We start from the raw sequence: 72,089 nt of genomic DNA, 5'->3' as shown, positions 1-72,089 counted from the left end.
CACATGTGAACACCTGCAATCGACTTTTGCGAGTTTTTTGAGTTTTCCCTCCATTTCTTATAATGTTCAGTGAGAAGCGCACGTCAAAAGATTAAATTTTTTAATCTTTTCGCTAGGGTTTACCCAAAGTTCATTTCCGCACACTGGCAACGCTATGGAATTTTCTGGTATTTTTTTCGTCGATCAGGGGACTGACGTGAAAAAAAGGCCCGACGAAAAGTGAACTCCAGCTGTTTGCCTCTCGCTCTCTCTTATGACTGGCGTACGGTTTTCGTCGATCTGGATACTAGGCTTGAGGACAAAATAACATTCATACTATCTGGGGTGTCTCTTGACCAAACAAAATGTTTCTTAGGTCAAAAATTTTCGAAAAAACACAATGCAGCTATGAACTTTAAATTAGCAAATAATTATCAGTAAATTTAAAAAAAAAACAACTGTTAAATTTAAATTGTATTGTTTTTTAATGTCTTTGTACAGCGGCAGACTTGTCTTGCCAAGGTAGTTGATAATAAATTTCAAAAGGCTCTTTCCCGCAAATACGATATTTGAATTTTAACTGCTTGTTAACAAACCCAGTTGACTGACAGTACGACCGTAGCACGCATAATTCTTATTAGCTCTCGAAATTTTGGTCACACTGGAAAAATTAAAGTTTTTACGCTAGCGTACTCGATTGTCGATCTGAGTACTAGGCTTTATTCTTTTCGCTAGGGTTCACCCAAAGTTCATTTCAGCAGACTGGCAACGCTATGGAATTTTCTGGTATTTTTTTCGTCGATCAGGGGACCGACGTGAAAAAAAGGCCCGACGAAAAGTGAATGCCAGCTGTTTGCCTCTCGCTCTCTTTCATGACTGGCGTACGGTTTTCGTCGATCTGGATACTAGGCTTTAAAAATAAAGGAAAGCCAACTGAAAATCGACACATTTACAAAGGAACGTAGTGACAATAATTATAAGCAGTTGCACGATGCCGAGTACGCACTTGTTATGTTTTTGGTAATGCATAACCTCCCTTTTATGCTGATGGACTACTTGCCGGACTTGCTGCGGGTCTGTTGCGAAGGGTGTTGCATTTCGAGTTGGAATCGGCTTGAAGAATTAAGAAGGAGGTATTCGTCTTTGGTAGGGCTATCGATAAAGTTGGAGGGTGGCAACCCCTACTGGAGTGGCGCCCCCTTCTGCTGATGTCTTGGCTATCTAGCTATTTAAACTAGCCCGGTTCGCTCTGGGTATGGCTAGGATGGCCTTGATATATCCAATGACCCAATTTCGAGAGAGGCGAAGGGAATATGGCGAGATATAGGCATGATAGTCAAATTTTTATATAGTCGCAGCCATATTGTCCCAGTAGATGGAACAGAAAGTAGTTAGTGTTTGTGCCGAAATATAAAAAAAAAGTGAGTGTTAGAAAAATTTGTGTTAGGTTTAATAGTTTATTTTATTTATAAATAATTATTCGTAGGGCAACCGGGGTCCCAACACAAAGGGCCCCGGGTTATTTAAATCGGAAGTTTAAATTGGAAGACTTAATTGGACCAATTAGATTGGAAATATTAAATTGGACGTTCAAATTGGAGGAAATTAAATCTGGAAAATCAAATTGGAAGTAAATCGGGATTTCAAATTGGAGGATTTAATTCGGAGATTGGCATCCATATCCATACGCACCTTCGTTCGACCCAGCGATACGAAGCGGACCAGCATAACTCGCCTGCCTCGGACGCAGCCAACGCCATCCGACATTCGCCGGTGAGTCCGTTCCGAGCTGATAAGTCGGGGGTTATCTGGCTGCCAATTCGCGCCGCGTCGAGAGGCACCGCCATCAGTCTCGCCTTCGCCACCGTTCCTCGTGGTGTTCCAGGCCCTTACTGCTGCTGGCCTCCGGCAGAGTACGCTGTAGTCGGGGCATAGTTGGCCCGGCGCCTAGCCCAGAAGTGGCTGAAATCATTAATGTTAATTTAAATGTGCACATTACTAAATTTATGTACTTACCTGTTGACCTGTATATTTATCCGGACTTAGACCCGAAAACCTAAATTTGTCCTCGTTATTGCCTGTGAAATAGGGGTCGCGATTATTAGTTTTCGGCGGCATTGTTTACAGCGCGTACTACTTATCGTTTGGCCTGTCCCTTCTTTTCCCTAGGAGCTCCTCAGGATTCGGTGACCCGACACATACCTAGTGTGTGCCCCTTTTTGCGCCTCGTTCCACTGTGAGTTCCACCAATACGTGACTGGTGGAACATATTTTCCGCGGCGCCTGTAGCCTTTGCCAAAGGAAGGTAATCTTCTGCTTTGACCGCGTAACTCTGTAGACGGTAGCCAAGTTTGGTCGTAAAGGCTAAGAAAAGATGAATTAATTACTAGGAGAGCATTTAACTTTAGTACTTACGGTGATAATTAAAATGTACATGAAGACTGAAATGTGCGAGTGAGTTGTCGCTGTGGGGGAGATGGAGCTGTCCTAGTCGCGAGGAGTGACTTCGACCAGCAGATTATGGGTGATGCCTCCGCAGAATCCTCCGGGGCATCCTTGGTTGGGTGGGCGTGCTTGGCTAAGTCATCGATAGCCACCAAAACACCATATTTTTCCCGTCAATTATAATTATTTGCGTTGCTTACATTTTGGTTTGTTTTGTTTATTAGTGATGAGCGATAGTTTTTGTGAAGTGAGACGCGCGTATATCGATGTTTATGTTGTGGATACTGTAGGGATATTGGGGATACTCCGCCCTGGGGATCCGAGAGCTAGCCGGAGCCGTCCCAGGACAAAAAGCAGTTCCATAACAAGGGCGTAAAGTATGGTCGGACCAAGGCAACTGACATTTCGAAGGAACTTACAAAAAAGCAAAGCAGCGGATAGTAAGTGCATTACAAGAAACAAAATTTTCTTTTATTGTTGATGAAACCACAGACGTTGGCAACAAAAAAGCCCTAGTGTTGGTGGCACGTTACTTTCACAACATTTCTGGCAGTATGAAGGACCAATTTTTAGCTCTTATTGAGGTGGAAAAATGTGATGCTCAATCGATTTATAACGCCATCAAAGCGTTTTTTTTGACAACCAAATACCTCTTAAAAATCTAATCGGCCTGGCAACAGATGGTGCTAATGTTATGGCTGGAGGCCTTAATAGCCTTAAAACCAAATTAAGTGGAGACACCAATCTTTTTTTTTTTGAAATGTACCTGCCATTCTTTACACCTTTGCTCAGGATACGCCTGTAAAAAATTACCGTCCGAAATTGAAATGCTGTGCCGTAAATATGAACATATTTTTCGTTTAGTCCAAAAAGAACATCGGAATTTCAAGAATATTGTAGTATGAAGCCCCATAAAATTTTAGGAATAGCCATGACACGTTGGTTATCTTTAGAGAAGGTTATTTCGCGAATTCTGGAGCAATGGGATGCTCTTGAACTCTTTTTCTTGTCCCAGGTTTTGGAAGTTAACAACATTAAGCCAAAAGAGATAGCTCAATCCATGGCCAAGTCAGAGCTTAAAATTTTACTTATTATTTTTAAGCTACATTTTAAAAATCATTAATGGTTTAAACGTTGAATTTCAGTCTGAATCGGCTCGCTTGCCATATTTGTATGCAAGGTTACAAAGCAGCATTAAGCTTATTTTAAGCAACATTGTAACGCAGGACTACGTCTAAAATATGAATTTAGAAGAATTAAATATTTGTGATCTAGAAATATATTTTTTGCCTGTTGAAGAAATATTCATAGGGTTTAGTGCACAACAGTGCATCTCTGACTCTGGTTTACTAGAAGAGCAATCTAACAGCATTAAAGTAATAATAAGACAATTTTATTTGGAACTTGTTGACGAAATAACACGACGATTTGATTTCTCAAGAAAGAACATAGAAAATTTAGTTTTAATAACTCCCGTCAAAGTTCTTTACGCTGAGGAGTGGAACATTGTTCCACTGCTAAAAAATTTTGAATACCTCTGCGAATCAGAGTTTGACAAAATAATAAATCAGTGGAAAATGCTGAAATTATCAAACGATACATTAAAAAAAGAGACTGATATAATTTTATTTTGGGATAACATTTCAATGATTACAAATGGATTAAATGAAAGTGTGTTTAAAGATCTCATTAAGTTTGTACACAACTTATTATCACTTCCACACAGCTCTGGTACAGCAGAGCGAAAATTTCTTGCAATTAGCCTAATAAAATCCAAATTAAGAAAAAATTGGAATAAAGAAACGCACTATGTTTGGTCGCACAAAGATTTAAATTAAGAAATTATTAGAAGAAAAAAACTGAATATGTATGGTCTCAGAATGACTTTAATTACCAGTAAGACTTAGCTGTTAAGCTGTTTCATTTCAGAAAAATGTTTTGTTATGTTTTTGTTTATGTTTTTATTACTCTCTTATGATTAAAGTTAAATAAAATCAAAATAAATAATAAATAAAAATTTGGCTCATTTTTATTCAAATTGGCTCATTTTTAATCTTTTTTTGGCTCATAAAAATTGGTCCTTAATACTGCCAGAAATGTTCTGAAAGTAACGTGCCACCAACACTAGGGCTTTTTTGTTGGCAACGTCTGTGGTTTCATCAACAATAAAAGAAAATTTTGTTTCTTGTAATGCACTTACTATCCGCTGCTTTGCAAGTTCCTTCGAAATGTCAGTTGCCTTGGTCCGACCACACTTTACGCCCTTCTCAATTTTTGAATCGGGTCAACAGACACGCAGCAAGTCCGGCAAGTAGTCCATCAGCAAAAAAGTGCGTACTCGGCATCGCGCACCTGCTTATAATTATTGTCACTACGTTCCTTTGTAAATCTGTCGATTTTCAGTTGGCTTTCCTTTATTTTTAAGCAACGTATATGTGAAGCCTGGGTCGAATGTCTTTGGATGTGGGTCATTGCGTAAAATTATACCACAGGGAATACAAGTCGCACGCCCGTCATTTTTCTTCAGCCGAAAAAATTTTTCCAGCCATTAGCTATATTGCATTTGAGATACACAAATGTACATGATTTCTTTACTTACTTGTCCATTTTGCACAAATTATTTTCGCACACTTTGAGACACCACAATCACCGCCAAATTTAGAAGCACATATGAAAGTTACCATATCGATACACTTGTTTAGAGCTACCATACCAGCGGAAAAATTTAGTTTCGATCTGGCACTTTTGGGTTTCAGACATTAATCACTTTTAAAATTGCAAAAAAAATGCATTAATAAAAAAATGAATTCTTTTTTTTCAAGTTTAAAATATAATAAAAAATATAATAAAAAAGAGCCAAATTCAATAAAAATGGGCCAAGGAGCTCAAAAGAGCCAAACCTGGCAACCGTGCGTATAGTTAACAGGTATACAATCCGATACCCTTAACTACAACAAACAAGAGATATCGCTATAGTCGAGTGCCTCGACTATTAGATACCCGTTACTCAGCTAAACAACTTAATATAAATATGCCTTCTTGTATGTTTTGCCGCTCGAATTAGCTCCCGATTTTTATGTTAAAATCGGTACCCAGGGAACACCACGTGGAGGGGGTCTTTCAAACCTTGGCCAGCTGTTCCAAAGAATTGCACTGCACTATGTACACAAGTTGTCACGCGCGTGTATGTGTATGTCTGGATGCACATATTCCTTGACCGTTGGCAAGTTGGTATACGACGGGGAACGAAAAAAAAACGGCAAGATGTATGGGGACGCACACAAAGCGGAGACAGATAGAAAATTTGTACGAATTGAAGGAATATAAATGTCTCGACTGCCGTTGTGTCGGGAAAACTGGGACGTGGAGTTGACATGAAAAAATTGATCTTGCAGCAGTGTGAATGAAATTCAATGTTCGAACCGCTGCTGAAGAGCGGCAGCAAGAGGGAAAAAATGCGGAAAAAATCACTGGAGCTGCTGGTCGAATGGCAGAAGGATATCCTTATCCGTCTCGAATGGTCCAAAATGTTGTAGGGGGCGATCCTGCCACGGCGCGAACGGAAAAGGTATATGAAGATTAAGAAGTCGGAAGGGTCGTGGTGGAATTCAATCACACAATTCAACTATTCGGCTGCATACATGGTACTAAACTTAAAACATAAAACCGCGCTCCCGTCCGCTTTACTCCGCTGAAGCGAGAGCGGGAGATCGGCAGCGGCCGACCGAGGAGTTCGGATCCGGGTTTCGCGTTCCGGAGCGCGAACGTTGCGAGAAGCGAGCGAGGGAGAGCAAGAGGGGGATAGCGAAAGCTCGGAGAGCAGTGGGCAGCTGACCTAAACATTGGGGAAGATATCCTGCTGATTCCTGGTGTTGTACCTTTGAGGGATTGGAGAGCAATGGTAAGTTCCATTTTGGTTATGGGCTTGTCAATTTCTATGGCTGATGCGGATGGAGTGTGATTGAGTGTTGTTCTCTTGTATTTATGAAAGGAGAATTCTTGGCTGAAGTTTGTATCTTTAGAGAGCTGTGACCAGTGGTGTGCGAATAGATTGGCTATTTTGTTTTTGTCGTTGGTAGTCTCGTTATTGTTGGTTGTTATGCAAAATATTTGCTTAATTGGGTTTAGACCGCAAAATCGTCGAATGTTGTTCCATGTTTTTGTTGTTGGTGTGTTTGATTGGATGGTTGATGTAAATTTGGTTGTGGATTCCTTTTTCCTTATTTTAATTTCCCTTTTCAATATTGCGTTTGCCTTTCTGTATGCAACGATCGTTTCTTGGGTTGTGTGTCTTTTCAGTGCTTTCCATGTTTGTTTTTTTTCGTAAGTCCGATAAGTTTTTGTACGACCAAGGAACTGTGCGTGAGTGTCTGCTAGGTAGTGTTTGTGGTATTGTGTGGTGTGCGCTTGTTAATATTGTTGTGTGTGTGGATTGCGAAATTGTCCCAGTTAGCTTCGGCTATTTTAAAAATTGGTTTCTTCTTATTAATCGTGTTGTCGCTTGGAAAAAGGGTGATGATTATAGGGATGTGAAGGTTGTGAGTGGTGTGAGGCAGAGAGAGCAAAAGCTGCGGTCAATATGGGTAAATGTGTTGTGTGTAGTAAAGTGTGTTGGTGATTTATCATTTAGAAGGATAAGATTTGACTGTTCGATGAACTTGACTACTGTTTTACCCCTTGAGTTCGAGTGTGTCGATCCCCAGTTTTGATGCCCACTATTGAAGTCTCCTGTTATCAGGACAGTTTCGTTGTTGGTGTTAATTAAGTTCAGATTATTGCGTGAAAAGGGTTTGTTGGGTGAAATGTAAATGGAGTTTAATTTATAATTTGGTTTTGATTTTATTACTGCTGCTATTGCATATAGGTTGTCATTGATGTTTGTTTGAGTATATTGATTTGATTTGTGGATTGGTATGGTTCGATGTAATGTTTGTTAATATATTGTAGTTTATTGGTTAAGGTAGGCTGTGAAAGTTTTGTATGTGTGTTTCTTGGAGTGATATCATATGTGAAGAATGTTTTTTGATGAGTAGTAGCAGTTGATTGTAGTTGCTTGTATATCCTTTATATTCCATTGTATTATTTTTAAAGTCATAATTATAGTGTTTGTGTTGGAAAATATCGGTTTTTGCTCTTTAGCTTTTAGAGGTTTGGAGAGGATGGATTTTTCTTTTGTTTGGCTTCTAAGTAAGAAGTAAGAAGACATCTTGTTGATGTCGAAGGTTTTTGAGTGTCCTTAAGTGAGTCTATATCCATATCTTCATCGTATATGTTGTACGTTATTGGTGTTCTGTTTATTGGTTTGGATACCTCTGCTATTTTCTTGTCCAAATCCTTTAGAGTTTCTTCCATCGAGCCAATGTTCGCGATTTTTACTTTTTTTGTTTTGTGCTAGAGTTTCTGCTATTTTGGTGGGGTTTTCTGTGGGTGCTGCATTTTTTAGGGTTTGGGAGTAAGAGGTTTCTTGGTTGGGATTGTGGCGTGCGAATTATATGGAACGGGCAGTTTTGTGGTCTACTTTTTCAGATACTTTAATGGCTATAAGCTCATGTTCTTTAAGAAAGATTGGGCATGTTCTGTCTATGGAGGTGTGGTGGTTCTTGCAATTAAATTAAATTAACTTAAATGCATTAAGTATTTGTATACATTTGTTATTAAATCGAAGGCATTTCTTGCATTGCATTTGGCGTGGTATGTATGGGCGTGTGAACACTACCTCATAGCCGATCATTACTTTTTCAGGAAGGTTGGTGGAAGCAAAGGTTAGTGTAGTGAGACCTGTTGGAATTCGTTTTTGGTCAACCATTTTTGTCCACTTGTAAACTTCACTAACCTTTTGTGATTTTAGCTCGAGTAGGATTTCTTCTTCCGATGCATTCCTAAGTAGATTGCAGTAAATCATACCTTTGGTTACATTAGGAGTTTTGTGTTCATAAGCTTCGACATTTTATTTTTTTCTCTCCATTTATTTTAATTTAGTAATTTTTCGGCTTGTTGAGTATTTTTTGTTTGGATTAGAAGAGTTCCCTCTCTTGTTGGCTAACATTTATCCACTAACCTCCACAGATATAATCTATGGACTTGTTTAACAATAAATGGATTTGCGAGTTCTAACGAAACGTTGTCTTTTCTTTTGATCACAATGTATTTTACAATCTAATCTTTACTCTATGAGGTCTGGAGTGAAACTGATATATAAATTACTTCATTGTATTGTATTACAAAATTGTTTAGAATATGAAAAAATTATCAGATGATTCGGAACGGAAAAAAAAATCTAAATCAAATCGAAATACTGGCCAGCAAGCATAGCTAAACGCCTGCAGAATAAATCGCTTAATTGCAAACAAAAGGTTTCAATCAGCGCAAAGGGGAATTGAAAAGAAATTGAGTGCGCTGCTTATCGCCTATGAGCGACAACAACAACGACAAGTGTTTGCCGTGGTCGGTGGTAATGAGAACATCTTCGCCGTCTGTTCTGCATCCGACTAACACTTGTTCTCTAAAATTATGTTGGGCATCTGCCTTCACCCACTATTCGTGGCCCAATGGTCTCTTCTAAAAGATAATACCTCAGTATATCCTATGCGAAATGAGTTATGAAAGCCTAAGCCCAACTAGGAATTTGTTTGTGAGCCGCTGCCATGCTAATCATACGTCGTCAAGTGCCTCGCTTTTGTAAGCAAGTGTACATGCGATTGATCTCCACAAGCCCGGGATGCACTGTGTTATGTATACACAAGTCTGTTTGCTATGACTCAGATGTGTAGCATACAACGAAGGATTCGTTACATGTAATTCGAGCTGATGGAATTGTAGTCCAAATGGGTCGGCGTTGTTTAATTTATGTGCTATGTTTACCCATTAGCTATTTTTGAAGTGACAGAACAGAGAAAGAAGAGATAATATTGCAATCAGGAAAACTAAACCTGTTGGCCCAGCTCAGATGTCTGTGAGCGGCCGTATCCCCACCCTTCCAATGATCGGCTGGTGCATTGATTCCCGAACTAAAAAATCTTCTTATTCTGACTTCATTATAAAGATTTTATTAAACATACTTAAAACTATATTTCAAAGCGAGAAGAATTTTTTTTTTTTTGCGCGATGTTCCACGGCCCACTTACCCGCCCAACCGTCCGAGGGGCGAAGCCGTGTATCGTACGGCACGATTCGCGAGAAGATAGACGCGAGATAATAAAATATAGGTAAAAGTCCTGGGAAAAAAGTAACAGTAAGATCAATTTTGTGCCAATGAAGCTAGTATAAATCGTTTTAGGAGCGGCAGAAAGTAAAGATTTGAGATTGGAACTTGGAACAGAAAAGCTTAGGCGACTTAACAAGTCGGGGCAGTCAATATCACTAAGTATAAGGTTATAAATGAAGACAGTACCAAGCTTCGTTCTACGGTTGGCTAGGGAGGGTAAATTAATCAACAGAAGTCTACTAGAATAAGAAGGTAAGTTAAGATTTGCATCCCAGTTTAGGCGCCGTAAAGCAAAAAGAAGAAAGTTTTGTTGTACTGATTCAATACGACCAATATGTATTCCGTATTGCGGACTCCAGACGGGAGACCCTTACTCCAGAATCGGACGGACTAGCGAAATAAATAAAGTTTTAGTTAAATAAGGATCATCGAATTCTTTTGACCACCTTTTAATAAATCCAAGCACTCCTCTGGCTTTATTAACCAAGGACGAAATGTGATTAGAAAATTGTAATTTAGGGTCCAAGAGAACGCCAAGATCGTTTGAAAAATTAGAGAGTTTTCTAATTATTAATTTCCGAAAATAACTTGGCGGTGGCTAAAATTATTAATAGCGATAAACGAAAACGAAAAGAAAAGGTGTCGACGGCTCAAATCAATTTCAACGAATACTTCTATATTTTTCGACAAAGTACTTAGAGTCTAGCTTAACGAAGGTTGGCGAAGACGGGGCGACTTCGCCGAGAGCGAGAGAAAACTTTATTGTGCTCCCGCCTTCGCCCTAAACTAACTTACACTAAACTTCAAGTTTTTTAACAATTTCATTAAAAATTCAAATTTGCGCGAACACCGGCCCCGTTGAACACCCATCGGGCTTCAACACAATGGAAGCGGCGCCAACTTATGAATGGCCCGCCGAAAAAGGCCTCCTCCACTAGTTCGCACGTCGACGACCCTGACCATGCCGTCCTCCCCCTGCGTGCTTGGCGACTATTCTGCCGAGGAGCCATTGTTGGGGCGGCAGGTTGTCCTCGGCCACGAGGACGAGATCTCCCTCGCTGATGTTGGGCTGCTGCTGGTGCCACTTGCCCCGTATTTGGAGGCCCAGGACATATTCCCGGGACCATCGCCGCCAGAACATTAGCCTGACTGACGAGACAAGCCGCCATCGCCGCAAGCAGTTGAGACCCTCCTGGTCCGGGGTCCGGAGTGCTGGTGTGGCGAGTAGCGGCCCGCCTGTCAGTAGGTGCCCGGGTGTCAGCGCCTCTCCGTCGCTTGGGTCGCTGCTGATCGCTCCGAGCGGCCGGGAGTTCATCACCGCCTCGATTCCCACGAGGACTGTCCCCAGCTCTTCTGCGCTTAGGAGCGCGCTGCCCACCGCCCGTAGGAGTAGGTTCTTGGCAGTTTTGACACCTGCCTCCCATAGTCCGCCCATGTGCGGAGCCCGCGGTGGTGTGAAGACAAATTCGCATCCGCTTTTTGATGCGAATTCGCGTATCGCGTCGGCTTCGTCCTCTATCCTGTCTCGAAGGGCCCGGAAGTGGCGACTCGCTCCGACGAAGTTCGTCCCGTTGTCGCAATGGACGACTTGGGGACATCCTCGGCGCCCAACGAACCTTTGAAAAGCCAATAAAAAGGAATCTGTGGTTAAATCTGAAACAACTTCTAGATGAACCGCTTTGGACGCAAAACAAATGAAGAGCGCAATGTAGGACTTATACGGAGGCCGACCACGAATTTTCAATGTCGTATAGACAGGGCCACAAAAATCGACGCCACATATAGCAAATGGGCGGAGAGCACGGAGACGATCTGCGGGTAAATTTCCCATAATTTGTGTCATTAGTCGAGCCTTACACTTAAAGCAGCGTATGCATGATCGAACTATCTGACTGCAGACCTCCTGAGCGTTTACGATCCAAATACGCTGTCGAAGGAGACTCACAAGGGCTCGTGGACCAACATGAAAATTGGAATGGTGAAGATGCCGAACATAGCTCTGCACAAATTGGGAGCGTTTTGTCAACAACAATGGAAACTTGGCATCGTATGATATAGGAGCATTAGCTAGTCGCCCCCCAACTCGCAACAAAGAAAAGTGACACCAAGTCCCCTTGTCTTCATGGATGAATGGATTCAATCGCTGAAGACTTGGGCCAACTCTGGATCCTTTGCGAACTTTTTCTCTTTCTTCATGATACTCGTGCTTCTGTAATATCTCGACAATTTTTAGAAAAGCTTCATTATATTCAGTCGGCGACAAAGTTTTTTCAAATACCATACTTTTGTCTTTGCATTTTCTTATGAAGCGGAACATATAAACGAATACCCGAAGCAGTTTAAGGTGTGACGAAAATCCCTCGATGACATCTACCAAATCCAAATTTCTTACAGCAGCGGTCAGTCCGACCGCAGTCTTCCTCGATTCTTGTAGTAGGACTTCTTCATCTAGTTCAAAGTGTGCATTCTGGGGCCAGTTTGCATCTTCCTCTTTTAAAAACGCAGGTCCAGTAAACCATATTGACTGTATAATTTCGTCGACGTCACAACCTCTTGATACAATATCTGCTGGGTTCTGTTTCGTTGGAACATGCCGCCACGTAGCTTCACCTGACCACTCTTGAATCTCCGCTACTCTATTCAATACGAATGTGGATAATGAAGATGGATGAGACCGGATCCAATGGAGCGTAACTTCAGAATCCGACCAATAAACAATCCGTTCGATAGGTACCTTTAATAGGGGCTTGATTCTGTGGCAGAGATCTGCGAGAAGGTGAGCGGCACATAACTCAAGCCTTGGGAGTGTTTTAGTCTTGAGCGGCGCTACTTTAGACTTTGAAGTCAACAGCGATATTTTATAACCTTCTGCAGTTTTGCTACGAATGTAGACGCAAGCTCCATAAGCTCTTAAGGATGCGTCAGCAAAGGCATGTAATTGGACCGGTGACATCGGATCGGTATGCACAAACCGGGGAATAGATATTTCCTCTAATTTAGACAATGTAATTTTTATCATATTCCAAGCTGTTTCCAAATGAATAGGAATCGACTCATCCCAATCTAACTTATTAAGCCAAAGTTCCTGCAATAGGATCTTTCCTCTAATTACAATAGGACTTAATAAGCCGAGGGGGTCAAACAGCTTCGATGTCACCGATAGTATGTTCCGTTTTGTCGCTCGGAGACCCATGACAGCAGTGTCAATTTGAAATTTGAAGGCATCTTCGTTAGGCAACCACGATATTCCTAACGCCTTAGTTGACTCTGAGTCCGAGATGGGTATGGATTTAACTGTGCTCTCAGATGCGGTAACGTCAGGTGAGTTTGAAAACCACTTTGTCAATTCAAAACCTGCAGTTTGAAGAACCTGAGATACTTCAGACTTAATAGTCTTTAACTCCTCTACGCATGCAGCACCAGTCAACATATCATCGACATAAAAGTCGGATCCAATAACCTTAGCAGCTCTAGGAAAAGAAACTTTGGCAGACTCACTTAACCTTTTTAAACACCGAATAGCCAAAAACGGGGCTGGTCCAGTACCATATGTTACGGTGTTGAACTTGTATAATCTCAAGGACTCAGAGGGGTCTCTTCTCCACACTATAAGTTGAAACTGCCTATCTGCTTCATTCACCATCACTTGGCGATACATTTTCTTTACATCGGCGGTCAGGGCAAACCTATGCAGCCGGAAGCGCAGTAACGTTGAGTACAACTCATCTTGGATTGTCGGCCCAACCATCAAAATGTCATTTAGAGACTTCTGAGTTGACGATTTACAAGACGCATCGAAAACGACACGTAACTTGGTTGACGTACTTTGGGGTCTCAGAACACATTGATGTGGGATAACATAATGTGGAGCAGAAGGAAGTTTATCTGTAAGAGACATATGACCTAAGGAAAGGTACTCCTCCATAAATTCTAGGTACATTTCCTTCATCTTAGGGTCTCGAGGACAGCCTTCTTTCAAGCGACAAAAACCGCCGTTTTGCAACTTCAAAAGAGTTGCCTAACTCATTTGGATCCGATTTAAACGGCAGTCTTACTTCAAACCGACCTGATGGCAAAACCTGAGTAGTCTTCCGGTAGTGTTCTTCACATAACTTTTGCTCAGGTGACAGAATTTTCTTTAGAGATGGCATTTCTTCCAGTGACCAAAACTTCTGTAGTGTGCTGTCAATAGACACTAAAATCTCTTCACTACAACTGAAACTTTTCACAACTTCTGTAGGGGAAGATGCCTTATATCTACCCGATACAACCCAGCCGAAGAGGGTTTTCTGCAGAGTTGGAAAGTCAGGACCTTGTCTAATTTGTCCAACAGCTAATAATTCGAAAAATGATTCTGCTCCTATTAACATATCTATTCTTTGTGGCTTGTAGAAATAAGGGTCTGCTAGTGGTAGGTTCATTCTGTTTTCCAGTCATTGATATTGACCGACTGGTCAGGATGATATCCTGATATTGATTTCAAAATCCAAAAATCGAAGGAGAACTCACTACCATTTATACGCGACTTCACCATTGTGTGTACCTTTTTCTTAACTTGAGAATTGGACTCGCCAATACCAAGTAAGTTTATACACGACTCCTCTTTACGGATCTGTAAGCGGTGAGCAAGGTCCTCTGTTATAAAATTCGTTTGGGACCCAGAGTCAAGAAGTGCTCGGGCCCAAATATATTCACCGTTTTAGTTCTTACACTTACGATCGACGTGGCTAAAATCACTCTGTCCAATGATGTCGCATGCATAACATGTGACGTGGAAGGCTGATCTTGATTTAAAGAGGGAGAAAGAATCTCTTGGGGTGGTGGCAACGCTAAACTATTTTCGGACACTGTATATCTATGCAGTAAAACGTGATGCGAGCGGCCACAAACTCGACATTTATTAAATTTGCATTTTGAAACAGTGTGACCCTTTCGCATACAATTGATGCATAAGGAAGCAGATTTTACAAAGTCAAACCTTTGCATTACCGAAAGGCGACCAAACGGACCACAGTTTGCTAGGATATGGTCTCCTGCATTGCAATAGCTACAACTTTGCTGGGATTTACTGTTGGACGAAGAACAAGAAAATGAGCTGCGATTATGTGGCTTGCTCGACATAACTTTATCTTGCTTTGGTTTCGTCGATTCTTCAGCGGATAAATGCTGGTATCGGCGGTTTAACATTTTTTCGAAATCGGACCAAAGCGGTAACCTTTCATAATCTAATTGTTCTTCCCATTTTTGTTTGGTCACTGGGTCTACTCTGTTCAAAACAAGATAGATCAACATTGCATTTGAAATCTTGGTGTCGTCTCCTATCGATAACAAAGAACCGTATATAGATGATACGGTGTCGATAATATTTCTTAAAGACGAAGCTGACTGTGCGTTATTTTCGGAAGACTAAACAATGTTGAAATATTATTCATAAAAATTAAACATTCGTTATCATACACTTTTTTCAGGCTGATCATAGCCTTTTCATAATTGCTCTCGGTGACTTGGTAGGCCTTAATAGTTCCCAAAGCTTCACCAGAAAGACAAGAAATTAAGTGATTGAATTTTTCTAAGACGGGAATGCTGTCGTCTTGATGAACAAGAGTTTCGAAAAGGCTAATGAAATTCTTAAACTCCGAATATTTGCAGCTGAATTTCGGCAATGCCAAATTCGGAAGTCGAGCTCGAGTTGGGGCTACAGAAGCTGATCCAATTATTTTGGTTTCGCTTGCCGTTTTCAAGGCTGAGATAAGCGACATTATTTTTGCCTTGGTAATTATTGAAAGCTCTTCCAACTCTTCTCCGAACTCATCGCCATCATCTAAATCTTCGATCTGTTCTTGTATTTGAGTTGCCTTAATAATAGAAGCATTTAAAATCTCTAGCCGACAAGTTAGTTCTACTTCTTGGATCGGAATCTGGCCGGCTTCTATTCGATCATTTAATCGGCGGATGCTCATCACTGGTTTTTTGAGCTTATTTTTAAGATCCGCAAGAAGTTCAAAAGATTTTGGCTTATCTGGACTCATTTTAATTTATTTTTTATTTTTTATATATAAACCACGAAATAAATAAATATATATATATAAATAAATTATTTATCCAAGAATAATAATTAATAAATAAATAAGTTTTAAAAGAGGATAATTGTTCAATTAGAACGACGACAAATGTTAAATAAATTTTCGAAACAAAATACTAAGAGTAAATAACAATTTAATTTAATTATTAAATTTGTTCGAAAAAATTATTTTAATAATTATCCACAACGAAAACGACGAAAAAAATATTAAATTGAATATCGAGCCACGAGGTATCAAAATTAACAGTGGTTGCAATGACGGCAAAAATCAGTATACCCGTCCGAATGCAGGGTAGCGCGTCACTTTGATCTTCAGCGCGCCAAACCAAAAGTCCAACAACAATTACAACGATGCTAACGGCAGACAAGCGAAGCGAAAAAGGAAAACGAAAAAGTTAACCGCTGCAGCTGCTTGTATATGAGGACTTATGTATTGGTTATATATAGCGGCTGGGATAATTTTACCAACTATTAATTTTCGAGTTTCAATAAATAAATTGGGGGCGACAGTGATTGCAATAATATAACACAATTATGTAAATGTTGCGTCCAACGGAGGTTCAAATTGGTTATAATGTGTATGTGTATATGTATGTGTATATGTATGTGTATATAATAAATTTTAATATAATTTTTATACCCTTGCAGAGGGTATTATAATTTTGGTCAAAAGTGTGCAACGCAGTGAAGGAGAAATCTCCGACCCTATAAAGTATATATATTCTTGATCAGGATCACCTCCTGAGTTGATATAGCCATGTCCGTCTGTCCGTCTGTCCGTCTGTCTGTCCGTCTGTCTGTCCGTCTGTCTGTCCGTCTGTCTGTCCGTCTGTCTGTTTCTACGCGAACTAGTCTCTCAGTTTTAAAGATATCGAATTGAAACTTTGCATACACCCTTCTTTCCTTTGCACGCAGTATATAAGTCGGAACGGCCGGGATCGGCCGACTATATCCTATAGCTGCCATATAACTGATTGATCGGAAATGCAATATCTTTGGTGTTTGTAAAGTTAGGAAGTTGGGATTTTCTATGGGTTTTATATTTGGCCAATCAATCTGACCTACCAAATTTCATAAGGATCGGCCGACTATATCCTATAGCTGCCATATAACTGATTGATCGGAAATGCAATAACTTTGGTGTTTGTAAAGTTAGAAAGTTGAGATTTTCTATGGGCTTTATTTTTGGCCAATCAATCCGACCTACCAAATTTCATAAGGATCGGCCGACTATATCTTATAGCTGCCATATAACTGAACGATTGGAAATGCTATACCTTTGGTGTTTTTAAAGTTAGGAAGTTGGGACTTTTTATGAGTATTAAGAATGCATCATATGAATAATTTTGGAGAATATAATTTACAGAATATTCTGCAAGGGTATATCAACTTCGGCTCCGCCCGAAGTTAGCTTTCCTTTCTTGTTTATTTTTATTTATTATAAATAAATGCATGCACAACTAGCTCTACTATATCGATACGTCTGTGCCAAGAATTGAAAGCGAGGTGCAATTTTTCAGCACAAGACAATAAACAATTAAATTGTTTTTCTTATAAACTCAAGCTTTCAATTTTTTGCACAAATACCTCAGGTTCTGCTTTAGGGTCTTTCAGTCCAGCTGCCACTTTCCTTTTGCACATTGAGCAGTCGCAGGGCATCCCTCTGGCAGCAGTTCTTTTGTGGCGAACAGGGTATTTCGCGACCGGCACGATATTTTAAGCAGGAGCTGCTGTGTATTTTCTGTCCACACCGACACGCCGCGGGTAACAAAATCACTATGTATGTATGTATGTAATTGAGTGCTTTGAACTCCACTTGCACTTGCACTTTATATTTTTGGTTTATGTGTCACTGTCACTAGTTTCCAAATAAATTAATAACTTTAACGTCCACCCGGGGGCGCCATGAAAAATTAGAGAGTTTTCTAATTATTAATTTCCGAAAAAAACTTGGCGGTTTCTAAAATTATTAATAGCGATAAACGAAAACGAAAAGAAAAGGTGTCGACGGCTCAAATCAATTTCAACGAATACTTCTATATTTTTCGACAAAGTACTTAGAGCCTAGCTTAACGAAGGTTGACGAAGACGGGGCGACTTCGCCGAGAGCGAGAGAAAACTTTATTGTGCTCCCGCCTTCGCCCTAAACTAACTTACACTAAACTTCAAGTTTTTTAACAATTTCATTAAAAATTCAAATTTGCGCGAACATCGTTTACAAAAGTTATTCTATCCAAAGAGCTGCGACTTAATGTGTAAGTCGCGTATATCGGAACCTTTTAAATTTAGTAAATTATCTCGGCACCAGTTTTGATAATTATCTAGATCGAATTGTAAGTCTAAATGGCAGGAAATGTCCTTATACAGCAAGCACAACTTAACATCATCTGTGTACATAAGTACGCGAGAATGACTTATAATTGATGCAAGATCGTTAATAAATAATGTAATGTAACGGACCCAGATGGCTCCCTTGTGGAACACCGGAGGTAACACAGAGAGTTTTAGAAATTGAATTTTTAAATAGTACCCTTTGTGACCTGCCATTCAGATAAATTGAGATCCATTTAAGTAGATCAACTGGAAAACCTAACAGGCCAAGTTTTTCAACAAGAAGTAAGAGATTTACAGAGTCAAATGCTTTACTAAAGTCAGTGTAAATGACGGCTGTTTGAAAACTACTATTGAAGTCTTTAATCACAAATGTAGTGAGCTCTAGAAGGTTTGTGATTGTGGATCTACGTTTAATAAATCCGTGTTGACACGGAGAAATTATTGATCTACAAACGTGCTGCAGATGAGGAGTAATGATTTTTTCAAAAGCTTAGGAATAGCTGACAACGTAAAAATACCTCTATAGTTACTGGCTTTTAACTTGTTACCTTTTTTGAAAGAGGAATAACAAATGATTCCTTCCAAATATTTGGGAATTGGGAAGTTTCTAGAGATAAGGTAAACAACTTGTGAAGAGATTTGCACAGGGCCTTAGCGCAATACCTAAGCACGCACCCAGGAATACCATCGAGCTATGGTTAATAAACAGGCTTAATACGAAGAAGATCCAAAAGAAGAGAACTTTCTGTTAAAGTGGGACAGAATATGAGGTTTGTCTTGGATATGGTGTAAGAATAAGGCTGTGATGAATAATCTAAAGAAGAGTAAGTCGTTTGAAAAACATTGGTCAAATAAATCGGCTATTGCCTGATCTGTGGTTGCCGTCATGTTTTCGAACGACAGCGAGGAAGGATAAAAATTAGATTTACGCGTGGTGTTAACGAAGTTATATAGCTGTTTCGGGTCCTGAGAGAACTGGACCTTACAACGGTTTAAGTAACTATTATAACACTGAGCATTAAGCACGGTAAATATTGACCGAGCACTTAAATATCTAGTAAAAATGGATTGAGAACCGGTATTTTTATATTTCCTAAAAAGTCTGGACTTTACATTTCTTAAGTGTGTCAACTCTTTGTTAAACCAAGGTGATTTATTGGAAATTGACGGATAGTGCCACGGAACTCAGGAATTAAAAAATGAGTTTATTGCAGTGTACAAGACATTAACTGCGTCGGACATAGTAAAGTAAAGTAAATATCAGACCAATTAAAGCCAGAAATGAAATTATTTAGCCTCAGAAAGTCTGCCTTGGGAAAACAATGTATTCGTTTGGATTTTTCTGATTTTTCTTCTATAACTCTACCCGTATCAAATAAAAGTTCGATTGTAGGATGATATGGATCTTTAGGTTGCGTAAGTGGTGCTACTCTGGTCAGGAACACACCTTCGGGATTTGATACAAAACACAAATCAATTTCGAACATGGTTTACTTGAGATAAGGATATGTCAAGCAGGCCATAAATAAAATCATGCTGTGCTTTACGTAGTAAGACATTCGATCCATCCTCAGTGTACCAGGTAACTCCAGGTATATTTCAGCTTATTTGCAACAGACTTAATACCGGAAAGGTGATTTAAATAATCAGGAAGTTTAGATAAGGGCGGAATATATGAGCAAGTTGTGTATGTAGAGCTACCAGGAAGCGATAACTTAACACAAATAAATTCAATGGTAGTGAATTCCTCAAAAATTAACTCCTCTGATGGAAGGTTTGAATCAACTCCAATTAAGACTCCACCTCCCCGTCTAGAGGGACGGTCATACCTATATATTGTGTACTTACCTGGAAAAACTTCGGAGCTAAAGATCTCCGGCTTTAACCAGGTTTCTGTAAACACAATAATATGAGATGTAAATGAAAGGCTATCAGAATACAATTTAGTGAGCTTGCTACGAGCTTGTATTCTGATAGGAAAGAAGGAGGTTAGAAGTTAGTTTCTTGAAATTGGTAAGGCTTCAAAAAGCTCGTTAGGGACATTTATCTTGAAAGATGAATTGCCTCTAGCATAAGAAAACTTAAACTTTTCAACCTTTACACTATTACAATCGTATTTAGTTTTGTCTTGTATATAAGACAATACATCAGAAGATGTTCGATCAGAGGAGAGCCGAGAAACGAAAATTTGTTTCTTTAGTGGAAGAACTGAAAGGGATTTTGGTGGAGCAGACATTGTTTCTGCAAAACCAACTTGAACCGGTTGTCCGGACTTAGTAGTCCCTTGTGGTGGTGATGCTACGTTCTGAGAGATAGGTGGATCCACTAATTGTGAAAGCAGTACGGACAAATCGGAATTCTTAGAAGTCCCTGGTTGCATGCATTCTGTTACGGATTGGTCGGATACCGAATCTGCTGATTTTAGCAACATTTGCTGCCTTCAGCTGCTCATCCGATAAAGTGCTCTGTTGTTCTTTTAATTTAAGTTGCGGGGTGTTCCCCTTTTGCTGCCTACCACCAGCGGGTTTTTTGCGCTTAATAGCTTACGACTATTAAACTGCGAATCAAAAACTATATCTAGCAAATCCGAAACATCTAATCAGCCCCATCAGGCCGCCTATAGTTTGGCGCATGAACGATTTCATCTCGTTCGCAACCTCAACACAAGCATCACAACAGCACTGCAAATTGGGCCCCTTTGAAAGGTCATCACTTGTAAAACCGGCGCCCTTGGTGTGCACCATCAAAAAACTATATCTAGCAACTCCGAAACAGCTAATCAGCCCCATCAGGCCGCCTATAGTTTGTCGCATGAACGATTTCATCTCGTTCGCAACCTCAACACAAGCATCACAACAGCACTGCAAATTGGGCCCCTTTGAAAGGTCATCACTTGTCCGGCCAGTAAAACCGGCGCACTTGGTGTGCACCATGTTTTCACATAGCCAGCAGACTAAATTATTGTTACTCATTTTATCTATTAAAACCACTGTACCAAGAAATCGAATTGAAATTTATAAGCGAGCAGTTATAAGTACCGAAAGAGCGCAGAAACTGCACGCTTAGAACTTTCAAAACAAAGAGCGGTGCATGCAAAAGCAACAGAAAAACAGCACAACGACTTACGACGAACAACGCACAAAAGAGAAACGACAGGGTTACAAGAAAATAAAACACAGAACAGAATTACGAGTTTAAATCAATTGTTAGGTATTAAAAAACGACCGTTACCTTTGAAAGTCAAAGACGAATATTAAAAATAAAGATAAGGAATTAAAAATAAATTTCATGAGTTATTTGACTACATTATTAACATTTCATTTTTCCTAATTCCCAACTATCTACTTGAAAAATGGGTGGCTAAAATAAGAGGATTAAATATTTTTCATATAGAGTACAATAATAGTTATATATATATAATAAATGTAATATGTGTCAATAGTTTGCCATGAGTAAATATAGAACTTTACATATTTAAATATTAATAAGTTTGAATCGCTTTCATATTGCTAGAACTAAATAAATTTTAGCCATACACATTATGTAGTGTTATTGAATTACTTCTATAACACAACGATTTATTCCACTTAACTTTCATCACACTTACACTCCCTGGGGAGTGAACCCGACTATGATAGGACTAGCTAGTTTCGTCAGAACGTCACCTCAGACTCATTAGCTATCTACGGGGATGAAAGCAGAGCGTCCCCAATGTTACGATCAGAGAAGCTTTTTTGGCAATTGTGAGTTGCCAAAGGTCATTTGGCAATTGTTGAGCCGCCACTGTGTCTTAGCACCTTACAAAAATTAAACTAGGTCAATGCTCAGCAGGCAGCGTAATACGTAGGGCAACGAATATCAAAATGTAAACACAAAGATCGCAAAGCTCTTATTTCCTCTCGATGCGTGGCTGTATGCGTTAGAAAGAGAAAGCAACAGTAACAGAAAATTGCATAGGCCAAAAATAAACAAAACTGCTCATCTAGAAGAAATGAAAGCGAGAGAGAGGCTTTAGCGTTGTTCTCTCTCTTTCACTCCTTGCCAATATGCCTGAAGGGCATGGTCCAATTCACTAAACACTTTTAACCAAACAATCACGAAAGCAAACCAATAAAACTTGGTGGGTTTAATTTTTTGTTTCTTGTTCACTTACATTGTCGTCAATCCAACGGCGAAAGGTCTTTCACCGGCGGCGACAGCAGATCAAAAAAAATTATGTTAGATTAATCGGTGAATGTGTTTGTTGTTTGACTTTACTAGTTCTTTCTAGTGTTTTATTTATTTATTCTTATTGGGTTTCAGCAAAGAACAGGAAAGGAAAGCTTACTTCGGGCGGAGCCGATGTTGATATACCCTTGCAGAATATTCTGTAAATTATATTCTCCAAAATTATTCATATGATGCATTCTTAATACTCATAAAAAATCCCAAATTCCTAACTTTAAAAACCCCAAGGTTATGGCATTTCCGATCAATCAGTTATATGGCAGCTATAGGATATAGTCGGCCGATCCTTATGAAATTTGGTAGGTCGGATTGATTGGCCAAACATAAAACCCATATATGGCAGCTATAGTATATAGTCGGCCGATCCCGGCCGTTCCGACTTATATACTGCGTGCAAAGGAAAGAAGGGTGTGTGCAAAGTTTCAATTCGATATCTTTAAAACTGAGAGACTAGTTCGCTTAAAAACCGACAGACGGACAGACGGACATGCTTATATCAAGTCAGGACGCGATCCTGATCAAGAATATATATATGTTGCAGCAGGGTTATTCTCATCCGACATCGTAGTAGCGCAGCGAGTTTCGGTTTCGCACACCTCAAGTTCTAAACGCAACTGAAATGCATCGTTCCTTCTTCCTTTTGTGCTTACCACCGAACCACACTCGGCGACAGCGACACTACGCTGTCGCCCCGCTAAAACGCAATTTCTTAAAGCGACAACATGACACAGCAGAATTAGAGGCTAATGCAATATTACCAATAGTGATGAAATAGGCCTTCTGGTGAAATTCCCGAGAATATACCCATACACTCATACCAACATGCACACACTCTTAGTGTGCGCCGACACGGCCATCCTGACCATTACACGACCTCGTGAAATTTACCAAAGATGCTTTGTTACCAATTAACCAACTTACAATAAAGTTTATTTAAATATAACTCCTAATTTTTCATCTAGACTTATAATTTCTATTACAATTTACATCTTCAATTTATTTTTTTTTTTTTTTTTTTACATTATCATTAACCATTTAGATTAAACATTATGTTATTTAATGCGCCACACGCCATGATCAAAACAATTGTTTTGCACTTGTGCTTACATTATTATTACAAATTTTATTATTATTACAAATTTTATTATTATTACCACTTTTTTTTATTATTAGCCATTAAGGCACCTGTACTGTCTCTTTCAACAGTTTCTTTTTACATGCTTTCATTACTGTCTCTTTCAACAGTGTCTTTTTCAACTATTTAATTACTGTCTCTTTCAACAGTGTCTTTTTCAACTATTTCATTACTGTCTCTTTCAACAGTGTCTCTTTCAACTATTTCATTACTGTCTCTTTCAACAGTGTCTCTTTCAACTATTTCATTACTGTCTCTTTCAACAGTGTCTCTTTCAACTATTTCATTACTGTCTCTTTCAACAGTTTCATTATTTGAATCCTCATCACATAATTCAAACTCTTCTGGTATTTGCCCATTTGGCATTTTTCTTATGTCATCATGAGCATATTTATATTTTCTATTATTTATCAAAGACCTGAGCATATATCTATCCCCCTCTAACAATTCAGTTATTTGAAACGGTCCCCTAAACTTTGGACTTAACTTTGTTTGATGCCTCTCTTCATTTTTTAACAATACGAAATCTCCAACTCTGCATCCAACAACTTTAGCCTTGTTTTTATCAAATTGCTCCTTGTTATATGCTGCTGCGTCTGAAATATTTTGACCTGCTCGTGCTCTCACTTTTGCTAAGTCGACGTCTTCTACTATATCGCAGGGTGGAAGCAACCCCAACGGGCGGGCAACTTTGCCGATAAACAATTCTAACGGGCTTGCCTTTGTCACTCTACTAACGGTACAGTTCAAAGCTAATTGAACTTCTCCTAATGCATCTTGCCAAGATCGATTGCTAGTTTCAACGGCAGTTAACAAGTTCTTTAAGGTGCTCATAATACGTTCAACTTGTCCGTTTGCTCTACTTGCACCTGTCGCAATCAAATGCAAATTAATTTTTTGTTGTGAACAAAACTCACTAAATCTAGTGCTGGCAAAACATCTGCCCTGATCCGCTATCATGCGATTTGGTACTCCAAACAGAGAAATAGCAGACTTCACAGCATTTATGCAATTTTCAGCATCAATTTTAAGCGTATGGGTTAGATAAACAAATTTAGTAAAGGCGTCCACTTGAACAATAACATACTCTTTCTGATCAGACTTGCCACTCAACTTTCCAGTTATGTCGATATGAATGGTGTGCCAAGGTGTATTTACTTTTGGTATTGGATGAAGACTTACTTGAACTTTACCCGAAGAAGATTTTGACATTTTACACGTAATGCAGTTCTCAACAAACTTCCGAATATACTTGGACATGTTATCAAACCAGTAATAGTCGTAGGCCTTATCTAAAGTCTTCTCCCATCCCAAATGCATAATGGACTCATGGATCTGATTTATTACGGACCATCTAAATGTTCGAGGAACAATTGGTAAAGATCGAGTTCTACCATTTCGCTGAATTTTTCGATATAATATTCCTGCTCTCAACTCGTAAGTTTTGGCAATGTCCTCTGCAAGAGAATTTTCTTTCAATTTATTTCCAATATTAACTATTTCAGAATCTTGACGCTGTTCGGCCAAAAGCCAATTGTCAGATATTTCTGCCAAATTAATTCGTTTTTCTGGAATTTTGCAAGTTAACTCTGCTGAAGGTAGATTTCTTGAAAAGAAGTCAACATGAGACATTCGTTTACCTTCTTTGTATTGTATGTCAAATGTAAAAGACTGTAAATAAGCCCACCATCTTTGTACCCTGGGACATAGATCTCGTTTCGTTATTGATGCTTTAAGTGAGTTACAATCAGTGTAGACAACAAAATTTCTACCCCATAAATAATGGCGAAAATGTTTTATGGCCAAAACAACAGCAAGAGTTTCTAATTCATAAGAATGATACCGTGATTCAGCAGGAGAAGCAGCCTTACTAAAATATTCAATGACATGAGGCTTGTTGTTGATTTTATGTAACAAGATGGCACCATATCCACGAGAACTTGCATCAGTATGTAACTCAATAAGATGGCTCGGATCAAAAATTACTAAGACTGGCTTTTGTGTAAGGATAGAAATAACTTTTTGTCTAATTTCTTCGTGTTCCGATCTCCAAACAAAATCATTCTTCTCCGAAGTTAAAAGATATAACGGTTTCATAAAACAGGAAAATCCTTGCATAAATTGCCTGAAGTAAGACGCTAATCCAATAAATTGGCGTAAAGCAGACACTGACTGAGGTGGTGGCAAGGTAGTTAACGCTGTGACTTTAACCGAATTGGGGCGGATTTCACCTGCACTCACTTCAAATCCGAGATATTGAACTGTTGACTTGAGAAAAGAACATTTTTTTATATTAAATGAGAATCCAGCATTCGTGAGACAATCAAGGGTAATTTGCAACCTTTCCAACGCCTCACTTTTTGTTGCAGCAGCCACCATTACGTCATCCATATAAACGACAACAAACGTATTTGCAAGGTCTCCTAGTGCTTGCATGACTGTGCGTTGAAATATTGAAGGTGCATTCCTGAGCCCAAACGGCATTGCCAAAAATTCATATTGTCCTTCTGGAGTGACAAATGCTGTGCGCTCTACCGATTCTTCGTGCATGGGAATTTGATAATACCCACTTGCCATGTCTAAGCATGTAAAATATTTCGCTCCATAAAGTCTGGCTATCTGGTCTGATATAAGGGGCAAGGGATATCTATCTGCGACTGTATTAGAATTTAATTCACGGTAATCAACACACAGACGATGAGTGCCGTCTTTTTTGTTAACCAACATTATGGGACTTGCGTAAGGTGAGCAACTTGGCCTTATAATTTTACATTGTAATAATTCATTAATCTTGTCTCGTACCAATTCTCTTTCATTTGGGCTAAGTCTATATGGTCTTCTTTGAACAATTTTTCTTGGGTCTACTAATTTAATTTTCATTTCACCCGAACCAACTCTAGTCGAAGGAATTCCATTAATAAAAGATTTTGAATAATTTTCCAATAAATTTTGTAATTTATCTCTATCTTCCCCAACAAGATCAGTATCTAATTCACAAAATTGCTCATCATTTGAACAATAGTTTACAGTTTTTGCTCTAATAATTTCGAATTTTCCTGGTGATATTATAACATTAAATCCAGGGTACAGTACTTCTCGACCAATAATAATATCATTCTTCAAATACTCATTGTCCAAAACATGAAACAAAACTTCAATACAGTGTTGATTAATTTTTACGTTGCTAAGTATTTGCAATGTGCTACATATACCGCCACTACCAATACCCTTTAACATCACTACATTGTTAATTCTTTTACCAACTAATTTGACACTTATCTTTTGTTTTATTAATGAACATTCCGCTCCAGAGTCGAATGTTGTTATAAACGTCTGATCATGAAGAACCATCTCTCCTTTGGGCTCAACAACTTCGCATAGCTCCACTCTTTTCATCTGGTGTGTATCCTTGACTTTATCCACTTTGGTCTTACTGCAATGTGTTGAAATATGGCCAAGTTCACCACACTTAAAGCAGGTTACATTCGTTTTTTTGTTGTGGCCAAATGCACTCCTGCCGCTACTGTTCATAGCCTGAGACGAATGATGAATTTGCTGCTGTCTAGCTCGACATTCCATCATCTTGTGGCCTAATTTTCCACAGAAATGACATTTAATTGTTGAAAGTTTCGGACGCTTTATGTCAGGTAAAGAAATTTCCTCTTGCTGATTTTTCTTCCTTTTGTTGAACGTGAATGCTTTAAGCTCGGTTTGCAATTGACTTCTGGTGCGCATATTTGAAGTAAAGGTTAGACGCTGCAACCTGTTATCAACATAAGCCATCTTCGCAAGCGTCACAGAAACTGCAATTTCTTCCACGTCCATGTCACGCCATTTCGTAATAAGTGACGTCATCATACGACTAGCATAATTGGAGAGGCATTCGCCATCGGTCGGACAATTAGCTAACATTGACAGAAACATAGCCGCTGGCGTTTCTGCACTGCCAAAACGCTGCATGAAGAGTTCTTTAAATTCGTCCCAAGTTATGTCAGGATAACATATTTGTGAAAGCCACTGCGACGCACTACCTTCCAACGATGCACTCAAGGCCATTACCAACGCGCTGCCTTTTACGGTATTTTCTGCCAAAATTATATTTACTGTAGAACACCACGCCGATGCGTCTGCGCCATCAAGGTCTGCGTTAAATTTTGGTAGCACAATTGTTTTTTTATTTGTTGTTTCTGGTGTCGCAGATTGTACGGCTTTGATAAGCTCGATCAAATTTTTATTTTGCATTTCCATTAAAATTTTCCATGGCCCATCTGATTCACTAGGTAGCGAGCCAGATCCCACTTCTGATGTTGCAGCAGGGTTATTCTCATCCGACATCGTAGTAGCGCAGCGAGTTTCGGTTTCGCACACCTCAAGTTCTAAACGCAACTGAAATGCATCGTTCCTTCTTCCTTTTGTGCTTACCACCGAACCACACTCGGCGACAGCGACACTACGCTGTCGCCCCGCTAAAACGCAATTTCTTAAAGCGACAACATGACACAGCAGAATTAGAGGCTAATGCAATATTACCAATAGTGATGAAATAGGCCTTCTGGTGAAATTCCCGAGAATATACCCATACACTCATACCAACATGCACACACTCTTAGTGTGCGCCGACATATACTTTATAGGGTCGGAGATGTCTCCTTCACTACGTTGCACACTTTTGACCAAAATTATAATACCCTCTGCAAGGGTATAAAAGGAAGAAAGAAAAAAAATAGCTCTCATGGCAGAAATATTGGGTATGGGAACACGTTATCTTTTCACTTTTTGCATTCTAGATCTTTATTTTTAAAGCCTAGTACTCAGATCGACAAGCGTGTACGCTAGCGTAAAAACTTTAATCTTTCCAGTGTGACCAAAATTTCGTGTGTTCATCAGAATTAAGCTTGCTACGGTCGTACTGTCAGTCAGCTGGGTTTATTGACAAGCAGTTAAAATTCAAATATCGTATTTGCGGGAAGGAGCCTTTAAAAGATATTATCAACTACCTTGGCAAGACAAAACTGCCGCTGTACAAAGAAATTAAAAAACAATACAATTAAAGTTACCAATTTTTTTTTTTAATTTACTGATAATTATTTGCTGATTTAAAGTTCATAGCTGCACTTTTATCGTGCAACATTTTGCTCTGACAAGAGGCACCCCAGACAGTATTAATGTTATTTTGTCCTCACATGCAATAATCCTCACTCCTGCAATAGACTTTTGCGGGTTTTTTGATTTTTCCCCTCCATTTTTTAAAATGTTCAGTGAGAAGCGCACGCCAAAAGATTAAATTTTTATTCATTTCGCTAGGGTTCACCCAAAGTTCATTTCAGCAGACTGGCAACGCTATGAAATTTTTTCGTCGATCTGAGTACCGAGGTGAAAAAAAGGCCCGACGAAAAGTCAACGACTCTCGCTCTCTCTCATGACTGGCGTACGGTTTTCGTCGATCTGAGTACTAGGCTTTAATAAAGAAAATTAGATAAAACGCTTTAGCTTAATTTAACCGAACTTTAATAACTTGTTAATTTTTATACGGCGTGGGCAAGAGAATAGACAGATATAAGCACTTTTACATAGTTTTTGTTTTGGGCGTTGTGTTTGTTTTGACTTTTTGGGTAGGTATGAAACGCGGCTACAGTAGGCCTTTGAATTAAAGGATGGCGGCTTAGGCAAAAATTAACCCGACAAAACACAAACAAATTAAGATATTTAATTTTCTTAGGAATGGATTCTCGCACAATTCTAATGATTTAGCACTTATTATTAATATATATTTTTTTTATACAGTAAAAATTTTTTTGTTTTATGCCTACATGGGCAGGGTCTATGCTTTGTATTTTATTTTATGCACTTTTATGTTAAAATTGCACTTTTGGATTATTCATTGCAGTTATATTCCTTAAGCCTAGTATCCAGATCGACAAACGATTACGCTAGCGTAAAAACTTTAATCTTTCCAGTTTGACCAAAAGTTTGAGAGTTCATCAGATTTAAGCGTACTACGGTCGTACTGTCAGTCAGCTGGGTTTGTTGACAAGCAGTTAAAATTCAAATATCGTATTTGCGGGAAAGAGCCTTTAAAAGATATTATCAAATACCTTGGCAAGACAAGTCTGCCGCAGTACAAAGATATTAAAAAACAATACAATTTAAATTTAACAGTTGTTTTTTTTTAATTTACTGATAATTATTTGCTAATTTAAAGTTCATAGCTGCATTGTGTTTTTTCGAAAATTTTTGACCTAAGAAACATTTTGTTTGGTCAAGAGACACCCCAGATAGTATGAATGTTATTTTGTCCTTAAGCCTAGTATAATATCTTTCAAAAGGCTCTTTCCCGCAAATACGATATTTGAATTTTAACTGCTTGTTAACAAACCCAGTTGACTGACAGTACGACCGTAGCACGCATAATTCTTATTAGCTCTCGAAATTTTGGTCACACTGGAAAAATTAAAGTTTTTACGCTAGCGTACTCGATTGTCGATCTGAGTACTAGGCTTTATTCTTTTCGCTAGGGTTCACCCAAAGTTCATTTCAGCAGACTGGCAACGCTATGGAATTTTCTGGTATATTTTTCGTCGATCAGGGGACCGACGTGAAAAAAAAGCCCGACGAAAAGTGAACGCCGGCTGTTTGCCTCTCGCTCTCTCTCATGACTGGCGTACGGTTTTCGTCGATCAGGATACTAGGCTTAACTCGATAACACCATAATTCGTCGCAGTGTGGATTCAGCGTCAACGAAAAAAAATCAAGTTGCTTTCATTTTCCATTGTTTCATTTTTACCGCAAACCTCCCGACGTTATTTTGACCCTTATTTATTTTGGTGAACGTACTCTGCGTTATTTTCCGGGTAAATTGAAAATCCGTTTTAAGTATTCGGTATAGAAAAATTTATAAAAATGAATCAGAATTTAATTGGCCGGTTATTCGGTCAAGTTTGGAGGGCAAATATATTGAATTGTGGTCAAAATTCTTTTATTTCGAAACAAACCAATGCATTAAATAAATTGTGTTTACGTAACACTAGTTTTTTTAACAAACGTAAGTGATTAAAAAAGGTAAAGAAATACAGTGGGCAAAAATAGTAGCTAACGTGTTGTGTTTATTTCAGTAAACAGTACACTGAATCTATTTTCCCTATATATTTAATTGAATTTAATATATTTACTTACACATGCTAACTTCAGTTTCAGTAAATACAGTCAGCACAAAATTTATTCGGACACTGTCTATTATCAAGTTTAACAGCTTATTTGCCGGAATTTTCGTAATTTTAGCAGGTTTTTTTGTACTTATCATAGAAACAGTGATTTTCAGAAGACATTACACAAACAAAAATGTAATTTTTTAAATTAGCCTTAAAAATATTAAAAGAAAAGCAAAAAGTTGCTAAAATGTTGCACAAAAATTATTCGTACATTTCTCATTTATTGTGTTTATTTCTGAGCTCAACGGTAATAGGCGATTCTTTTTAAAGTAGTTTAGATGAAATTACTTCGGAGTAATTTTCGGCGTGCTTTTTTTTTTTTTTTTGTTAGTTTTTATGTGTTTTTTTGATACGATTGGTCAAAATGAAAGGAGTTCAAGATTTGTCACTAGATTTTCGAAAACCTATCTTAAATTCATTTTTGGAAAATCGTAGTTATCGCGAAATCGGTCGTATTAATGGAAAATCACCTTCCACAATACATAGTATAATCCAAAAATACTTAAAAACGGAATAATGAGCTTCAAGTCACAAGAAAGCTAGAAGGTCTAAGATTTTGTACTCACGTGAGGGACGGAAATTTATGTCTACAGTCCTGAAAAATCCGAAAACAACATCTACAACAATTCAAAAGAATGTAGAGCAAGCGAAAATAAAAAATTTTGGGCCAAAACCATCCGAAACTACCTGTACAAGGCTGGTTTACATGGCAGAGTTGCTCGTCGAAAGCAATTATTTTCTGCCATCAACAAAAAAAAGCGTTTGGAGTTTGGAAAACTGCATATAACCACCCGGATTCGTTTTGGGAGAACGTAGTTTTAGGCGACAAATCCAAATTTTACATATTTGGACACTATGGGCACTCGAAAGTGTGGAGGAAACCAAATGAAGCCATGAATGAGAAGAACTTAATTCCAACTGTTTAGCATGGTGGCGGGAATGTAATGATTTGGGGGTGTGTATCGGAAGAAGAAGTCGGTCAAATGGTCTTTATTGACGACAAAATTAATAAGAATATCTACAAAAAAATTTTAAGCGAAAATTTGATTCCAAGTGATATAAAACTTGGTCTAGATCCGAAGACATTGTTGTTTCAACAAGACAACATTCTTCGTCTTTGGTGTAAGAGTGGCTTTTATATCACTGCAAGCAGCTGAAAACACCTCCCCAGTCACCTAATTTAAGTCCCATAGAACATGTTTGAGATATTCTTGAGAAAAGGATTCGGAAGCACGTCATTTCGTCCAGGGAGTCCTTAAAAACTGCATTGATGGCTGAATGGGGTCAAATTAGCGGTAATGAGACAAGCAACTTGGTAAAAAGCATGGGTCGACGCTTACAAGCTGTCATTGATGTTAGTGGAGGACCCACCAAATATTAAAAATATTAAAACATCAAGAAATATGTTTTTTTAATAATTATATGAAGTGTCCGAATAATTTCTGTGCGTAAAATTATGACTTTTCAAGTTAATTTAAGAAAATATCTAATTTTACTGTTGAAAGTTCCTTATTTTTTTGTTAAAATATATTCTAAGAATGTTAACCTTCACGATGAAATATAAATTGTTTGTTTTCGTTACGTTTTTGTTGAGTTATTAATGAATCAAAATCAAAATCACGGGTGTCCGAATAAATATTGTGTTGACTGTATGTATATAAATGTATATGTACATACAAGTTGAAACGAAACTAAAGAAGACATACCGATATACAGTGGATCGCAGCTTATTTCGTGCAGTTACCTAAAAAAAGTTCAAGTCGTTATTCCTGCTAAACTAAGAAAGATAACAGAAAAACTTGAATGCAGTATTTTAAAAGGGAATATTAACTTGTTTATTAAATTAAAACGATTTCCTTAATCGTAAAAACAAAATACTTATTAAATAAAAACAAAATGTACAGGCTTTTTTCATGCCGCAGCTTATTTCGTGCAGTTCAAAGCTAATATTTGGTATGTCCTCCTTTCTGGTTCAGGACAGCTTTGAGATGATTTCCCAAGGAAGAAACTAACTTTTTAGTGGTTTCCACTGGAATTTTTGGCCATTCTTCCATAAGAACACTTTACATGTCGTTTTTGTTCGAAATCTTCCTCTTCCTTATAGCGATGTCCAATATTTCCCATAAATTTTTGATCACATTTATCACGTTATGACGGCATGAGGGCAGTTCCAGACAAGATAAACCTCCACAATTCCTGCTGAATGCTTCGGATCGTTGTCCTGGTAAAATCGAAATCGATCGCGTATGCCCAGTTTTTCAGCAGTTTGGAGCTGGTTTTCCTTATGAATCTGTAGGTACATCTTGGCCATCCATGATAACTTCAAAAAAAACGAGGTTGCCCCGCCAGAAGCTGCCATACAGGCACAAACCATTACATGACCCCCGCCATGCTTGACCGTAGCTTATAGGTGTTTGCTTTCCAGCTCTGTGGGTCCAAAAGGACGCCTATATTGTATAAAAATAAAATAAAAAAAATATAATAAAAAAATGATGTAAAAGTAAAAATACTTTACAATTTTATTTAGTTGGCATAGATGGCAAAATGCAGCGCTAAATCGACATAGCTTCATTGTTTTTAGTAATATAGGCATAAAAATCGAAATGTAGTCGTTTTGTCATATCTGCAAGGGTATATAAACTTCGGCAAGCCATCCAATCTGTTTTTAAACTTATTTAGATCGGATGTAAGTCAAAACGGGAGGAAACATTTTATACTGCAATCATAATTATATGCGTTTATTAGTACAATCTCTTGTATAACTAAGAGAAGATTTAAAAAAAAATAAAGAAAAAGAATCGGACCAAGATGGATCCCTTGTGGAAAGCCGCAGATAATTAGGAGAGCTTTAGAAAAAGAATATTTAGAGGCTGAAAAATAGGCAAGCCGAAGCTTGCTTTCTTTCTTGTTGTTTATACCTTCGTCAACACCAATCACAAAAAAAACATTACGGCGTCCATCATTTGATCTTTTGAGTGTTCAGCCTGTTCATTCGACAGGGCTCTGTATTCCTGGGTGTGTGCTTACGTACTGTGCTGAAACTGTGTTTTAAAGCCCTCTCAAATTAGTTACCTATAGAAACTTTCATATTTACTCAAATTTGAAGGGAATCATTTTCACAAACTATCACCTTGGATGGATATTAATTATTTAAGTGGCAAAAAGAGTCGTCTAAATATTATTTTTCTAAAGCTCTCCTTATTATCTGCGGCTTTCCACAAGGGATCCATCTTGGTCCGCTTCTTTTTACTTTATTTTTTTAAAATCTTCTCTTAGTTATAAGTTATTCTCTTGTACTAATAAACGCATATAATATTCAATTATGATTGCAGTATAAAATGTTTCCTCCCGTTTTGACTTACATCCGATCTAAATAAGTTTAAAAACAGATTGGATGGCTTGCCGAAGTTTATATACCCTTGCAGATATGACAAAACGACTACATTTCGATTTTTATGCCTATATTACTAAAAACAATTAAGCTATGTCGATTTAGCGCTGCATTTTGCCATCTATGACAGCTAAATAAAATTGTAAAGTATTTTTACTTTTACATCATTTTTTTATTATATTTTTTTTATTTTATTTTTATTTTTTTTATATTTTTATTTCTTTTTATTTTTTTTTTGATTTTTTCGATGGGAGCTATATGGCTATAGATGTTTAATTTTAAATTAATTAAAACCGTGATTCCAAATTGAAAACAACAAAGTTATACATTATAAGGGAGCTATAAGATATAGTCGCCCGATCCGCTTCGTTTAGACTTATATGCAATAGAAATACCACTTTTGGGAAAGTTTCAAGCAGATAGCTTTAAAAATGAGGGACAAGTTTGCGTAGAAACGGATGGACGGTCATGGATAGATCGACTCTCCTAGTGATGCTGATCAAGAATATATATATTTTATAGGGTCGGAAATGTCTCCTTCACTGCGTTGCAAACTTTTGACTGAAATTAAAATACTCCTGCAAGGGTATAAAAAGAAGAAACGCTATAGTCGAGTGCCCCGACTATAAAATACCCGTTATTCGCTAACCAATTTAAATTAAAAATTGGCCCTCAGCTTTTGCGTTTTTCGAAAATTTTATAATAGAAATGTCGAACTGCAGTGCAAACACCATAAGCTAAGTGCGAACCCCGTTTTCAAATATGCAATGACGTCGTAATTAACACTTCAAATATTGATATGAATATTGACTGAATAATGATTTTGGTGCTAGTTTTGATATTTTTCGCCTATAGATCTCTAACGTATTTTGTGATTTGTGGACGTAAGTAAACTTGATCTTTGCAAGAAAACATAAAATCTTCATGCTCAAATCTCGAGCTCCTATAGTTTCCGACATAGCGGACATAGTTTATTGACTCATACATATATTGATCGTGATCAAGAACATAATATTTTATTGGTTCAGAAACAGTTCCTTCTACCTGTCCCATACTTTCCAACAAATACAACATACACTTTTACTCTTTTGTGATTTAAAATCAGAGTTTTACCAAAATTACAGGTGCTACAATATTAAATTTTTCGCGCTTTAATAATACTTAATAGACGCGAAAGAAGGCGTCACTTAATGGGTTATCCGGGTCTTGACACTTCAAAAAATTCATTTTTTTCAAACTTTTTTATATAATAGTACAAAGTGTCAGGAATGTTATCCGAAAATTCCAAGTCGATTGAAGCAAAACTGTAGGAATGGGAGAAATTTAAAGCCCAGCGTACGAAAGAGTCACAACTGGCAATTCGGACTCTGGCGTCGAGCAGATGCGGCACTTTAAACGCGTTTTTCTCAAAACCACTTTTTTGAAGTCGGTACTCACGTTTTCTCATAAACTATTGCACCGATCGACTTCTGCTTTTGCACACTTCTTTTAGTCATGTTTTTCTTGTCCTTAACGGAGGGATTTTTTTTTATTTTCAATTACAACTTATTTTATAAGCCAAAATATGGCCAAAATTTAAGTAAAAAATAAAACTTTTTATGAAAAGAGTTACAAAAAATTCAATTTATAATTTTAAAAAAAATTGGCTCGTAGAGGACAAGCCAGACACATACACTATCAGAATAACTTTGGTTTTTTGATTTCAGATAAAAATTGACGGAGATATTTTGCCTACTGCAAGGACACAATTTTTTATGAGGTCAAGTTCAAGCCTGCCTCAACGGCTCAATTTTTAAAATTTTTGGTTCAAATTTTTACACAATGCTGGTCAAACCTTGTACATTAATGTACAATAAATGAAATTTGTAAAATTGTCGTAAGATCTTTTTAAAAAAATTCACGAAAATAGGCATTTTTTCGTGCTTCAAGACCCTATCCGGGTCCCCTTAAAATATTCTTTAAAGATTCGTTATAGCCATTTGTCTTCTCGAATTCTCTATAAAGAGCTAAAAATTAAAGAAAACAAAACATTTTCTGAGAATGCAACCTTAAATCTATTTTATTAATTTATCACCATTGCTTAGGTTGTCTTATTTATATTTGATGTAATTATTGTAAGTAATTTTTTCGAATCGGTGTTCTATATTGTCGAGAAACCTCGCGTCATTTAAGTCAGAAGGTTAACACTTTATACACTTTGTCCAAAAAATGTTTGAAATGTAGTTTTAAATTTCATATATGTTTAATAAGTAACTGTAGGTTTTTCTATCCCGATCAAGTACATCGAATTAATTAAAATATCATTTCACGAGTTCTTGAAATGGAGGTATCATTTTGAAAACCATGGCTTGTTTAAATGGATTTGGGTATAAAAAATATCGTATACGAAATGTGACCCAATACGAAACCCATGCAAAGCCCATGAATAGAAATTATAGCGCAGTAATGGCTTGCAAATATATTTACCAATAAATTCATACTGATGGACGTTGATGCACTTCGAGCAGTATAAACAAGTGGCCCAAAGACACCAAGCACGTGCTTGTTACGCGCGGGGCCCTGTTTTCAATTTGGGCAAAAAATGCGAGTTCGCGAGGAAAATACATAAATTAAATAGAGAGACAAGACACAAATGAAAATAAAAGGCACAATTAAGAGTAAAGCAAATGAGTTAAAATATTAGTTTTTAATAACGGGATAGAAGTTGAAATGCAAATTAAATGATAAAGGTTGTTATAATTATTACATAGAACGCGAAAGGGCTCGTGCAGACAAAAATTTTATATACATCGTGGCAAATTTAGAGGAATACAATTTCGTGTTAGTCTAACAGGAACATTGAAAGTTAGGCGATTTACAATTTCTGCAGAATCAATATCACCTCTTATAAGATTTTGCATAAAAATAGTACCAAGCATTGTTCTACGATTAATATTGTTTTATACACCCAATAATTACACAGGAGTAATGTTTTAATGTTTTAATTCACCGCAACACCAGCACCACAACTTAGCTCAAGAAGAAGGTTACAAGAAAGGGGAAGAAGATCGGTCAGTGTGACCATAGGCTGAGTATTCATTAAAGCCTAAAAGCGATATATACTAAAATGGTATTTCTGTATAGGAATAGGGGTATTCCAACACGCCCCCTTAGAAATAACATCTATAAAATTATAAACTTAAGGCAGGCTTGCACCTTGTGAGGTCAAAAAAATCAATTTTTTTTTTTTGCAGTTTCGGATACATACATGTTTTAATTTTACTCTCCTAAAATTTCAAGTCGAAATCTCTTGAATTACGAAAGTTACCGGCCGTTTGGTGGACCGGTGTCAAGCGCGTTGCCATTATAGTGCAAATTTTCAAACGCGTTTTTCTCGAAACCATGTTTTCCGAGTTGGCGGAAGTCGTACAAGCCGCAAAAATTGAGCAATCGTCATGAAATTTTTTATACATGTTCCTTAGAAGTATGTGCATGTCATAGACTAGGATCTTTTGAAAATATTAAAAATTGTTTATTTAAAAAAATAATGAGTAACGAAAAAATGAGGGAAAAACCGATTTTTTTTTCAAATGCTCATAATTATTGCATTTTTTATGTTTTTTCAATTATCCTAGTTCAAGCCATGCGAGCAAGTGTACAGATTAAGAATATATTCGTTTTTTGCGTTTCAGATTATTTCTTAAAATTCCAAAAAATCCGCCATGAGGGCGAGTTTTTTGCGGACATGCCGCCGTTGTTGGGTACTACCCCTCCCCCCTTCGCTTGGATCGCACTCAAAAAAATTGTGTAGCTTCAATAAACTGTACCCTACAACTGGCTAAAATTTTATTCCCACACCTACCATACTTTCCAAGAAATAAATTCCAGAAAAAAATCAGGTTTTGGGCGCCAACAAGGTGCAAGCCTGCCTTAACATTATATTCATTTGTAATTGTTATGTACTTAGTGTGGGTGGTGTGCATTCTGGGAAGTTGTATTATACAGCATTTGCTGCAAGGATACGGGGAAAACCCAGAAAAACCCGATCAGATCATTCTTACATATACATATGTTAACAAAGAATTTTAAATTTCAATAACTTAATGCTTATACAAAAAAAATCCCAACTCGTGTCGTATTTCAAGGAACTTGGCGGCAGGCAATGGCTTTGTGAAGATATCAGCAAGTTGATTCTCTGTGGAAATATACTCAAGACAAATGGTGTTACTTTCAATTTGCTCTCTGGCAAAATGATATTTGATATCAATATGTTTGGCTCGTTTATGACATGAGGGATTATTTGCTATACTGATACAGCCTTGGTTATCTTCGTAAATTTTAATTTGATTTTCGAGATTGATATTAACACTACTAAGAAGAGATTTAAGCCACAACGCTTCCCTCACAGCTTCAAATAATGCCATGTACTCAGCTTCAGTTGATGAGGCTGCTACTGAGTTCTGCCTTTTTGTGTTCCAACAAATTAAATTTAAATCGAACATTTTAAATAAATACCCTGTGGTACTTTTCCTATCAATCTCGTTTCCTCCCCAATCAGAATCTACATAACCAATTAATGTATTTTTAAACACATCATTTCTTTTGAAAGTAAGTTTCATTTAAATGGTTCCCTTTAAATACCTAAGGACCCTTTTTAAGCACTGCCATCTCGGAATTATTTTTGCTACTATATCTACTTAAAATATTTACTGCAGTTGTTAAGTCTGGACGTGTACATAGCATTATGTACATTAAACATCCTATGAGATTACGACATGGAGCATTGCAGTTTTCATCTGAATTAAGTAACTCATAATTTAGTTTGTTTGGTAAGGGAGTACTAACTGCATTGCAATTTTCCATGTTAAATTTACTTAAGATTCTTTTAACATATGCAGCTTGGCTCAGGAAAATTTTTTCTTCATACATTTCTATTCTAATACCAATAAAATGTTTTATTTCTTTTAGGTCGGTCATTCTAAACTTTATTATTAAATAATTTTTGAATTTATTCATTGTTGTCATATTCCCCGTAGCTATCACCACATCATCAACATATAAAAGCACATAAATATTTTCCTTGATATCACCTTTATCAAGGATATATATACAGCGATCTACGGAAGAGTTTACAAACTCACAGTCTTTCAATGTTTGCTCAAAGACTTCAAACCAGCATCTAGCGGCTTGTTTGAGTCCGTAAATTGCCTTATTCAATTTACATACATTGTCACCTTCGACCTGTACACCTTGAGGAAGTCTCATATATATTTCCTCTTTTAACGTGCCATTTAAGAATGCCGTTTTTACATCCATTTGATGAACATTCAAGTTATATTGTACTGCCAACGATAAAATAAATCGAAAACTGGAAATTCTAGCTACAGGAGCAAAAGTCTCTTCATAATCGACTTGGTATTTTTGAGTAAATCCTCGTGCAACCAATCTTGCTTTATATCTAGTAGGACTTCCTAGTTCGTTATATTTAACGGAAAGTACCCATTTGCTATCTAATATGTTTTTATGTTTAGGTCTTTCTGTGATTGTCCAGGTATTATTTAGTTCATGAGCACTCAACTCTGTTTTTATGGCTTCCTCCCAAAACATTCCTATACTGAATTTCATCGTATGTATTTGGAACATCATTGAAGATAGTGTGAGCATTTAATACAACTTTATTTAAATTATTATCATCTTCATAATATGATATCTGGGGCTTTGTTTTTAATCTCTCACTTCTTCTACACGATGTTTCAATATCATCAGTTCCAATTGGATTCTTAACAGATCCATTTTCTTCTAAGTTTTCAGCTGTTTCATTTTCCCTACTCTCATTCGGGTTGTCTGATTCCTTACTTTCATTCAGGAGATCATCTCGCTTTCTTTTCTTACTCTCATTCAGAAAATGTTCATCCGTTTCCTTACTATCATTCAGGATTTGTGTGCTGTCGCATTCCTTACTTTCATTCGGGAACTTTGTTTCTTTAATTTCCCTACTTTCATTCGGGAAATTTCAATTTGTACTTTCCTTACTATCTTTCAGGAATGCTGTTTCAAATTTAACAGCTCTAGAATTCACCATATTGGTTTCATCGACAACCACATCTCTTGCAACGAGAAATTTTTCATTAACAGCATCCCACAGTTTAAGACCATTTGCTTCGTAGCCCACTAAAATACCTTTATACGATTTATCATCAAATTTTCCCTTTTTGATTTTATTGTGCACATATACAGTTGCACCAAACACTTTCAAATGTTTTAAATCAGGCTTTTTATTGTGCCACATCTCATAAGGGGTCATCACGCTATTAACTATTGCTCTACTAGGAATTCGATTAATTAAGTAAGTTGCAGTTAATACTACTTCACCCCAAAAACTTTTGTCAAGTTGTGCACCACTTACCATGGCACGAGCTTTTTCTGTGATGGTTCTAATCATTCTTTCAGAAACACCATTTAACTGTGGTGTGTGTGGCACTGTTAAATGATAAGTAATACCTTTATTAACACAAAACTGACGCATCTCATTTGAGAGATATTCTCTCCCATTGTCAATGTACAAATTAACAATTTTCAAATTAAAATGAGCTTCACATTTTGCTACAAAGTCTTTAAACATATTGAATACGTCAGATTTATGTTTTATTAAGTAAGTTACACAATAGTGTGTAAACTGATCAACAAAGATCACGAAGTAATTTTTGTCATTTAGTGTAACTGGAGTAATGGGTCCACAAACATCTGAGTGCACAACAAATAGGGGTCTTTTAATATAGGATTTATCTTTAAATTGTTTAAACGGTAACCTTGCTTGTTTTCCATTTAAACATGATTTGTAAATTTCATTCGATAGCTCTAAATTATTTAAAAGACTGTTATCACTAAACATATTATTTCGTTTTATTTCTAATAACTTGCCATTGCTTATATGCCCAAGCCTCTCATGCCATAATCGAAAATTATTTTTATGTTTCGCATCTATATTATATGCTTGAAACTGAACAATAGGTATATTGTTAAACATACCTGAATTCTTGACCACCGTCAATCCATTCTTGGAAATGGTGACTCCATTCTTGTCAAATTTGATGGACATTCCTGCCTCCTGTAGGCGCTTCACTGACATCAAGTTTCCAGCAGCCTGCTCGGAATACAGCACATCCTCCAGCGTTATTTCGTGGTCATTGCGCAAACGCACAATGCCACGCTTAGATGCGTAAATATATTCGCCTTGCTTGGCCACAGCGATCTTCAGCGGCGGCACCAACTCAACACTATCGATGTACAGCGACTCATCATTTATCAGATGATCACTTGCACCGGAATCAAGTATAAATCCACACTTATCTACCTCGAGGTTTTCTTGCACTTCTTTTACCATGAATGCAATGGCTTGTGATGTTGCGGTATTAGCTTGTTTATTGTTATTTTTATTATCTTTATTTCTTTCATTTATAATTCTTTTATATTGGTAGCAATCCTTTTTAATGTGTCCCTCTTTGTCACAGTGGTGACATCTAACTCTATTCTTAAAATTTCCCTTAAATGTTTTCTTTTGTTTAGTTACACGATTTTTAAATGAATTGTTTTTATTATTGTAGTTTTTATTTTGAACGATCGTGCTTAAAGCTTTCCTGCTAGTGTCATTATGAACATTTTTAATTTTAATTTGGTCTAGCAATCTATTCTTAACAAAAGCTAATGTTAAATTATCCTCTGATAAAGTCTATATTGCTGTAATGACGCCATCGTAAGCCGGAGGCAATGTAATCAACAAATGAGACACTTTATCCATCTCTTCTATTTTTGCACCTGCGGCCAACTCACTTATTAATTCATCAAAAATAGTAAAGTGGGACAATAGGGACTGTTCGTCCACTTTCTCAGGTATATCTTCATCAATGACCTTAAGTACATCCAGTTCGGTCAATAGAGCCCTAATTCTAAATTTCCAAATTGCGTACTTCTCGCCATCGAATGGCTTTATATTACGTTTTGCCCTGTCCATTTTACTGTACATACATATGCACTTGAACAAGTGTAGGTATACACACGCGGAACTCAACTCAATGTAATTTCACAAGAACTAGCAATTTTACAAGAACTAGAGATTTCTAAGAAATGGAAATAAGACTTTTAATATAAACTGTTTCACAAATCAATTGTTCTTTTAGGCATGGACTGGGCCCATAACCTATTGTTTTATACACCCAATAATTACACAGGAGTAATGTTTTAAAGTTTTAATTTACCGCAACACCAGCACCACAACTTAGCTCAAGAAGAAGGTTACAAGAAAGAGGAAGAAGATCGGTCAGTGTGACCATAGGCTGAGTATTCATTAAAGCCTAAAAGCGATATATACTAAAATGGTATTTATGTATAGGAATAGGGGTATTCCAACAATTTACAAGTGTAGGTAAAATAAGCAACAGTAATCTACTCTGGTAGGAAGGTAGCCTTACGTTTTGATCCCAGTTCAAACTACGAAGGGCAAATAGAAGAAATTTCCAGATGTCACGTAGATCAATTTTGAAACAGCATTCTTGAATATAACCCTCTGAGTCCTACCATTCAAGTAACTTGAAATCCAAGTTAATAGATTACCAGGAAACCCAAGCAGATCTAATTTGAATAAAAGAAGAGAGTGGTTGACTGAGTCAAAGGCCCTACTGATGAAAAAGACAAATTAAAAAGTTTAAGAATCGGTTTACAAATGGTTGACGCACAAAACTTGAGCACACATCCAGGAAGTCCATCTGGACCGGGAAAATAAGTCGGCGTTGTTGTTGCTAAATCTATTATGAGAGAGTTTTCAGTAATTAAAGGGGTAATTTGCCCTATTTAAGGGTAGTTAGAAGTTGACCAAGCTGTCGAACTATAAGTAGTTTGGAAAAACTCAGCAATTAAATCAGCAATTTCAGAATCCGTCGATGCCTCCGTTGAGTTTAGACGTACCGATGAAGGCAATGCCGATGTCTTACGCTTGGCATTAACAAAGTTGAAAAACTGTTTCGGATCATTTGAAAATTCAAATTTATATCGATTTAGATACATAGAATAGCAATGACTGTTGAGAACATTAAAATCCGATCGAGCCACTACATATTTCGAAAAATCTGATGGCTTACCCGATTTTTAGACTTTTTATAAGTATTTAATTTAAGGTTTTTAAGTCTTTGAAGCGCATTGGTAAACCAAGGAGGCCTGTTTGGGTTTGAAGGAAACCTATCAGGAAAGCATTTATTAAAAAAGTATTTAACGCTATATAGAATAGTTCAGTGGCACTTAAATGTCTGTACAATTATAATGAGAAATCATATCGTTAAGTTTATTATAGTCGCATTTACGAAAACATCTCTCACTAAAGGAGAGAGGGTATCAGAGCAGGGGAGGCAAATTGTCAATACCATTGTTGGGTGATATCTTCAGGTACAACAAGAGCGTCAATTCTACATACCGTGACCTCAGACGGGTCTGAAACAAACACAAGATCTAATTGTCTATTTAAAGAATTTCGTATTAAGCGTACTTGCTGTAACGATAATTCTAAAAGATGGCCTACAAAATCATGGGCGGATAAAGGTATAGCGACAAGTGAGTCAGTGGGAGGAGACCAAGAAATATCAGGTAGATTAAAGTCACCCAAAACAATGAAAAGGTCTCTGTTAGAAAGAAGGGATAGTACGGATTTTATTGCGGACAGATGGTGCTCATAAATTACTAGATCAGAGCCAGGTGGAATATAAGAACATGTAACAAAAATATATAAAGATTGCAAGGAAACTTTCACACTTACAAATTCAATTTCGTTTGGGATATGAGTGAAAATTCTTTCAGATGTTAGGCTAGAGGTAACGGCAAACAGCACACCGCCCCCGCCCCTACGTGAGGGGCAATAGGACCGATTGTATTAAAGTATTAAAGTTATTTGACAGAACTTCAAAGTCAGATATCTCTGGTTTTAGCCAAGTTTCCGTAAAAGCCAAAATACCTTCAGTGAATGGAGAGGAGTCAGCATAAAGCTTGTGTAGCTTCATATTTAGTCCCCTAACATTTTGATACGCCAAAAATAAACTTTTTAGTTTTTTGGCCCAGTGGAAGGCCTGTTATTTGTTCTCGGTTTATTGGGAACAAATTCTTTAATTACAAAATTATCATTAAGCCAAAAGCTTTCAGAAAGTAATACATTGTCCTACGAGCGAATGAAAATCGAAATTGTTCAACTGCAATATCCTCGGATGGGAATTTTTCACGTATAAATTCCAAAACATCATCAGATGTGGTATCTGGGGTGAATCTAGAAACAAATAATTGCTTCCTTTGTGGAACAACTGAAAGTTTCTTACGCCCCCAGCAGCCGTCTGAACCTCTCTATGCTGAGAACCAGGAACGGTGCCTACTGTACCTATAGGTGCGGTCGGCAACGAATTCTTTTACTTAGCCAGTACTGTAGATTTTATTCTGGAAACAGGGACTCCACCCGAACTAGCTGTATCCATAGGCACATTTGGTTCATTTACCCCTGTGTCAACAGAAACTGCTGCTACCAAGTTCGGATTTGGGGTGGATTCCACAATCATATTAACGGCGGTTAAACTGGTTTTTTTTGCGTTAATAATTATAATTAATAATTAATTTTTTTATTATTAAACTGGGCACAGACGGAATTGAACCCCTCATTGAGTTGTTTAAAAGCTCCTGAGATATTCAATAGGCTGTCTCGAGTCTGCTTCGTAAAGCCGCTCATCTCAACTACCATTTCCCAGGACCCACATGACCACATGAAACCAGAATTAAGATCAATGAAATCTTTAACACTGCCAGTAAATCCTGCACATTTAACGTGCATCATCGAATCGCAGAGCCACCAAAAAATAAAAGGGTCTTTAGTTGACCCTGGGCCGTCTCGTCAAATAATTTTTAGATATTTAGTTCAGGCCTGGCTCTAATTATAAATTACCACTTTATAGAATAAAGTTCAGTTTTTGTTTTATTATTCTTACTTTTTCGAAAAGTTATGTCATTGCCAGGTAATATATATTTCTCAAATCCAAATCATACTTATCATTTTTTAAAATACTATGAAAGGATTAAGTAACTTATGAAATATGTTACAAATATGAAATGTAATTTTTAATATTTTTAAAATAATAATAATATTTAAATAAAGTGTAAAATGTCTCATTTATGTGTTGTGAACCTTTAACAACAGTTACAGTACCCTCTGCCGGGGGATGAGGAGTATAATGAAGTCGTGTCAAAAGAAGATGCTAAAATGCCACCATTAACTGCCCTACTACTAAATTTCTACATTTGGCTCTAATCAGCATAAAAATAACTGAATATTAAATTAACCTATACCAATTGGTATAAAAAAACTGCGCGAAAATAAGCACTAAGCTCGAGAATCTCAAGTGTGAATTATATTCTTACGATTCTTAAATCACAAACCGTACAAAGCTGTACTTTCTGGCCTCGACAAATTACCCAATTCTGTTTTCAAATCTCTGCTAGGCTTGAAATTGATGTAAAGATGATTTAAACAAGAAAGGAAAGCTAACTTCGGGTGGAGCCGAAGTTGAAATACCCTTGCAGAATATGCTGTAAATTATATTCTCCAAAATTATTCATATAACTTCCTAACTTTAAAATACCAAAGTTATGGCATTTCCAATCGTTCAGTTATATGGCAGCTATAGAATATAGTCGGCCGATCCTTATGAAATTTGGCATGTCGGATTGATTGTCCAAATATAAAACCCATAGAAAATCCCAACTTCTTAACTTAACAAACACCAAAGTTATGGCATTTCCGATCAATCAGTTATATGGCGGCTATATGATATAGTCAGCCGATCCTTATGAAATTTGGTAGGTCGGATTAATTGTCCAAATATAAAACCCATAGAATATCCCAACTTCTTAACTTTACAAACACCAAAGTTATGGCATTTCCGATCAATCAGTTGTGTGGCAGCTATAGGATATAGTCGGCCGATCCCGGCCGTTCCGACTTATATACTGCGTGCAAAGGAAAGAAGGGTGTGTGCAAAGTTTCAATTCGATATCTTTAAAACTGAGAAACTAGTTCGCGTAGAAACAGACAGACGGACAGTCGGACATGCTTATATCAACTCAGGAGGTGATCCTAATCAAGAATATATATACTTTATAGGGTCGGAGATGTCTCCTTCACTGCGTTGCACACTTGGGATTTTCTATGGGTTTTATTTTTGGCCAATCAATCCGACCTACCAAATTTCATAAGGATCGGCCGACTATATCCTATAGCTGCCATATAACTGAACGATTGGAAATGCCATAACTTTGGTGTTTTTAAAGTTAGGAAGTTGGGATTTTTTATGGGTATAAAGAATGCATCATATGAATAATTTTGGAGAATATAATTTACATAATATTCTGCAAGGGTATATCAACTTCGGCTGCCCGAAGTTAGCTTTCCTTTCTTGTTACATGCTAATTATACCCTTGCAGAGGGTATTATAATTTTGGTCAAAAGTGTGCAACGCAGTGAAAGAGACATCTCCGACCCTATAAAGTATATATATTCTTGATCAGGATCACCTCCTGAGTTGATATAGCCATGTCCGTCTGTCCGTCTGTCTGTCCGTCTGTCTGTCCGTCTGTCTGTTTCTACGCGAACTAGTCTCTCAGTTTTAAAGATATCGAATTGAAACTTTGCACACACCCTTCTTTCCTTTGCACGCAGTATATAAGTCGGAACGTACCAAATTTCATAAGGATCGGCCGACTATATCCTATAGCTGCTATATAACTGATTGATCGGAAATGCCATAACTTTGGTGTTTGTTAAGTTAGGAAGTTGGGATTTTTTATGGGTTATATATTTGGCCAATTAATCCGACCTACCAAATTTCATAAGGATCGGACGACTATATCTTATAGCTGTCATATAACTGATTGATCGGGAATGCCATAACTTTAGTGTTTGTTAAGTTAGGAAGTTGGGATATTCTATGGGTTTTATTTTTGCCCAATCAATCCGACATATCAAATTTCATAAGGATCGGCCGACTATATTCTATAGCTGCCATATACATAACTGAACGATTGGAAATGCCATAACTTTGGTGTTTTTAAAGTTAGGAAGTTGGGATTTTTATGAGTATTAAGAATGCATCATATGAATAATTTTGGAGAATATAATTTGCAGAATATTCTGCAAGGGTATTTCAACTTCGGCTCCGCCCGAAGTTAGCTTTCCTTTCTTGTTTTATTTTAGGACATTTTATGATAAAGTGTAATACGTTGACGGACTTGAGAAATTTTACGGACATGTTTCTCAGCGCGTTCTGGGCGCTTCTAGATTTCTATTTGTACGTCATCCGAGTTCGCCTGTACAACATCAGCTAATCTTTTGTCGATGACCGAGTAGATTGATTTGTTGTATTTGGTAGTGGCTAATAAGATTATTTCCACAGTGTCGGTTGTCCCCGATTTTTAGGCATGGAGCAAGTTCTAACAGGATGCTGTCCGTTTGAGACGCTATGGGGTGGGGGTGAATTCGCAATGCTGACGCCAAATGCATGAGAGGGGATCAGCGTCTCGCCTAGCTCATGTTTTTTTTGGGTGCCTGTCTGATTTGGCTTTCGCTCATGTTCTGCTTGGCCATTTTTGGAAAGTAGTACTCAAAGAATTCCTGCTTTACATTTTCTTGGGCCGACCCGTGAGCCCAATTGTGTTCGACGGGGAGGATTTCCCGTCTCTTAGCGACTGCAAAAATATCTGTCACACGATTTTTACAGTGCCAAAATTTTTCGTGGCTGGAAATTGCCGAACCAGTTCGTCCATTGCCAGCGTGTGCAAATGGATGGCGTTTACGCCCTTTGGAAGAAGTAATGACTCTTTGCGGGAGAAGTTAATCATATGCCGTCTCTTGTTTCCAAAAAAAAACAAAGCTGCGTTAAACAGAAAGCGTAACTCCTCCAGAGTTATCTGATTCTGGAAGCAATCCAAGGGCTTATCCGTTGTTTCGATTGTTTTGGTCAGGGAGAGTTCGCTGTGTATCGTGGCTGCGCACGATTCAGCTTCCTGAGAGTGCAAAGTTGACTTTCTATTGCAGGTAGCCGGATCGAGCGACTATATCATATAGCTCCCATAGGCACAATCGGAAAAAACAATTCAAAACAAGAGAGAACGCTATAGTCGGGTGCCCCGACTATCAGATACCCGTTACTCAGGTAAAGGGAGTGCGAGGGAGATGGAGATAGAAATTTCGATAGGTATTGATAAACACAATAAAACTGCATTTTTACTTTTCCGAAATATTTAAATTTTTAAAATCGTATATAAGCGATTGTGGGCGTTAAAGGGGGCGTGGCACCATTTTGAAACAAACTTGCGCTGCGTAGGAACTCCTAGAATCTGCTTGGAAAATGCCAATCTTCTAGCTTTTAAAGTTTCCGAGATCTCAGCGTTCATACGGACAGACAGACGGACAGACGGACATGGCTATATCGACTCGGCTAGTGACCCTGATCAAGAATATATATACTTTATAGGGTCGGAAACGCTTCCTTCTAGCTGTTACATACTTTTGCACGAATGCAATATACCCTTTTACTCTACGAGTAACGGGTATAAAAATTATAACATTGTTGTTTTTTCATTTTTTTTTTTGTTCTTTGGGATTAAATTAATTAAATTAAAATCGGATAAAATTTTATGTCACTGCCATAAAAACTACTTCTGTCCATCTGTCCGTCTGTTTCAATACCGTTTGCGAGCTCAGTTTAAAAGCTAGCGATCTGAAACTTTCACAATCATTCTAAAACATGTGTACGCAGATCAAGTTTGAAAACCGCCCCGATCTGATGTCTATATCCTATAGCTTCCATAGGAAAAATCGGATACACCTTGCAAGAATGGGAAATATTTCGCGCAGTGTAAAAGCTATTGACGAAAATCTTTCCAAATCTTATTTTTTATGCATACCTTGATCAGGGTAAAAGCGCTTGGCGACCGGACGTCTATATCCTATAGCTCCCATAGGAACAACAGGGTGGAATCGGTTAAAATTTAATGATTTTTATGATATTTCGCGCAGTATATAAGCTATTGACTTTGAATCTTTTAAAATCGTATTTTTTTATGCATACCTTGATCAGGTTAAAAGCTCTTATAGCTTCCGTAGGAAAACTTGTTATAGGCTGCGAAAATATCTCTTTTTTCTATTTTTACATGACATTTTTGCAGTATAAAAGCAATTGACACGAAACTCTGCAAATCTAGTTTATTTATGTATACCTTATTCCTTTCGCTACTTTTTCAGTTTTAGCAATTTCGGCAAAGTTTGCAAGGGTATTAAAACTTAGGCTTGCCGAAGTTAGCTTCCGTCCTCGTTGGATTTATAATTCAAGATCATATTCTCTGGTTAACAAGAAAAATAAATAAAAATAGTTATAAGATATAAAATGGCAGTAACTAAGAAATCACTATAACAACTCGAAGAATGAAACAAATAAATTCGCAGAATCGGACTCATTGAAAGCCGTCGTAGCAGCAAGTTTTAGTCAAGCTGAAAACTCGGAAGATTAGATTTACCAAAAATTTCAACTGCGATTCATAGTCAAGTAACAAATGTTTTGAATTACTAATTTTTTATGGGTATAAAGAATGCATCATATGAATAATTTTGGAGAATATAATTTACATAATATTCTGCAAGGGTATATCAACTTCGGCGCCGCCCGAAGTTAGCTTTCCTTTCTTGTTACATGCTAATTATACCCTTGCAGAGGGTATTATAATTTTGGTCAAAAGTGTGCAACGCAGTGAAAGAGACATTTCCGACCCTATAAAGTATATATATTCTTGATCAGGATCACCTCCTGAGTTGATATAGCCATGTCCGTCTGTCCGTCTGTCTGTCCGTCTGTCTGTTTCTACGCGAACTAGTCTCTCAGTTTTAAAGATATCGAATTGAAACTTTGCACACACCCTTCTTTCCTTTGCACGCAGTATATAAGTCGGAACGGCCGGGATCGGCCGACTATATCCTATAGCTGCCATATAACTGATTGATCGGAAATGCCATAACTCTGCTGTTTGTTAAGTTAGGAAGTTGGGACTCTCTATGAGTATTATATTTGGCCAATCAATCCGACGTACCAAATTTCATAAGGATCGGCCGACTATATCCTATAGCTGCTATATAACTGATTGATCGGAAATGCCATAACTTTGGTGTTTGTTAAGTTAGGAAGTTGGGATTTTTTATGGGTTATATATTTGGCCAATTAATCCGACCTACCAAATTTCATAAGGATCGGACGACTATATCTTATAGCTGTCATATAACTGATTGATCGGGAATGCCATAACTTTAGTGTTTGTTAAGTTAGGAAGTTGGGATATTCTATGGGTTTTATTTTTGCCCAATCAATCCGACATATCAAATTTCATAAGGATCGGCCGACTATATTCTATAGCTGCCATATACATAACTGAACGATTGGAAATGCCATAACTTTGGTGTTTTTAAAGTTAGGAAGTTGGGATTTTTTATGAGTATTAAGAATGCATCATATGAATAATTTTGGAGAATATAATTTGCAGAATATTCTGCAAGGGTATTTCAACTTCGGCTCCGCCCGAAGTTAGCTTTCCTTTCTTGTTTTATTTTAGGACATTTTATGATAAAGTGTAATACGTTGACGGACTTGAGAAATTTTACGGACATGTTTCTCAGCGCGTTCTGGGCGCTTCTAGATTTCTATTTGTACGTCATCCGAGTTCGCCTGTACAACATCAGCTAATCTTTTGTCGATGACCGAGTAGATTGATTTGTTGTATTTGGTAGTGGCTAATAAGATTATTTCCACAGTGTCGGTTGTCCCCGATTTTTAGGCATGGAGCAAGTTCTAACAGGATGCTGTCCGTTTGAGACGCTATGGGGTGGGGGTGAATTCGCAATGCTGACGCCAAATGCATGAGAGGGGATCAGCGTCTCGCCTAGCTCATGTTTTTTTTGGGTGCCTGTCTGATTTGGCTTTCGCTCATGTTCTGCTTGGCCATTTTTGGAAAGTAGTACTCAAAGAATTCCTGCTTTACATTTTCTTGGGCCGACCCGTGAGCCCAATTGTGTTCGACGGGGAGGATTTCCCGTCTCTTAGCGACTGCAAAAATATCTGTCACACGATTTTTACAGTGCCAAAATTTTTCGTGGCTGGAAATTGCCGAACCAGTTCGTCCATTGCCAGCGTGTGCAAATGGATGGCGTTTACGCCCTTTGGAAGAAGTAATGACTCTTTGCGGGAGAAGTTAATCATATGCCGTCTCTTGTTTCCAAAAAAAACAAAGCTGCGTTAAACAGAAAGCGTAACTCCTCCAGAGTTATCTGATTCTGGAAGCAATCCAAGGGCTTATCCGTTGTTTCGATTGTTTTGGTCAGGGAGAGTTCGCTGTGTATCGTGGCTGCGCACGATTCAGCTTCCTGAGAGTGCAAAGTTGACTTTCTATTGCAGGTAGCCGGATCGAGCGACTATATCATATAGCTCCCATAGGCACAATCGGAAAAAACAATTCAAAACAAGAGAGAACGCTATAGTCGGGTGCCCCGACTATCAGATACCCGTTACTCAGGTAAAGGGAGTGCGAGGGAGATGGAGATAGAAATTTCGATAGGTATTGATAAACACAATAAAACTGCATTTTTACTTTTCCTTTATTTAAATTTTTAAAATCGTATATAAGCGATTGTGGGCGTTAAAGGGGGCGTGGCACCATTTTGAAACAAACTTGCGCTGCGTAGGAACTCCTAGAATCTGCTTGGAAAATGCCAATCTTCTAGCTTTTAAAGTTTCCGAGATCTCAGCGTTCATACGGACAGACAGACGGACAGACGGACATGGCTATATCGACTCGGCTAGTGACCCTGATCAAGAATATATATACTTTATAGGGTCGGAAACGCTTCCTTCTAGCTGTTACATACTTTTGCACGAATACAATATACCCTTTTACTCTACGAGTAACGGGTATAAAAATTATAACATTGTTGTTTTTTCATTTTTTTTTTTGTTCTTTGGGATTAAATTAATTAAATTAAAATCGGATAAAATTTTATGTCACTGCCATAAAAACTACTTCTGTCCATCTGTCCGTCTGTTTCAATACCGTTTGCGAGCTCAGTTTAAAAGCTAGCGATCTGAAACTTTCACAATCATTCTAAAACATGTGTACGCAGATCAAGTTTGAAAACCGCCCCGATCTGATGTCTATATCCTATAGCTTCCATAGGAAAAATCGGATACACCTTGCAAGAATGGGAAATATTTCGCGCAGTGTAAAAGCTATTGACGAAAATCTTTCCAAATCTTATTTTTTATGCATACCTTGATCAGGGTAAAAGCGCTTGGCGACCGGACGTCTATATCCTATAGCTCCCATAGGAACAACAGGGTGGAATCGGTTAAAATTTAATGATTTTTATGATATTTCGCGCAGTATATAAGCTATTGACTTTGAATCTTTTAAAATCGTATTTTTTTATGCATACCTTGATCAGGTTAAAAGCTCTTATAGCTTCCGTAGGAAAACTTGTTATAGGCTGCGAAAATATCTCTTTTTTTTATTTTTACATGACATTTTTGCAGTATAAAAGCAATTGACACGAAACTCTGCAAATCTAGTTTATTTATGTATACCTTATTCCTTTCGCTACTTATTCAGTTTTAGCAATTTCGGCAAAGTTTGCAAGGGTATTAAAACTTAGGCTTGCCGAAGTTAGCTTCCGTCCTCGTTGGATTTATAATTCAAGATCATATTCTCTGGTTAACAAGAAAAATAAATAAAAATAGTTATAAGATATAAAATGGCAGTAACTAAGAAATCACTATAACAACTCGAAGAATGAAACAAATAAATTCGCAGAATCGGACTCATTGAAAGCCGTCGTAGCAGCAAGTTTTAGTCAAGCTGAAAACTCGGAAGATTAGATTTACCAAAAATTTCAACTGCGATTCATAGTCAAGTAACAAATGTTTTGAATTACTAATTCATATATTCTTGACCATTTTTAAAAATAATGCATTAAGATTAAATTTTTTTTTCCAATTTTTATACCCTTGCGACAGTATTATAATTTTGGTCAAAACTGTTCAACGCAGTGTAGGAGACATCTCCGACCCTATATAAAGTATATATTAGGTTGTTTGGTAATGACATACCGGTTTCTTTATTGATTTTTGACGACGATTTTAACATAGTTAGCATTGTCCGATTTAAGTGCTATATGTACCGTTGTCTTCGATGATTTTCTGCCATTTTGATGGTAACTTGTATATGCCTCTCCTAAAGAAGTCCTGGTCCCCACTGGCAAGAAACTCGATTTTTGTCCATCGAAAAAATTTTGCATGGCTAAAAACAGATGGTAATCGCTTGGGGCAATGTCCGGACTATAAGGTGGATGCATTAACACTTCCCAACCAAGCTGTATGGGGCCAAAGATGTATGGGGCCTGGCGTTGTCATGATGGAACACAACGCCTTTACGATTCACCATGGCTGGCCGCTTCTGTTCAAGTGCAATCTTCAATCGCTCCAGTTGTTCACAGTAGAGGTCAGAATTGATGGTTTGGCCATAGGGCAACACTTCATAATGGATAATTCCTCTGATATCCCACCATACACTCAGCAACACCTTCTGAGCCGTCAGTCCTGGCTTTGCCACCGTTTGAGACGACTCACCGTGCTTCGACCAGGATCTTTTACGCTTTATGTTGTCATATGTGATCCATTTTTTATCACCAGTGACTAACCGATCCAGAAATGAGTCGAGTTTATTACTGTGCAACAAAGATTCGCAGGTTGATACACGGTCGAAAAGGTTTTTTTGGGATAACTCATGAGGCACCCATACATACACCATAATATATCTCCGTCTGTCTGTTTCTACGCGATCTAGTGTCTCAGTTTTAAAGATATCGAATTAAAACTTTGCACACACCCTTCGTTCCTTTGCACGCAGTATATACGTCGGAACGGCCGGGATAGGCCGTCTATATCCAATGGCCGCCATATAACTGATTGATCGGAAATGCCATAACTTTGGTGTTTTTAAAGTTAGGAAGTTGGGATTTTTAATGATTATTAAGAATGCATCATTTGAATAGTTTTGGAGAATATAATTTACAGAATATTCTGCAAGGGTATATAAACTTGGGCTCCGCCCGAAGTTAGCTTTTCTTTCTTGTTAATCTTTTGGAATATGTATTTGCATTCCGTCTTTATCACGGTGCCCCATTTATAGTTATCAATATCTTTGACTAAGTTCTCTGAATTATTTCATTGTTACTAAGGCATGCGTTTCCCGATAGGAGCCATATTCCCAGTTTTAGCGGCGAACGCCAGTGTAGACTTCTTGCCTTTAATTTCAATAAAGTTATATTAGCTGCGATGTGCCTAAGCCAAGTAAACTGACCAGACTTAAAGATAAGTTACTTCATTTGTTTTTGCCATTGATGAAGTTCAGAAATGTCTGGGGTAATGCTCGTATCAAAATTACGAGATGAGCACTTAATTCTACTTAGAATGACAATATAATTAGAAAATGCCGTCAACACAAAAGTGGTCGAATGTTTGGGCGACAGCCAGAACAATCAGAACATCCAAAACTGCTGCAAAGCTCTAATATCGTCATTCAACTATATTTCGTATCGGAGGTTATTTTGTTTGTTTGTTCAATGTTTCCGTATTGGTGTATTGTGATGGCATTATGGGCCGGTGTTGCTTGATGATAATATGATTATATAAGGGGAGATGAAATCATGGCCGGACGTTTTTTTTTCTCTTGAGAATTTATGACCTTGTAACATAACTTCTCCTGATTGAAATACAATAGGCGGTGTAGGTTCAGAAATATTGTTTATTGAAAGCATGACGGCGCTTATCTTTTTATATCCCTTATATAAGTATTTAACACTAATAATAAGAAGAAGCAAACTGAACGATTTTTCCGTTCATTGAAATAGTAGTGCTTAATGTAAAACGAAATTTGTAAGTTTTATAATGTATTAATTAAATTTCTTGATTTTTTTAAGTGGGTGGAGAGAAAGCATGCTCTTCCGAAATAAGAAGTTTAATTTCGAAGCTTAAAATAAACGAACAACTTCCAAGGAAATTTAAAAAATTGTTGGATGTTCAGGAACCATTATTTTCAACGCCAAACTTCTCACCACGATTTTCGGTGTTTGGTTTATAGTGATAAACATCCAACAATTTTTTAAATTTATTATAAACCGAAGACCGAAAATCGTGGTCAGAAGTTTAAATCTACAAATTTGATGATGCATCCATTTGCGTCCACAGGAGAGATAGAAGAACTAAGTTTGACAATTAGTCTTGAAACACTTCGCAGCCATTGTTAAACTATTTGGCAAATCTCAACTTTGGCAAGTGGTTCAGCAAGTATGAAATGAAATTCCTGTAAAGCGGTGCCAGGACCTTATCCATTCTATGCCACGCTGTTGCAACTCCGTGTTGCACAATAAACGCTATACTACTAAGTATTAGCTTAAAGATAATAGTAGATCAACATTTATTTAGATATTTTTAAGTAAAAGATTAAGTTTTTCAATTTTATGTAGCCACCTACTATTTGCATGAACGGCCAAATTTTGTGATTTTTCTGTTAAAAAGCTCTAGAGTGCAAACGTTTATAAACTAGTATTGAAAAATCATTTGAACTATTAATTATAAATATATATATTGTTATTTTCACGATTACGTGATGCGCCCAAGTGCACTACTATTTTCATGACCGCAACTGTATATTTGCTGCACTTTGAATACAAATTTCTGTTTTCAACCTAATAATAACATTTTTACTTCTACACAAATCTAATTAAATAATAATGATGGGTATTTAATAACTTATTCACTTTTACTAACAATTTTTAATGTTAAGGTTGACATCGTCGTCGCATTCGAAACCGCGCAATTACCCCTGTGTTTATCCAAAACCACAGAAGTAATACCAATTTGTCCATATCTTTGTACAAGAAATAATGTACAATTTTTTGAAATTCCCTCAGGACTTTTATATTCTCCCTATCAGTTTTAAACTGTGAGTTTAGATTGGGTAAAAATGGACAGTCTGATTTTGACTTGCCTGGTGAAACTGAAAACTATAATAAATTTTTCAAGGGTATAAAGGTTGTAGACCTAAAAGAACCGGTTAAGTTTTTATGAACTCAAAACCAATCGCTTTGTGGTATTTTATGGTTTTTTTCTTTTTATTTTAGTTCCTGCTGAAGACATTTGGCGTGGAGTAACAGCGGTTAGCAATGCTGGAAAGAAAAGAGGCCGTGGAAAAGGAAGTGGAAAGAAAGTAGCAAAGGATCTTAACAAAGGACAAACTATCGGTCTTGGAAAAAGCAGTCGCATATGGCCTGGATTAAATTCACCTGTCATACGTGGAAACGAACTCATTCACCAGAAAAAACTTGAAGAAAATATAGATATAGAGAATGGAATTATGAAATTTCGAGATTCAATGGGAACTTTCAGGTTAATGAAGTTAAATCCAATAGATCGAGGTTGGTCTGGAAGTAAAATGCCTGGACGAAGTATTGGACCGCCTGACACTGTTGGTGAAGAAGAGTTTATTTCATTTGATACCCGAGTCTTGGAAAACAAAATTGTTTTTATTATGAAAGGGAATATGGGAAGAAAGCGAAGATATTCTGTATTGTCGGTCACAGGAAATGGTAAAGGATTGGCAGGATTTGCTACTGTTAAAGCCGCAGAAGTACGAACGGCTCTTCGAAAGTCTAAGAACCGAGCAGGACAAAAACTAATCAATATTAGCCTTTGTGAAAATAGAACTATTTTCCATGATTTTCGTACAGATTTTGGAAAAACACAAATTTATTGTTTTCAAAAACCTGATGGATATGGCTTAGTATGTCATCGGGCCATACAAACAATTTGTAAAATTATAGGTATAAGGGATTTGTATGCCAAAATTGAAGGGTCAACGAACCTTCAGCATATTGTTAAGGCATTTTTTATTGGTTTAATGAGCCAAAGGTCTTATGAAAACATTGCTAATGAAACCAATATTAACATTGTTCAACAGCAAAAGACTAGGAATGGATACACAGAAGTAAAAGGAATTCCATCTTACAATTCAACCCTAAAACATATTAACCAAGTCGTTGACTATATGCATTTCACCTTAGGAAATAAAATTGTTTTAAAACAAAAAAACATCTTACCATTTTTTGTTTGTACAAAAGGACACGAACTGCACCAAATTAAAGCAGAGCGATTTAGAAACCAATCTAATGTTCGACTACACAAGCTAGTAAATTCATATGTTTAACTCATAAAATCCTCAATAAAAATATATATGCAAAGTTTAAAAAAATATTTTTATTTTTGTAATTTAAGTTTAGATTTAAAGCTTTGTTTATTACCAAAAGAAGCTATTACAATGGAAAAATTTTTTGGTTCACTGCTGGTTCTTTTGTTCTATAAAATCCATTAATACATAAAATAGTAACAAAGAGCGGTTACAAATATAAATAGTTAAAAAATTAATAATGGTTTCCCAATGTAAATCGTAAGTGTAGTAAACCGGTTACAATAAATTTTGCAAAATAGGAAAACCGGAAAGAGCTGTAGGGGTCGAGATAAAAATCTCTCTTGAACATCGGCTGGGGAATTTTATTTCTATTTATTATGTTCCTAGCCATTTTGACATCAAAAGTCCCTTTCGTTAGGTCCAGCTATAATCTCGTTGAAAGGGACTGTTGCTTTTATTCCTTTGATAACCACTTGGCCACTGATCGATAATCTTGTTCCTTATTTGTATTTTTGTTTCATTTATATTACAATTTTTACGGACATGACAAGACCGAATTGATCAGTTTTTTTTAAACCAATTCAGCACAATTTGCGTCACGAAGACTTATATATTCTGCCGGCAATAGAAAGATTCATCTTGATAATTTTCAAACTATGAGTTAAGTTTGGGTAGAAATGGAGTCTGATTTTGACTTCGGTGCTGATGGCTGCGCTGCAAACTTTTGACTAAGACTATCATATAATTTGATAAGGTATAAAGGTTGTACAAACAAAAAAGGCAGATCTGGTTTTTATGAACTGAAAATCGCTTTATGGTAAGCTTATTTCTTGCTGAAGACATTTGGCATGGATTAATTGCGGCTTGCAATGATGGAAAGAAAAGAGGAAAGGAAGTAGAAAGAAAGTGGCAATGGATCAAAGAACAGACTTTCGGCATTGGGGAAAGCAGTCGCATATGGTCGGGACTGAATTTACCTGTCATAGTGAAAATATACTAATTCACCAGCTTTCTACTGATGTAAATTAAGACATAGAAATTAAAATTATCAAATTTCGAGATTTAATCAGGCTGTTAAGTTAATGAAGTTAAATCCAATAGATCGAGGTCTGAAAGTAAAATGGCTGAACGAAGTATTGGACCGCCTGAAACATTTGTCGAGAAAGAATTTATTTCATTTAATTTTATCATGATAATATGAGAAGAAAAAGAAGGTCGGACACATATAATGGTAAAGGTTCGGCAGGATTAGCTAATGTTAACGCGCCAGACTTACGAATCTAGCAGGAAAAAAATTAATCAACATTAGCCCTTGTGAAAATAGGACTATTTTCCATGATTTTCCTACAGATTTTGGAAAAACACAAATTTATTGTTTTCAAAAACCTGATGGATTTGGCTTAGTTTGCCATCGGGTCTTACAAACAATTTGTAAACTTAAAGGATTTGCTTGCCAAAATTAAAGGAACAACGTTCGTTTAGCACATAATAAAGCCATTTTTTATTGGTATACGGAGATCATTGCTAATGAATACAAACTAGGAATGGATACCGGAAGTAAAAGGAGTCCCATCTTAGAATTTAGCTCTCGGTCATATTATCCAAGTTGACTATATGCATTTTACATTAGAAAGTAAAATTGTGTTAAAACAAGACGAAGCACGGTCTTGGTCACCCTGTCTTCTTAGTCTTACTCCTACTCCTACGGCGAGGAGTTGTTAGTGTAAAACCCCCACCATCAGATTCAAACCTTGGCGCATCAGCAACATGCTGCGGTAAAACTTCTGCAATCGCACCAAAAGTAATAACAATAACTACTCTTATCGCGGAATCGACTGCGATGTCGTCAACTGCAGCTCCAAATACAACGGCAACAAAAACTATGACAACAAAACCAAAACAAACCAATAATTAAGCGTAAGCTTAGCCCGCAGAACAACGCGGTGGGTAATTAGCCAAAAATAAACCGTGTCCAATGAGACAACTAATTACAAGGGAGATACAACAACAACAGATTTGCCCTCCTAGCTGGAATTCAACCAGAACTGGGTCAAGAGACCCAACCGAAACCAAAACCACTAATTTACATAAGAAAGATTAGCACGAACGCCCTGGTCAACAAAATTGTTGCGCTAGTCGGGGACGGAAGTTTTCATGTTGTCCCGAAACCAAACTTCAGACCAAATCTGAAGAACATTTCCGAGCTGTGTCCAAATACGTGGAAAAAGCTAAGAAAAACTACTACACAAAGCAACTAAAAAGCAGCAAGGGCTTGTAAGTTGTACTAAAAGGGATTGAGCCCGACGTAACCCCCAATGAAGTTATCGATGCCCTCAAAGAAAATGGGTTTTCTGCAAAAAACGTTAGTAACATCATTAACAGGAACAAAAAGCCGCAACCACTTTTCAAAGTAGAGCTGGAGCCAGATAGCAGAGTCTTGAAGAAAAATGAAGTGCACCCCATCTATAACCTGCAATACCTATTGCACCGAAAAATTAAGGTGGAAGAACTACATAAAAGGAACGGCCCAGTTCAATGTACAAACTGTCAGGACTATGGACACACCAGAGCATACTGCACACTTCGATCAGTATGTGTAGTCTGTGGAGACTTTCAAAATTCGGCCAATTGCCTTGCCAACAAGGAAGACCCCCAAAAGAAGAAATGTGGAAACTGCGGAGGAAATCACACGGCAAACTACAGGGGCTGTGTGGTCTACAAGGAGTTGATAGACCGCATGCGACGAGTGACAAACCACTCAAAACGTGTACACTTACTCAAAAACGAAGCCGGAAGTATTTTTCGGGACGGCTGCAATATCCTCATTTGGTCAGCTAAATACCCAGAAGGGATTTTCATAAGCCGAGGACCTTCGAAGAAAACCCACTCCAGTCTTACCTAGGAAACGTTTAGCAGGCCCTAGGATAGTCACAAATACCACTGGAAGCTATGATGGTTACTTATGTCATTCATGAAAACGACCATGCAAACACTGGTTTAAAACCAGAACATGGTGTTACAGTTGCTTGCAGTCTCGACTTATGTGTCAGGCTAACCGGTTGTGTTTATTTCAGAGCTCCCGTATTTAAAAAAAAAAAAAAAAAAAAAAAGTTTTATACAAAATTCTGTTTTCCTGTGTCTTTACGATTTTTCTTTTGACTTTCTTAACAAAACATTTGCCGGCCTTGCCTTCGGTTGGCAGGCCGGCTGCTGCGGTTAACTTTCTTTTTCTTTGTTTTCTTAGTTCATTACGCAAGTACAATGTCAGATGCTGGTGCAGTTCCCAAAAAGATGTCTTCCAATTTCAAGCCATCTCGACGAAAGTTTGTCGGGAAACCAATTATGACTCTCATGTGGCTAAGCACTCGGTCTTTGCTAAGGACCAAGTTACGCGACCACCAGTCAATACAGATGAAGCTGCTAAAGTAGCTGTTATGAATGCCTCTAGGAATGCCAAGGCGACTGCCTTTGATGCCAATAGGTGCCTCTCTGATACTTCGGATGAATTTGATGATTCCAATTATTCAGACACCTCATCTGTCCCGACTATGACCATTTTTACCCCCAAGTGGATTAGTAAAAATGCTGCCGATGATGAACGCTTTACTCAGGTAAATAACCTAAGGAAAAGACGAAATCTTGACATACTCGGAGGTAGTAATATCAACAAATCATCGCTGCCAAACCCTGTTGGCGACCATAAACGTCCTCAAGCTCCATCCTCTGGCATGACCATACAATCACATTCTTCAAGTCAAGAAGGCTCTACCTACTTAGGAAACAACAATAGCTTTGCTATTTTGTCTGACGATGATGATGATGATACAATGACTTCCACTCATAATAATGAATCAATCAGCACCTCTAAACTTGGTCATGGATTGTCTGAGCCTGTTGAAGCTAACTTGCATTCGGTGTCCCCACGCAATGCCTCTTCTCAAGCTAAAACCAAGAAACGTGATCCCCGTCCGCCACCCTTCCTTTTGAGGGGAATCACTGATTTTAGGCAACTAATTTCATTACTATCTTCTGTGACCAATGGTTTTCGCCTCAAGACAACTGGTAAATCTTCCTGTAGGATTACTGTGGATGACGGCAATGTTTACCGTGTAGTCCAGAAGCTTTTCAAGGATAATGGAATTCCTGTCAGCACTTTTCAGTTTAAAAATGAACGAGCCTTTCGAGTCGTCATCAAGGGACTTCACGCTTCCACTGAAATAGCCGAAATCACTGCAAAACTGAAAGCTCTGGGACACAACCCTCGGAATGTATTCAACCCCCCTGGTGAAAATGGGAAGGCGAACCGGGATATATTCTTTGTGGAGCTGGAACCAGCTAGAAACAACAAAAATGTGTATGATATCCAGACAATTGACTACCAGGTGGTTAAAGTAGAACCGCAGCTTCAGAGAAAGGGTCCTTTAAGGTGTTTCAGATGTCAAGAATTTGGACATTCTAAAAATTTTTGTTCACTCTTGCCAAAGTGTGCCAGATGCGCTGGTGACCATGAAACAAAAGACAAGGAGCGGTGCTTGGCCATAAATGAGGAACAACTCAAGTGCATTAACTGTGGTTCTAATCATAGTGCGTCTTCCCGTCGATGTCCTGCCTATTTAGAGGCTATTGAAAGACGTAAGCCCACTGGTTCTGTAGGGCGTAGACCCACTGAAAAACGTACTTTTAAGCCTGCCATGCCCCCGGCTCAAAATGCTTGGTTTTCTACGCGTCTTCCTGCATCCTTAAGTCAGACTTCGCCAACGGTAAATTCACATCCAAGTGAAAAGACCTCCTTGATTGAACAACCTTCTCAGGACAGGCTTCTGGAATTTATTAATGGATTAAGGAAGCAACAAGAGGCTGCTGCGATAGCCCAAGCGGCTGCAATTGATAAGTTGTTGTTACGCTTTGATCAAATGATGTCAGTAATGACGACCACACTACAAATGTTACAGAGCGTGATTTCTAAGCACGCCAATCTATCAGGGTCAACGCAATGCGATGACTAATTACGGTATAAATATCGTTATTTGGAACGCCAACAACTTAGTTGGCAAATCACTCGAGATTGAGCATCTCCTCCAGGAACGCAACATTGACATTTTATTGATCTCAGAGACACATTTTACCAGCCGTTCATTCTTCCACATTAATGGATATGCTGTTCACTCTGCCAACCACCCTGATGATCGACATCGTGGTGGTGCTGCTGTCATCATCAAATCCTGTTTAGATTATCACCTAAGTGCCACAATATCGGAGCCTCACCTGCAAGCAGTTGCCATAAGTTTGGTCACTGGGTTTGGCAGAATTTCATTTGGTGCTGTCTACTGTCCACCTGGTCACCGCCTTTCTTGGACGACTGAGGAATATCTGCGTCTGTTTGGCTCTGTAGGTAGCCGCTTTCTCATTGGAGGTGATTGGAATGCGCACCACAGTTTCTGGGGGTGCAGGCGATCATGCCCTCGGGGAAACACCCTGATGTCAGTTATTGCTGACTCAAATATGCAGATTTTGGCTACTGGCGGACCCACTCATTTTCCTTGGATCAATGACCACCTCCCGACGGCCATTGATTTTGCTGTGTACAAAGGCATCCCGTGCAACCACCTTACAATCTCAGAGTGTCCGGGACTTTCCTCTGATCATATTCCGCTCCTGATATATTTTTGCGTGGCTGCCTATACGATCGTCACCAAATCCAGGCTTCTTCCCCGGGGCTCGGATCTTAAAAGATTCAGTGCGCAACTTACTGCTCTGACTCAGGAGCAACCTTCTCTTCTTTCTGTGGACGACGTAGATTCCTTTGCTGAGGTCTTAGTTGAACAGATCCATCAAGCTGCCCCTCCTCCTAGAAGCATACCTATTCCTCCTCCATCTTGGGCTTATTCAAAGCCAGAAATTGCTGCCTTGGCCAGAAAAGGTCATGCACTTCGCCGTGTCTGGATGAGGACGAGGCATACCATCGATATGGCAAGGTGGAAGGCTACTGTATCAGAGCTAAGGAAAGTCCTCCGTTCGGCCAAGTCAGAATTTTTTATAGACAAGCTCAGTGCAATTGATCCTAACCAGAATCACGGATTTGCGCTCTGGAAATGCACCCGCAACCTTAAAAGACAGCCGCTTCAGAGGTTTTCCCTTAAACGTGGTGATGGGACTTGGGCCCACAGTGATTCCGAGATTGCTGAAGTATTTGCTGATGATCTTGAAAATCGCTTTACTCCATTTGAATTTGCAACAAGCGATGAAGTCCAGACAACAATCTCTAGGCTAGGACTTTCATTTGGTCCTCCTGTTACTGTCCGTCCAGTAGACGAAGATGAAGTACGTGGTCATATAAAGCGACTGGTTACTACTAAAGCTCCTGGCATGGACGCGATTGATGGAAAAGTAGCAAAGGCTCTGCCTAGCTCTGTCATTGCACAGCTCTGTCTCCTCTTTAATGCTTGCCTGGACCTTGGTTATTTTCCATCACCTTGGAAACGAGCATTAGTTACAATGGTGGCAAAAAAAAGGAAAAGACCCATGTTGCCCGGAATCTTATAGGCCGATTAGTTTGCTGTCCACTTTCTCCAAGATTTTTGAGCGGATCATGCTTGGTAGACTTCTAGCTATTAACGCCTTTGAAGACGCACTTCCGAACCACCAGTTTGGTTTCCGTAGTCGCCATAGTGCTATCGAGCAAGTGCACAGAGTAATTAACCATGTCCTGGGGGCTTTCGAAGACCACAAATACTGCTCAGCCGTTTTTCTCGATGTTCGACAGGCCTTTGACAGGGTTTGGCACGAAGGACTGTTCTACAAGCTAATGCCGCTTTTGCCTGAAAGGCTCTGGAATCTCGTTGTATCGTTTTTAGATAAAAGGGAGTTTGCTGTAGACATTCGTGGACACCGTTCTGGACTTCGCCCAATTCGTGCTGGTGTCCCGCAGGGAAGCGTCCTTGGCCCGGTCCTGTATACAATTTACACTTCGGATCTTCCAAACCCAGTTGCTCGTGGTACACTCCTGGCCACATATGCAGATGACACTGCATTTCTTGCAGCTGGTAGCACCACTACGTCTGCGTCCCGACGTGTCCAGACATTCTTAGACGAATTTGAGTGCTGGGCCTCTCGATGGAACATTGCGCTTAATGTTGACAAAACGCAACATGCCACTTTTGCTCTCCGCCCTGGCCGTTCGCGTAGCCTTTACATTGATGGGAATAGGCTCAAGCACGAAGATAAGGTGACGTACCTCGGAGTTACCTTAGACCGTCGCCTTTGTTGGAAGGGACAAATTGATCGAGTTTGTGGATCAGCAAGAACAAAACTTGACAAAATGGACTGGCTCCTTCGTCCAGGCAGCGGCCTATCCCTTGAAGCTAAGGTGCGGCTTTTTAAGGCCATTGTCCTCCCAACCTTAAACTGGGGAATCACTTGCTGGGGCACGGCCTGTGATTCGTCACTAAAAAGGGTGCAAACATGCATTACAAAGGCTCTCAGGAGGATGCTAGGGGTGAAGTGGCACCATTATGTAGAAAACCGAGTTATGTTCCAGGACACGGGAGTGCCGACGGTAACAGAGACGATTTGCAAATCCTCAAGTCGATACCGGGAACGTTTGCTCACACATGCAAACTGTCTGGCAAGACATCTTGCAACACCACTGGGTCGACGGCGTCTCCGCAGACGACACCCGGCAGACTTATGGATTCTCGGCCGTGACAGACACGGTCGCCTTCTGTAATAACACATCTTGATTAACTTTTGACCGGCTATGACCACACCTGATTTGCTCAAGAATGGAGCACCCGTTACCCGCATTTTTTGGGATCTTTAGAAATAATTAGTCAATACACGAAAACAAGGTCCATCCTTGTGTGGCGTGTTCAATAAACTATAAAAAAAAAAAAAAAAAAAAACAGTTGCTTGCAGCTAAGCAGTCCAAATAACTGATGACAAATCTACAAATACAACTACAACTTCTAAATAAGAGGCTACTCCTTCTACCGCACAGATCATTAATCAACGGTGAACCATCAGGAAAACATCAAACACCACTTTCACAAAGGCTTGCAAATAATTACTTGCAGGCCACGTTTATCAAAGTGCAGTCAAATAACGGCCACCTTTTCATCCTGTCTACTGCCCGTTTCGCTTTATAATTTCTGAAGGTCAATTCATGGATTTTTACAACTTACTTGGAGATCGCTTCATAGCAGCAGGAGACTAATTCCAAACATACATAATGAAAGTCAACTTTACTTTTACTTGCTAATAACTTTTCCTTAAAGCCCAGAAACTACAGATCACCCCAGAGACTGACAACGCACAGAACCAACTGGTTAAAATATAAAAAGTATGTATGTTCCCACATTGAAGTAACCCTGCAGCTCAACATCGAAGCGGACATCGACTGCTCTACCGATGCTCTTGAAGATGTACTCGTGGCAGCAGCCACTATTTTAACATCTTAAGGGTATTTCAAAACTAATCTGCAAATGGAACAGCTCGTAGTGGAAAATAGGCGTCTGCGACGTGTTTGGCAAACAAACAGATCGCCATCTTCAAAAAAAAGTCTTAGGGAAGCAGACGCTGAAAATGAACAACTACGGTACAGTGGAAAACTTTCGCCAACCAGTACAAAACATCCTCTGTGGAGGGCTCACCCAAATCCGAGTTCTCAAATCGAAACAGTCACTACGATAAGAAACTCATCAGGTAGCTGGGCCCGCAGCGACGAAGATAGAGCCGAAACTTTTGCTTCACATCTCCGAAGCGTTTTCCAGCCTAACCCTGCCACTGTCCCATTTCTCCTACCACAAATCGAATCTGAAACTATATCCTTACCAACATTGCTTCAGCCAAAGAGATCGCGAAAGGCATCGGGGATCTGAAAGCGAAAAAGGCTCCGGCTGATACCGAAGCCCGGAAAAAACTACACAATTCCGTCGTTCTACTGACCAAAAAGTTTATTATTGTGTCTGTCTAAATTGTTCGAAAAATGCCTATTTACACGCTTAATACAATATCTGGAAGCACTAATGTAATCCCGGCACATCAATTTGGCTTCCGTCAAAGCCATGGAACAATTGAACAAGTTAACAGAATAACATCAGCGTATTTCGAGCTTATTGCAGCGCAATATTCCTCGATGTATCTAAAGCTTTTGATCGAATCTGACTCGATGGCCTTATGCATGAGATCAAAACACACTTGCCTACATACACTCATAAACTACTTGAGTCCTATCTTTACAACAGAGTCTTCGCAATAAGATGCGACAACATCTGACGACTACATTATAGAAGCTGGATTCCCGCAAGAAAGTGCACTTGGGCCTACTTTGTTCATCCTATATACAGCGAATAGTCCCACGAACGATCAGCTTACAACATCTACGTTCTCTGACGACTTTGCAATCCTAAGTCGATCGAGGTGCCGACTCCGGGCAACAACACAACTAGCCAATCACCTCATCGTTGTTGAGAGGTGGCTTTCTGATTGGCGCATTAAAATAAATGACCAAAAATGTAAGCTCCGGAATCCTTGAATAGTACGCCGATTCCCCAAGTCAACGAAGTAACGTATCTCGGCGTCGACCTCGACAGACGACTAACCTGGAAATCCATCGCATGTTCTACTACACAAGCAAGTAGATTAACTCATAAAATCCTAAGTATCTAATAAATAAAGTACACGCTTTACTGCTTCTCAGACAGCTTTTGCTGAAATTTGTGTCTACATTGGCATTTGCCAATTTTTTAACGACAAGCTGCACTTAAAGTGATTCGGTATCCGAAGTGGCTGGAATCGATGTGGCTCCGCTAGGTACTTCCGCTCTGTCCGATCAAAATAAAGTAGTGGCCCCAACACCTCATGTAGACTTAACGTCCGGATTACCGGCCGGTACTGGTAGTACAGAATCAAATTCTGTAGTACCAAAAAGGGTTGCATGTGTTGTACCAAAAACGGTTACTTGTGTTCGGGTGCCCCAGCTAAAACATGTAATTGTTTCACGGGTCGTCCCAGACCTCTCATCACTGGATATTACGGCTTATATCCGTAACAAAATCCAAGTTGATGGTCGAACAATTTAAATTTTCTTATGCTAGGAAAGTATCATCATTTAAGATTGGTATTCCTTGTGCTCTTTTTGCATCTGTGTGTTCCACCAGTTTCTGGCCCGAGGGCATATTTGTGAAAGAGTACGAAGCTAAGAGAAAAAAGAATAGTTCAGGGGAAATGGAAAAGACCAATATTATGGTATGTACAGAGACCTGGTTAAGGCCGGATATTCTTAGCTCCGAAATTCTCCCGGGTAAGTACACAATTTATAGGCTTGTAACGCCCTAAATCTGAGGGCGTACAAATTTAAGTTAATTGTGCCGAGGATCGGAGTCCATCTATGTAGCATTTAGTATAGTATTACAATTAGCTTTAAGATTTGGACATGGAGTCCACCCCTGTTATCAATATAAAGTAATAGCAACTAATGAGAAACTAATTAAGCTGGTGTTTACAATTGAAGCCGAGACACGCACCACGGGCAGAACCCCCTTAACCCGCTATCGCACTCCTGAGAAGGGGGGCAATCGATATCACGATCGATAACAGGGAACTGGGTCAGAGAACACGACGCGAGCTGAAGTACGATCGCTAGAAATCTGACTCGGTCTCTTTGGTTTCGACTTTTCACCGCGAGTAGACGTGTGCACAAACAATCCTCCGACACGCGATTCAGAAGCCAAACGCCTAGCCTGAGATTCACCGTGCTCATCCGCGCCACACCAGTTGACATCCTCAAGGTTACACGTAAGCAAGAACACCCATTGTGAGGGCAGCAGCCAGCCTGAAATTAAATAACTAAAACCCCGCGTGTTATTTCTTTACCAATACACCTCCCCTCCTTCTAACCTCACCCGTTCTCGACCCCGACCTACGCCGTGTGTTTGGTTTCGCATCCACACGACGTACTTCGGCCGAGAGCTCCCTCCTTAGAATCCTCGTAGACTCCGAGCCGGAGTGTAGAAACCTGTAGGCTCCGAGTATAGCCGGAGTGTAGACCCCCGTAGGCTCCGAGTATAGCCGGAGTGTAGACCCCCGTAGGCTCCGAGTATAGCCGGAGTGCAGACCCCCGTAGGCTCCGAGTATAGCCGGAGTGTAGACCCCCGTAGGCTCCGAGTATAGCCGGAGTGTAGACCCCCGTAGGCTCCGAGTATAGCCGGAGTGTAGACGCCCGTAGGCTCCGAGTATATCCGGAGAGTAGACACACGTAGCCCCCGCAGTCAACCCCAATCGGAATCATCCGAATTCACCACCAAGCAGTGCGATCGTCCTCCACCACCAGAGGGCATTACTGACGGGTCTCACCCAAGTTCCCCACCAAGCAGTGCGATCACCCACTGAGTACCTCGTCCTATCACCAGGGGACGCCTCAAGCAGGATCCTCCCGGGGTTTCGCACCAAGCAGTGTGGGCGGCCTTATTCCCACTGCAGGCCGCTAGGCGGCGCTCTAGCAAATGCCTTGTCGTCAACCTCGTGTTCAGATCGGTTTGACCAACGGCTCTCGCGCGTAGAGGGCGCCTTACAGCCTTCCCATACAAATTCCTACTACAGGTCCCACCCTTCTATATAAATTTTTTGTATAGGTTCCTTGGCCCCGATTGAGATTTTACCCCGGCCAGAGAACTGCGTTACAAGTGGCGCCCGAACAGGGACCTGATAGGGAGAAAGACCAGGAAAACTACCACCTGTATGGGGAGTGCGTAGGCCCCGAGTGAGTGACGTAGTCTAACGGTTTCCGCGAAAGTGTCCCGACCGGGGAGAATAACCTTGACGAACTAGTGAACGCGCCCGGTATCAAGCCCACGAGCTTACTCGCGATCCCGTATAGTCCACGCGATCGAGTGTCTGTGAAAATACAAACGTATGGCCCAAGAAGCCCCGTAAAGACTCCAACAAGCGAAGACATCATTCCAAGACAACGCACCAAAGACTCGCTGCAAACATGGACCCCGACCAGAAAATTTCCGGTGAGTCCGTTCCACACTTATTTCACAATCCCGGGGTTCCCTCGCGGTGGATTTATTCCCGCTTGAAGGCCGAATTACTAGCCTTTGCTGACGAATTCGGGTTCTCCGCCGAGGGGCTCGTCGACGACTTGCGGCGAAACTTTGTCACCCTAGTTAGAGACTCGGAACAAACCCAAGAGGTATGGGCTCGACTAGCCGACCTAGGAAGACAATACTCATCACGTGCTCCGAGCCCCGCACCTTTGGGGGAAGACAAAACCGGCCCCAGCGGCCCCGCCCCGAACATAAGCGTCGGAGCAATCCCCGGTGTCTCCCCCGCAGACCGAGCTCGAATTACCCCTAGCCTCACGGTTACTGTCGCCTCTCCGGTCGGCAGTAATCAAGAAACTTTCACGGAGCCGAGCCATGACCGGAATCGTCGCGAGGTTGTTTGCGTCCCCGAACGAATTCGTAAATGGGGCCTCCAATTTGACGGATATTCAGACCCCTTAGCCTTCATCGAGCAGGTCGAAAGTCGGGCCTTATCCTACGGGATAGACCTAGGACTCCTTCCGCGAGCCATGGCAGAGCTGCTGACGAGCAGAGCAGACAAATGGTGCCAAACAAGCCGCCTCCAAGGGGCGGACTGGAAAACATTTCGGCGTGAATTCCTCGAGTTTTTCCTCCCACCCCGATACCTCCAGCGCTTGGACGACCAGATTCGGAGTCGTGAGCAGTTGGAAGGGGAAACATTTAAAGATTTTATGCTAGATCTCCGAGTCCTCATGCGCCATGCGGGCTACAACGAAGGCCAAGAGCTAGATAGGCTTTACGAAAATGTCGCGCCGGAATACCAGATGTATATCCGACGCAGCGAGGTACGGACCATTAGGGAATTAGCCCAATTGGCCACCGAGTTCGAGGCCGTTCAGAAGCGGAGCCTCGGGAGGAACAACTATAACCCCGCCACCAGAAATCCGACAGCGTACCGCTCCCCTTCACAAGGTCAGACCCAACCTACGTTCGCTGAGAGAGCCCCCTACGGAGCCCACCCCGTACATCTCCAGAGCCCAGAACTGCCCCGCCAGCTAGGGTTAGCCGCGACTGCCGGAATCCTCGACAGTACTTCTGTTGGGACTGCGGACGACGGGACGTCCGCACAGTCGAACGCTGTCGACGCCAACAACCGGGAAACGGGGTGGGTCCCCTCGACCGGCGGAATTCGTCGGGACCCAATCCACCGGAGAACCAACAGTAACCGCACCGCTCAGGGTAGAGAGAGGAAGGATCGCCGCGGAAGTCGACCTTGGAGGACACGTACGGTTAGCCACCATCGACACCGGGGCATCGAGGAGTTTCGTTAGCCAGGACATCGCCGACGTAGTCGGTCAGCCACACCAGTTTAGGGAGATTCGCACCCAGATTAATCTCGCTGACACGTCTCGAGTAGAAGTAACAAGGCTACTCCTTGCGGACGTGACGCTCGCCCGGAAGACAATTCAGGTTCCCCTTCTAGTAATGCCCGCCATGCTGGAACCTTTAATCCTAGGGATGGATTTCCTCGCTTCTATCGGCACTACCCTCCGATGCGGTACGGCAAGCCTCACGCTGTCCCGACAAAGACCCAGAGAAGGTCAGGCGATTAGATACAAGGAACCACGGCCTGACGATCAAGGCAATCCATCAGAACCACCACCTCGACTCCGATCGCGAGGACCAACCAGCCCCGAAGCTACGCCCAGCACAGCCAACGGACATCCATCAACGGACACGCAGGAGCCCCTAGCGAGAAGCGGCGCACCGAACGCGGTGTGCGCGGCAGCTTCTCCTGATACAACGCAGCTCCAGGAAAACCCCGTGGCAGCCCCACGACGGTTGGTGGGACAACCCCATAGGGATACAGTCACTACAGCTCCCAAGCAACAGGAACGTGTACGACCGGCGCCTGCCGTGGAGAACCCCTTCCACCTGGAGCCCTTGGCTGACTCCGCCATAGCCCGGAAAAGGAACCCTTTTCGAACGGAACCTCGGCTAGGCATAGCCAACCACGAGACAGGGTCACAGCATGACAGGGATGCGCCCGAAGGGCAGCATAGAGTACGGGAAACGCATTACGCCACAGCATGCAAGGAAAAAGACGCGACCAGCCCCACAGGAGGAAACACCAGCATGGCAACCGAGGACCACGACAGGAAACGCCGGGAGGAACACGCCGAGAATCCACGAGGGACATCCGATACGGGCACTGTGTCCCAGGGGAATCAGGTACTCAATCAGGAGGGCAAGGAACGCGGCTGCGAGACTAATCCGCAGGTCCAAGCGTTCCTTAGCAAACAGCTAGCGCGATTTGAAGGAATGGCGGGGGTAGCAAACATAGCGGAACACCGGATCACCATGAGGGACGACCGGCCGATTAAACAACGCTATTTCCCGAAGAACCCTGCCATGCAACGGATCATAGACGAGCAAGTAGACGCGTTGCTGGAGCAGGAATGTATCGAACCGTCGCGTAGTCCGCACAGTGCTCCGTTGGTCTTGGTCCGGAAGAAAACCGGACAGTGGCGCATGTGCGTGGACTACCGGCAACTAAACGCGAAATCGATTCCGGACGCGTACCCGTTGCCGCGCATTAACCACATCTTAGAACGACTGAGAAACGCGAGATACATTTCGACCCTGGATCTGCGCAACGGGTACTGGCAGATACCAGTGGCCAAAGATAGCCGGGCATGTACCGCCTTTACGGTACCCGGACGC

At 39.3% G+C, this 72,089-nt stretch overlaps 1 protein-coding gene, 1 long non-coding RNA gene and 1 pseudogene across 3 annotated transcripts; 2 read left to right on the top strand and 1 right to left on the bottom strand.

The window, feature by feature from the left end:
- Window positions 1–1,422: 1,422 nt before the first annotated feature.
- On the bottom strand, window positions 1,423–2,784 carry LOC108038210. 2 transcript variants are annotated; one of them, XR_001768921.2, is made up of 5 exons: window positions 2,395–2,784; window positions 2,114–2,343; window positions 1,996–2,057; window positions 1,672–1,941; window positions 1,423–1,590 (listed from the first exon to the last, which is right to left on the bottom strand). It is a non-coding gene; the product is annotated as an uncharacterized LOC108038210 (long non-coding RNA). The 2 variants fall into 2 exon arrangements; XR_001768920.2 differs by having other exon boundaries at window positions 1,996–2,343.
- Window positions 2,785–30,207: 27,423 nt separating this feature from the next.
- On the top strand, window positions 30,208–57,402 carry LOC108044578 (28S ribosomal protein S5, mitochondrial). The gene is made up of 2 exons (XM_044459269.1): window positions 30,208–30,448; window positions 56,276–57,402. Exons 1-2 carry the CDS (start codon window positions 30,307–30,309, stop codon window positions 57,355–57,357), a joined length of 1,224 nt encoding a protein of 407 aa, XP_044315204.1. The 5' UTR covers window positions 30,208–30,306; the 3' UTR covers window positions 57,358–57,402.
- A 101-nt stretch (window positions 57,403–57,503) lies between these two features.
- On the top strand, window positions 57,504–60,622 carry LOC123037623 (annotated as a pseudogene).
- The last annotated feature ends 11,467 nt before the right edge of the window (window positions 60,623–72,089 follow it).

Source organism: Drosophila rhopaloa, unplaced genomic scaffold (assembly GCF_018152115.1).
Source record: "Drosophila rhopaloa isolate 14029-0021.01 unplaced genomic scaffold, ASM1815211v1 contig_186, whole genome shotgun sequence".
NCBI classification, from domain to species: domain Eukaryota; kingdom Metazoa; phylum Arthropoda; class Insecta; order Diptera; family Drosophilidae; genus Drosophila; species Drosophila rhopaloa.
Note: the sequence above shows the minus strand (reverse complement) of the source record. Positions and strands in the feature narration are given on the sequence as shown.

Coding starts and splice junctions, on each gene's coding strand:
- LOC108044578 (XM_044459269.1), top strand. CDS start 30,307: ATGAATCAGAATTTAATTGGCCGGTTATTCGGTCAAGTTTGGAGGGCA. Junction 30,449..56,275: donor CACTAGTTTTTTTAACAAAC/GTAAGTGATTAA, acceptor TTTTTATTTTAG/TTCCTGCTGAAGACATTTGG.